The sequence below is a fragment of the Myotis daubentonii genome, chromosome 12, assembly GCF_963259705.1.
Source record: "Myotis daubentonii chromosome 12, mMyoDau2.1, whole genome shotgun sequence".
NCBI lineage: Eukaryota > Metazoa > Chordata > Mammalia > Chiroptera > Vespertilionidae > Myotis > Myotis daubentonii.
The window spans coordinates 21,450,960-21,511,907 of NC_081851.1; the positions used below are offsets into that span (position 1 = coordinate 21,450,960).

The 60,948-nt window shown below is 49.5% G+C and overlaps 1 protein-coding gene across 1 annotated transcript; it reads left to right on the top strand.

Annotated features, from left to right (window-relative positions):
* The first annotated feature begins 35,105 nt into the window (after positions 1-35,105).
* MALL (mal, T cell differentiation protein like) lies at positions 35,106-57,247 on the top strand. The gene is made up of 4 exons (XM_059659107.1): positions 35,106-35,444; positions 52,452-52,619; positions 53,772-53,894; positions 55,836-57,247. Exons 1-4 carry the CDS (start codon positions 35,337-35,339, stop codon positions 55,896-55,898), a joined length of 462 nt encoding a protein of 153 aa, XP_059515090.1. The 5' UTR covers positions 35,106-35,336; the 3' UTR covers positions 55,899-57,247.
* The last annotated feature ends 3,701 nt before the right edge of the window (positions 57,248-60,948 follow it).

The following is a 60,948-nucleotide window of genomic DNA, read 5'->3' on the forward strand; positions in this document are numbered from 1 at the left end:
ATATATATATATATATTCAATAGACAACTTATGGCCTAAGAAATCTAGTTCAAATTCTTTATCCAGAAATATAAAATTGGCTGAAACCTATGTCTGCACTAAGATCATCTCCTGAGCATCCCCAAACACACCTTGCACTTTGTGGTCTTGGGATCTGGGTACATCCTCAGTTCTTTATTTGGAATGCCAGCCCTCAGGGTTTAGCTGAAATGCCTCTTCTCAGAAGACTTCAATACAAGAAGGAATGTGCTGAGAGGACTGAATACTTGTCCCCCCCCCCCCGCCCCAAAATTCCCATGTGGAAACCATATGCTGTATGTGATGGTGTGTGGAGGAGGTGCTTAGGTCATGAAGGTGGAGCATTCCTGACTGGCATTAGTGCCCCTTCCACAAAGTGAGGACCCAGTGAAGGGAAGGTTGGCAATGAGCCAGAAAGCAGGCCCTCAGCAGACACTGAAACTACCAGCACCATGATCTTGGACTTCCCAGCCTGCAGAACCATGAGAAATAAATTGTTGCTTATAAGCCATGCGGTTTATGGTATTTTTGTCATAGCAGCCCAAACACTAAGACAGAGTCACTCTTAGAACTTTGAGTGGCCTGCCGTTCTCTATGGTCATGTCCCTAAAAGCAAAATATCCCCGTATTTCCCTGGCCTGAGGATACAGGGGGCAAAGTATGATCTGTAGGAATAAGGCAGGAAGGAGCCAGTGAAGTCTCATTTCTTCTCTCTTGGGTGCAAGGAGATTGTCCTGTGTGACTGAGTGGGCACACCTGCCACACAGGTTCTCACCCACTGCCAGCAAAGGGCACAGGAACTTCCCTGCGGTGGCCCGCAGGGCCCTGGGCTGAGCTACATGAACCTGGGCCTGCACCTGTGCACAGGGCAGAGGGTGGAAGTCCCTGAAGGGCCTGGTCAGGGACGGCTAGTTTGGGTGCTAGAGTGGGAGCTGGAGGAAATGCAAACCCGGCACCCACAGCTGCAGGACTCCTGCCCCCAAGAATCACAGATGCAGCCCCAGCTCTCAGGAGAACACGCCTCCTCCCTGGTGGTTCCATGGACGGTGACGCTGGGCTTCTAGCCGAGGCCTTTGGGGAAAAGCCCGGTAAGGGCTTCCTGTCCTGGGACCCCGCTCCACTTGCTGACCGTCAGGGCCTTGGGTCAGGGAATGGTCAGGCTGTGGGACAGAGACACACCCAGTCAGATCATTCAATGACAATTCAGCGGCCACTTCTCTCAAGACTTAAGTCCACAAGCACCTCGTGCCCACACCCTCCTCACACACACGCTGTCACTCAACCCCAAATGGTGGCTTTTGGTAGGACACCCTGGCATCCACCCCACTGATTCTGACCCCATCCAGCCCCATCCAGGAACACATCTGAAGACAGCAGAAGAGCACATGTCCACCGTGGTGGCACCGACACATTGATGGGTTCCTCACACAGACTGCAGCGCCCATTCAGCTGGAGTTGCTGGCCCTTTACTCTGTGGGCTCTGCAGCAGCAAGTGGCCCACGGGTCAAGAAGCTCCCTGTGGCCTCTCGGAGCTGAGGACGCCTGCAGCAGCAGCCACAGGAGATCCACCCTCAGTCCTACACCTGCAGGAAACTGAATTCTGCCCACAACTGGGGTGAGATTGGAAGCATCTCCTTTCCTCCTGGACACTCAGGGGAGACCACAGTCTCAGCCAAAACCCTGGTCTTGTGAGCCCCAAATCAGAGGAACCGCTTATGCCATGCCCTGCTCCTGACTGCAGAAGCTGTCAGATAGCCAGGAATGTGTACTGTCACTAGGTTAGTGATAACAGCAAGGAATAACTACGCCATATCCTTTATCAAATCAGGTTCTCTGTACTTAGTTTACTTGTATAGAAGAACCTTCCTATTGGAGAGGGTGCTCATTCATAACACAATTTACTGAAAGTGAAAGTTACATGTTGCCTGATGGGAGATAGTCCTCTGGGGCTCCCCCATGGTTCTGCTTGTCTTGCACGGAGCACTGTCTGCCCTTGTTCCTTGGTGTGAAGGGAACAGTTTTGGAAGAGCATGTCAGCCTCTGGAACAAAGGGCAGGCTTCCTTTCAGCCCTAGGAGATGCAGATGAGGTCTCCCTTTGAGATGTGGCTGGTCAAGGAGAATGGGCCCTGTCCATGGTGCTGATGTACACTTTGGTCAGGACACTGAAAGCAGACAAGCTCTGAAGGGGTTGGTGGGTTTTGCTTAGCTTATCCTGGTAGACATCAAACTCATGATTCAAGAAAAGTGGTGTTCTTTCATCTGAACTGGGCGTAAAATAGTTGTATCTCCACATGGATTTCTTGGGTTTATCCTAGTTGGGGTTTGTGTAGCTTACTAAATCTGTAGCTTATGTCTTTTGCCAGATTTTGGGATTTTTCAGCCATTATTTTCTCTATTACATCTGGCTCCAAACTCTCCTCGGGACCTTAGAATAAATAAAATGCAATCTCACCTTAAACACAAGATAATAGTCAGAAGGAGTTTGTACTCCAAGAGTCCAGGTTGATAATACATATTACTTTAGGGAGAGTTTAAATAAATTCATGTGTATTAGGTGTTGAGGGAGAAGGGAACTTTCGTATGTGGTAAACCACTAGGATGCCCATGAGATACAGCTAACTGCCTACCAGTAGGGGCTTGGAGGGCAGTGGATTGAATTTGAACTAAGCTGACATGTTTGGGGTAATTTCTAATTACTTTTAAAGCTTAGTTTTAGAAGTGCTATACTAAAATACATTTGTTGAAAATAAAAATTGATTATTTCTTTGAAAGATGCCAACTTTGACCATAAATTTACAGAATTTGAACCCATCTTTACAGTTTTGGCCCCTGTTGTGTTTCATTGTTTTATGTATATTGTGGGGCTAAGTTCTACAGTGGCATTTTAAAAGAAATAAGTTGCAGGAAGAATATAATGTACTAGAGGCCCAGTGCATGAAAATCATGCATGGGGGTGGTCCCTCAGCCCAGCCTGCACCCTCTTGCAGTCCAGGAGCCCTTGGGAGAAGTCAGCAGTTGGACATCCTTAGCGCTGCCACAGAGGCAAGAGAGGCTCCCACCACCACTGCTGTGCGCACCAGCTGTGAGGCTGGTTTCTGGGTGAGCGGTGCTCCCCCTGTGGGAGCACACTGACCACCAGGGGGAAGCTCCTGCCCCCAAGTGATCAGTGTGCATCATAGTGTCCAATCGTTCCACTGTTTGGTCAATTTGCATATTAGACTTTTATTATGTAGGATGGGCCTTGAGATCTTGAAGAAGATGGAAGCGTGTATCTGAGCTGTTGCCTTGTCTGTCTGAGGGGCAGGTGAGGGACTACACGTGAAATGCTCTGACAAGGTCACATGTCCTAAAAGGTCATTTGTACCCGAAATTTCACTGACTTTTCTGATAAATCTAGTTCAGTTCAGATGTATCTCACTTAATGTAATTTATTACTAGTGCAAAGATCTGAGTCTGGGTTCATTTTATTAGTTCCTGTTTTATAAATAAGTTTTATAAAAAAGAACTTCTCTTATCTGTGAAGTGATAGGCAATTAATTTGTAAGGCAAGAATGTAAAGTGTATTATTGAAATGGCATGGTTATGTTTAGAAAATATGGGGTCAGATTCAAATCTTTAGATTATTTAATGTTCTTTGAAGATGTAGATAAAAATTACTCACGTTATTGACTCAGCAAAGTCATAATTCCTATGAATCATCTCATTCAATGCATTTCATGGTTCAAGTCTAAGAAATCCCATCTGATGAAAACAGAAAAATGACATTTTGGAGGTGTTTTTCAGAGATGAAAGCTGTGCTTTCTTCAGATAAAATCAAGGTTGATGCCTAGGTGTCTGGGACATCATGCCCAGGGACTGTTAATACAGGGATGAAGGGACTGGAGTGAGACCCGGTGGTTTCCAACCCCTGAGTCAGCACTGCATGGCAGCAATGAAGACGAAGGTGTCGGTGCTCTTTTGATAAGATTAGTTGTCTGTGGTTTGTTTTTTTTTTACTTTATTTTCTCTTCCCTCACATTTTCACTGCTTTAGTATTTACGTCCCTGCCACACTAGTTCCCGTGTGTCCCTGCACCCTAAGAACCTTCATTAACTCCCTCTTATGGCATCAAAAGACCTTAAAGCAGGACAGAGGTTCAGTGAGAGGGCACCAGGTGTGGCAGTGGTGCCTGCTTGCTGTGTACTGTGTGTGCACACGTGTCTGGAGTACAACTCCTGAAAGGCCCTGTGATCCTCTAATCTTCCTCCTGCTGGTATTTTGGCACAACACTTCATAGTCCTGCTGTGGCATGTCTGTGTATGTGAAGTGTTTGGAGTAGAGTTTTCTAATGTTTTCTCAGACATAGAGGTGAACTGTTTGGAAGGATGAGTATGTTGAATGAAATTAAGCATCTGTGAGGTACAAGGCACTCTTCCTAGGTATTGAGGGAACTTACATGGCGTTAGGGAAGGAACCTGTGCACACATAATTAAACACCTGTGTTTATGCAGCTCTAACCATGTGCATTATCTCATGGAATCCTTAGAGCACACTACGGGGTGGGTACTGTTAGAACTGTCTCAATGGCAGAATGTAGCAGTTATGGGCCTCCTGTGCTGTGGAAGCACAGAGGAGGGAGAACTAGACCTTGAAGGATGGTGGGGTTTTATTGGCAGGAAAGAGGTATGTGGTTGTCCCAGGAGAGGGAGGAGAATGAGCAAAGGGAAATTCACAGGGCTCACATACCAATGTGAGTATGAAGTCTTTAATTTTAGCTCTGTTCACAAGGAACTGTGGCCAGTATAAAGATCTTATATGTGCAAATGACATCCATCACACCTCTGGGCGCGTAGGTGTAGTACTTGTTTTACTTAGCCTCTCTAAGGAAAGGGTAAGTGAACATAAAGTTATTTCCCTTTAACACAAAGTTAAAGTTTTGCATTTCAAATCATTGGTTCAGATGAGTCCAGTTCTATCTGCTTTTTGTTTCCTGTAAGAGACCTTTACTGTGCTACAAGTTCACGAAGCCTTTACAAGTGAATGGAGCTGAACACTCCCTCCCCCCACCCCCCGTTTTAATTTTTATTGGTGACTTTAATTTTTTCATTGTTTCAGGTTACTGGCACCTTGCCATGCTTGCTTGATGGTGATTGTTTCATCAGGTCAAATCCTTCATCTCCAGATCTTGGGATATTATTTGACCTTAGAATGTCTTATATTCCCAATGTCTGTCAGTTGAAAGTTAAAGCTTTCTAATGTATTAGTTAAAAGAGAAGGTTTCAAAAAAAGCTTGTATTTACAAGTAAAACAATTGATGTTCTTAGTGTAGTAGAATTGTAATCCTTGAGGAATGGGGATGGCAGTGGTTTCACTTTTATTTACATATAGTGCTGCCTATTCTGTAGCATTCAAAATCAAATTATAGGAGATGCTCAAGGTCACTAATCACAGGGAAAATGCAAATAAGAACCACAAAATGTCACCTCCCACTGCCAGAAAGACCGTTATCAAAAAGACAAGAAGGGAGAAGTGTTGTGAGGAAGTGGGAAAAGGGAACCCTTGGGCACTGTTGGTAGGATTATAAATTGGTGCAGCCACTAGGAAAAAAAGTATGAAAGTTCCTCAAAAGATTAAAAGTAGAACTATGATACGACCCAGCAATTTCACTTATGGTTCTATGAAGAAATCCCAAACACTAATACAAAAGGATATATGTGCCTCTGTGTTTATTGCAACATCACTTACAAGAGCACAGCTATGGAAGCAGCCTAAGTGTCCACCCATAGACAACTGGATAAAGAAGATGTGGGGCATATACACAGGAGAGTGTTATTCAGTCATAAAAAGGAATGAAATCTTGCCATTTGCAACAACATAGATGGTCTTCAGGGCATGATGCTAAGTGAACTAAGTTGGACAGAGAAAGACAAATAGCATATGATCTGGCTTATATGTGGAATTAAAAACAAAACACCCTCATAGATGCAGAGGACAGACTAGTGGCTGCCATGGTTGGGGGACGGCAAAAATGGATAAAGGGGTAAAAAGGAAAAACAACATGGTGCATTACTGAGCAACACCAGAAAACCTTACTATTGGCTAGTGATTGGTGACAACAAGCAAACAAAACAACAAAAAATACCTTTGAAAAAAAAAAAAAGAAAAACAATCTCAAATCAGATGTCAGCTACATGTGTTCTGTAACTAAACAAAGCCAGACCTCAGGTTCTAAAGGTTATGTGCCATTTAATGGACAATTTATACCTTGGGGTTTCTCTCTGTCCTGGAGATAGAGGGAAGTTAACCTTGTGAATGTGGGCTCTAATTAAGGGATCTGGCCAAGTGGTGATTTTTAAAGGGAACACCAGAAACTTGGATTAGCTGAACATCATGTGAAGTATTGAGCCAGTGGGTGTGAGTCTGTGATAGTAGTTAAACCTCTCCATAGTCTAATAGCTTGAAAGATGTGGTATATATTGTGGGCCTCATGGCATCCCAGAGAGCCCACAGTTCTTACATGGATGGTTGTACACCGTCCTTTCATTTCTCTAAGGCAAATTCACCCATCTGTGTAGTGTAGGCAGGACGGGGTGGGGGGGGGGGCGGGGGGGAGCAGGACTCCCAAGTGGGCCCCAGTGGCCTGTCAGTTGACAGTTGGACAACATTCTGAGCAGAAAAGGCCCTTGAACAGTTGAACTTGCTCTTTTCTCTGTTTCTCTGTCAGGGACACAAGGCTTCCTGAGCCCAGGTGCTGTGGGTGGGATTTGAGCTCATCCTATCGCATTGTCACTCAGGGGACTCGAGCACCAGCTGCCACCTCATCATTCAGGTGCAGGGAGTTTCAGGAGCAATTTAACTGGATGGGGTTTGCGCATGACCTTCAGCTCTGCAAGTACCATACACAGGGACTCCGCTGTGCTTCTGTTTATTTCTTGTGAAGAGTGTTTTAGTCTACAGTGAACACTAACGTTGTTCCTTTAAAAGGACCTGGTCTGTGCTTATAAACTGAACTGCTTCAGACTGTCTCATCTCGGTTTTTATTTCCTAGTCAGCCTGTGAAGAGGAGAATTAAGCGGTGGCTGTTTCTGAAACATTTTGATGCCGGTGGTATTCCTAATCCCGCAAAGTAAGTTGGTGATATATTCCTTCCAAGGGGGTAACTTTTCAGAAATTCAGTTTTTAGGATCAAGATAACTCAGGTTTTCAGAATGTATGTTCTGTTAGCATTTCAATAACTTGTGGGGAGAGGGCTTTGATTGTTGATTTTCTGTTCCTTTAGGGAGTGTGTGAAAGCAGCATGTACAGTCTCATGCCAGGGAGGGAAGTGACGCATAGAAAAGGGATTTTGGCAGATGTTTGCACCACTGTCTGCTGAGAATGTTCTTCAGTGGTTTCCTGTGGGATTAGCAGTCATCACGGTGCTGCACCAGCCCAGTTCCCTCCAATTTGGGGGAAGGTGAGTCCTGGTCCCGGGTCCTCAGTGACTCTGCCTTTCCTCTGGAGGTGGGACAGGGACACAGGCCTGGCAGCAACTGTGAGCAGATGTAACCCCTGAGACTGACAGGCACACTGGTACGAGTGTGTGCAAGATGTACCTAACAGAAGGTTCCTATCTTTGATATTAAAAAAGCCCTTAAAATTTGAGAACACAATCTAAATTCTTAAATGAGCACACACACAGAAATCTAACTGTAAAATGGGCACACACACAGAAATCTAACTGTAAAATGGGCACACACACAGAAATCTAACTGTAAAATGGGCACACACACAGAAATCTAACTGTAAAATGGGCACACACACAGAAATCTAACTGTAAAATGGGCACACACACACAGAAATCTAACTGTAAAATGGGCACACACACAGAAATCTAACTGTAAAATGGGCACACACACAGAAATCTAACTGTAAAATGGGCACACACACAGAAATCTAACTGTAAAATGGGCACACACACAGAAATCTATCTGTAAAATGGGCACACACACAGAAATCTAACTGTAAAATGGGCACACACACAGAAATCTAACTGTAAAATGGGCACACACACAGAAATAGAACTGTAAAATGGGCACTAACACAGAAATCTAACTGTAAAATGGGCACACACACAGAAATAGAACTGTAAAATGGGCACACACACAGAAATCTAACTGTAAAATGGGCACACATACCGAAATCTAACTGTAAAATGGGCACACACAGAAATCTAACTGTAAAATGGGCACACACACAGAAATCTAACTGTAAAATGGGCACACATACAGAAATCTAACTGTAAAATGGGCACACACACAGAAATCTAACTGTAAAATGGGCACACACACAGAAATAGAACTGTAAAATGGGCACTAACACAGAAATCTAACTGTAAAATGGGCACACACACAGAAATAGAACTGTAAAATGGGCACACACACAGAAATCTAACTGTAAAATGGGCACACACACAGAAATCTAACTGTAAAATGGGCACACACACAGAAATCTAACTGTAAAATGGGCACACACACAGAAATCTAACTGTAAAATGGGCACACACACAGAAATCTAACTGTAAAATGGGCACACACACAGAAATAGAACTGTAAAATGGGCACACACACAGAAATCTAACTGTAAAATGGGCACACACACAGAAATAGAACTGTAAAATGGGCACACACACAGAAATCTAATTGTAAAATGGGCACACCCACAGAAATCTAACTGTAAAATGGGCACACACAGAAATCTAACTGTAAAATGGGCACACACACAAAAATCTAACTGTAAAATGGGCACACACAGAGAAATATAACTGTAAAATGGGCACACACGCAGAAATCTAAGTCTAGGATATAAGTCGGAAATTCAGAGAGAGATAAAGTTGGGAAGTCAGGAAGAGGATGATGAAGATCCCTTACTTACAAAAAATTCAGGGCTCAAGTCCCCCTGTGTCTGTGTAACTCAGTTTCCAAGTTGCAGAATCCCCCTGTTTTTGAATGGGGGATTATCATATTTTCTAACCCCAAAGGTTTAACTCAGGTCATACCACCGCTCCCCCCCTGGGCCCTCTACCACCTCTGGTGACACCACCAGGTGAACAGGACCTCGTATGACATAAAACCACCCACGTATGCGCACAAACACAGCTCTGGGTGAACCAAAGTGGACTCACAGTCTGCATTCTACGCTGCTATTAGTTTTTTCGTATAATAATACACATTGGACAAGTCCTGACTGCACTAGTCCTCTGACGTCATGGACAGAAGGGGTGGGGGCACTTCGTTGTGTCCATCTACCCTGCCCCCAATACATATCCAAGCCCAGACTTCTTAGGATTTTGTGGTTTTAATAATAATGTTCAGGGGTTTTGTTGTTCTTAGTCGGAGGGAAAGATGTATATTCAATCTTTCCTGAAGTGAAGTCACAGCTGCTTTTTTAAAAATTAATCTTAGAGAGAGGAAAGGAGAGAGAAAAACATTGATGTGAGAGAGAAACATTGATGGTTTCCTCCCCCGTGAGTCCGACCAAGGATCAAACCTGCAACCTAGGTATGTGCCCTGACCAGTAGGCAAACCCACAACCTAGCTGTATGCCCTGACTGGGGGGGCGAACCCGAAACCTTTTGGTGTATGGGAAGACGCTCCAACTAACTGGGCCTCGGGGCCAGGGCAGTCACAGCTATTTTGTTTTAATGAGGTGAAGGCCTGTGCATTGGTACAGAAACACTTCCCATGTATATTATTGTATAAACAAGGGAAGTAGAGGATAGAATGTGTACTGTGACTCCACTTTGGTCCATGAAGAGCTGCGTTTGTGCACCTTCATGGGTGGGTTTATGTGAACTGTTCCCAAGGCTGCCCCGAGAAGCGGGAGTGGGGACTGGCAGCAGGATTAGAGAGGCCTTCTACCTCCTGCTTCTACACCTCGGCAGTTTGCAACTTTCAAAGAAAAGGTCTTCCTTTTGAGATTCACTGTGGAATGTATTTGTTCACATTTGCATAGAACAAGATAGGGCGAGGGACTACCAAACTAGAGGGGAGGGAGGTGGCTGTCACTTTTTCCTTATTTCTAGTCATTCAAACTTTTTACAACACTCTACATGTTACTTTTATATTTTAAAAATTATAAAGTCATAATCACTTTATTTCAAATGATGATTTGAAACAATTTAAAAATACTTCTCAAATAAGTCCTTAGAGGCAAAATACTCTAATGACATCAATAATCTTTCTCACATTATTGTGGGAAAATGTATTTCTACGGTTCACAGGTAAGAAAGAGACTTACGCTGTAACAGGTTTGGTTCAGTGGATAGAGCGTCGGCCTGCGGACTGAAGGGTACCAGGTTCGATTCTGGTCAAGGGCATGTACCTTGGTTGCAGGCACATCCCCAGTAGGGGGTGTGCAGGAGGCAGCTGATCGATGTTTCTCTCTCATGGATGTTTCTAACTCTCTATCCCTCTCCCTTCCTCTCTGTAAAAAATCAATAAAATATATTTTAAAAAAGAAAAGAAAAGAAAGAGACTTATTTACTGAGCTGATGCCCAGCTAAGGCCAGGTAACTTTTTAATGTTAAGTTTGTTGAGGTATAATTTAGTCAACTCGTTTTAATGTGCAGTTCTTTGAGTTTTGACAAATGTTTACAGTCATGTAACTGTCAGCACAGTCAAGATAGAGAATGTGTCCATCACCCAAGCAACACCTCTGCCTCTTTGTCTTTGACATCAATGCCCCAGCCCAGCCTCAGCCCCAGGCAATTACTCCTGTTTTCTTTCCCAGCAGTTTTGCCTTTTCCAGAATGTCTTATTCATCATATTATGCAGTATGTGGCCTTGTGAGTCAAGCTTTCACTCAGCCTAATGCTTCCAAGATTCATCCATGCCGATGCACATATTAGAAGTTTGTTCTCTTTCATTCTAAACAGTGCAGGCACACCTTGGGGATACTGTAGGCTCGGTCTTTATGTCTAGAAAACAATATATATACCTTAATTTAAAGTAGGCACCCGGCTAGTGAAGCTCAGTTGGGTGCGTGTCATCCCATGCACCGAAAGACTCATGGTTCAATTCCCATTTGGGGCACATTGCCTGGGTTTCAGGCTTCATCCTCGTTGGCAGGAGGCGTGCAGGAGGCAGGCAATCGATGCTCTGTTCTCACACCAATGTTTCTCTTTCTCTCTCTTTAAAAATCAATATAAATATTAATTTAAAAATGCTTACCAATATATGAGCCTGTTGGAAAAGTGGCCAATATACTTTCTCAGTGCAGGGTTGCCACAAATCTTCAGTTTGTAAAAAATTCAGTATCTGCGATGCACAATAAAGCGAGGTGGGCCTGTGTTCCATTGGCTGGATGCACCATAGAGTGCTTATCCATACATTAGTTGATGGACATCTGGGTTGTTTCTAAGTTTGAGCAATTATGGATAAAACTGTGCTGAGTATTTGTGTACGAGTTTTTTTTTAATATATTTTATTGAATTTTTACAGAGAGGAAGGGAGAGAGATATAGAGTTAGAAACATTGATGAGAGAGAAACATCGATCAGCTGCCTCCTGCACATCTCCCACTAGGGATGTGCCCACAACCAAGGTACATGCCCTTGGCCGGAATCGAATCTGGGACCTTTCAGTCCTCAGGCTGACGCTCTAACCACTGAGCCAAACCGGTTTCAGCTGTGTACGAGTTTTTTTAAGGTGGACATATGTGTGTATTTCTCATGGGTATAGACACCTGGGAGTGGGATTGCTGGGGCATCTAGTGTTTGTTTTTACAAAGTTACCAAACTGTTTTCCAAAATGACTGCACCGTTTTACACGCTCACCAGTAGTGTATGAGCGTTCCAGTTATTCTTGACAACACTTGGGATTCTCTGGGGTTTTGGTTTTTGATTTGCATTTTCTGCAGGGAGCCTTTACACTAGGAGAATCCAGGTCTATCCATTTCTAACTCAGGAACCTCTTGGACAAGTGAAAGCACTGCCTCCCCTGGGGTCTCAATGTCTATATCTTTAAAACGGGCACAGCAGAAATATAACCCCATCAGCTATAATGAGCTTTAATGAGAAAATACACATACGACACTTAGCTACTATTTATAGTGCATGGCACCCATTAACACACTGAAAGTGTGAGCTCTAAGTACTGACTGCTGTTGTAATTATATCCTATACTAGAGGCCCCGTGCACAAAAATTTGTGCACTCGGGGGGGGGGGGGTCCCTCAGCCTGACCTGTGCCCTCTCATAGTCTGGGACCCCTCGGGGGATGTCCACCTGCTGGCTTAGGCCCGCTCCCCAGGGTATCGGGCCTAAGATGGCAGTCAGACATCCCTCTGGCAGCCTGGAAGCCCTCAGGGGATGTCCACTTGCCAGTGGGAAGCAGGCCTAAACTGCAGTCAGACATCCTTAGCGCTGCTGAGGAGGCGGGAGAGGCTCCCGCCATCACCGCTGTGCTGGCAGCTGGCAGCCTGGCTTGTGGCTGAGCAGAGCTCCCCCTGTGGGAGCGCATTGACCACCAGGGGGCAGCTCGTGCATTGAGCATCTGCCCCCTGGTGGTCAGTGTGTGTCATAGTGACCAGTCATTCCCAGTCGTTCTGCTGTTAGGGTCAATTTGCATATTACCCTTTTATTATATAGGATAATAAAGAGCTATTACCCTAAATAGACCGAACAGCAGGACGGCCATCTGAATGACCTTCTGGAGGAAGCCTGGGCAGAAAGGGCCAGCCGAGGCTATGAGGGGCTGTGAGGGCCAAGCCCCTTGCACAAATTTCATGCATCAGGCCTCTAGTGTGTAAATAAATGCAAATGTAATGACAGGTAGCCGGTGCAATATGTCATAGCATTCATCTAAGGCAGCGGTTCTCAACCTGTGAGTCGTGACCCCTTTGGGAGTCAAACGACCCTTTCACAGGGGTCACCTAAATACATCCTGCATATCAGATATTTACATTATGATTCATAACAGTAGCAAAATTACAGTTATGAAGTAGCAACGAAAATAATTTTATGGTTGGGGGTCACCACAATATGAGGAACTGTATTAAAGGGTCATGGCATTAGGGTTGCGGCACTAGGAAGGTTGAGAAGCACTGATCTAAGTGAAGATGTGTGAGGTAGCTTGTAAGACAAGGGGCATTTGAAATGGGATTTGAAGGATTGGAGATGTGCCCTGTGAAGACGTCAGGAAAGGGCCTTTCTACAGAGGTGCACGGTGGACTGGTAGAGGGGGCACACAGCATGGGGACATGACTGGGACACCCCCTGATTGTCCAGAAGTAGGGTGCCCTGGCTGGTGTGGCTCAGTTGGTTGAGCGTGATCCTGTGTACCAAAATGTCACCAGTTCGATTTCGGTCAGGGCGCATGCCCGTGTTGCAGACTCCATGCCCAGTAGGGGGAGGGCTTGCAGATCCATCAATGTTTCTCTCTCTCTATCTCTCTCTTCCTCTCCCTTCCTCTCTCTCTAAAATCAATAAAAACATATATTTTTTTAAAGTTACAATTAAAAAAGAAGCAGAGTAATAATGAATGAGAACTTGACTTACCTCTCTGAGTGGTTGTTTTTCTCATTCTAGAGTAGACCATGCTCTGAGTTGAACTTGACCTTGTTCTTAATCTCCAATACTGAAATGTGTCTTGTAATTATAGTATTAACAGTTAAATCTTTAAATTACCCTTAATAATGTGTCCATGGGTATTATTCATTCTTTTGGCTTTTTCCACCTTGGATATTTATAGAGCCTGTAAATTCCCTTTTTTGGCCAATCTTTCCTTGGAAAATTGTTCTTTTTCAAGATTAGACAAAAAAGCATAGTAGCAGTCTTTGTAAGAGAAAAACCAAGGCCCTGTTTGGCTTCATTCCTCCTCCTCCTCCTCTCCCTCCTCCTCTTTGATGCCCAGAGCTCTCCTGAGCGTGTCTTTCAGCACAGCTCTCAGTAGCGTTTCTTTGGCCAGGGGACTGGTTGGCAGATGCTTCTAACTAGAGATCCAAGTGGGCTGGGTGTGCAGAGGTCAGGTAGGCAGGCCCTGCTTCCAAAGCAGGACGTTTCTGTGTGCTGGGCTTGTAAAGCAGGCTCCTGAGTCCTTGCCCCCGGACCTCAGGAATCCAGGCACCTGCTTGAATACTGCACACAGTAGGCATCGAAAAATGGTTGTTGAAGAATTTCAAGGTAGAGATCTCCTGCTCGTGTAGATGTGTCATCCAGGAGTTGTGCTCTGCCTCCTGCTGTCCCTGCACAGCACCCCTTCCCCCCCCACACACACACCTCCCGCTTTGTCTTGTCCTGGTGTCCACGCTTCTCTCCTCCTAGAACCCACACAGAGACTTGAGCTCTGCCTTGAAATTGCCACTGCACTTTGCATGGTCCAGAAACATACCCTCCTGATAGTAATGAGTGTGGGTCAGGCCACACAGCTGGCACAGGTTGCTCTCTCAGAAACCAGGCCCGGGGCACAATGGACCCAGAGGACCCGGGGTGGCTGCCGGGTGTGGGCTGTGCTCTGAGGGCTGTGCTGTGCTCCAGGTGGAGGGCTGGGCACCAGCTTGAGTGCTTTTGAACATCAGTGCTCTGAGCCCGTGTGACTTGGAGGTGGAGACTAAGGCAGGACTGATCATCTGTCTCAGTCCCCTCTCCCCTGACCCGCCACCTCCAGTGACTAGAGAAGAAAGCAAATAAGGATCATAGAAATCAGCCCTCCTCCTCCTCTCCTTCTTAGGTGCCTCTCACCTCTGTCCCACCTCCCCTGCTTATGAACTTCATCTTGCTTTAGCTAGACTGCACTCTTAACGGAGAAAGGACAGACGACAGTGGTGTCAGGGCCATGGGTGGGCAGCCCAGTTAGAGTCTGCAATTAGTGCTCATTTTCACCTGGCATCCTTGCTAGTTGGCTTCCCACTGCCTTCTATCCAGTCAGCAGGAATACTCTGAGTACCTTGGATGTGTGAGGACCTTGGATGTGTGAGGACCTTGGATGGGTGAGGACCTTGGATGGGTGAGGACCTTGGATGGGTGAGTACCTTGGATGTGTGAGGACCTTGGATGAGTGAGGACCTTGGATGTGTGAGGACCTTGGATGAGTGAGGACCTTGGATGTGTGAGGACCTTGGATGAATGAGGACCTTGGATGTGTGAGGACCTTGGATGAGTGAGGACCTTGGATGTGTGAGGACCTTGGATGTGTGAGGACCTTGGATGAGTGAGGACCTTGGATGTGTGAGGACCTTGGATGAGTGAGGACCTTGGATGTGTGAAGACCTTGGATGTGTGAGGACCTTGGATGTGTGAGGACCTTGGGTGTCGGGAGACTTGTGAAGATGCAGTGAATCAGTGTAGACTCGCCTCTTTTCCCAAACAAACAGCAGCAGAGTCCTGGCCATGGGTCTCGATTTGCGAGACAGTGTGGTCATTGTGACCCTGTCAACATGAGATAAAGGAGGGGAAAAATGGAACCCTCAGTTTCATCAAGACTTGCCTATGATTTTGGAGCTGTTTCCCAAAGGATTAAAGTTGATAGAATTTGTCCACCAGCCCCGATGAGGGAAAGCCCAGAATTTAGACTCACTGCCAGTGCCTGAGCTCAGAAGCAGGAGCTCTGGCCTGTACAAGTAGGCACATGGGTATGTATAGATTTGCTGAAAGTTTATTTTCCTTTGCCTTTTTATGCATTTCACCTTTTTACTTTTTTACTTCCATTGGATTGTTGCTAAAAATGAGTGAGGCAGTGGTGTTGCCTCCCTGGGGCGCATTGTCATGCTCCTGTACTTCTGCCACCAGAGTTTGTGAGCCTATTTCTACTTCTTCAGCTCAGCCATCCTTTCATAGCTCAGAGATCTCCAGTCATCTTGTGTTTGGGAAAACCAGATTTCCCTAAAGAAAACAAGAGCAAGCAGCATTGCTTCATATTGTGGGGAGGTACAAGAGGAAAGGAGTGTGCACACTGTGGGAGGAGAGAAAGCCTCTAGTGCAGGCTGGAGGGTGGGGCTGTGAGAGAAGGAAGGGGTACAATAGAAGGAAGGAAGGTCCCACCCCTTCCCCTAGCAACAGCTATGGCTGTTCTTTAGCCCAAGACATGAGTTTGGGCTTGCAGCTAAAATACCGCCCACATGGCCCTGGACCAGAGGTCAGGATGCAGAACAGCCCCTGGGAATCAGCATGAACACTGGGAATGTTTGTGGAGGCATCAGGGCCACTTAAACAGCCACCTGCAGCCAGTTGTTGAAATCTGGGTCAGACACACACATGATCAGAATTTTAGTGGGGTTGGAAAAGAGATGATTTCTAACTCTGTATGCCAAATGCTATACATGAATGAAATGTGGTAAGAGAACCTGTCTTGCATTTTTGGGTGTTTCTAGAAATGTAGGGGTTATACAGTGGTCAGGGATAATAATTTACATGCCACTGAACTGATTACTAATGTGATCCATTGCTTCTGTACCATCATACGGGTTATTTTCTATCTGTTCCCTGTCAACAGGCTAGAAGCCTGTTATCTCTGTCGTTCATTTTTTCTTCTAAAATTCTCATTCTGGAAATTAAAGTATAGGATTAACTTACAAAAGTTAGGGTGCCGTCCCACGTGGATCTGTAGAAGGCCCGGCTTCAGAGTCACCCAAGGCTGCAGGCTAACAGCATCACCTGAGCTGGTGGCTCCCTGTGTTGCCAGCTGCCCCTCAAGAAGAGAGACTGGGGAAGAAACCAAGATGGTGGCATAGGTTAACGCCGGAGATTGCTGCCCTCGAACAACCACTTCAGAGATATAACTAAAGGACAGAACAGACAGCATCCAGAACCACAGGAAGGCTGGCTGAGTGGAAATTCTACAACTAGGAGGAAAGAGAATATCATACCCAGACTCAGAGGAGGCGCAATGCTGAAGTGAAATACTGAGGTGCGGAGTGCGTGCGCGGAGCGGGCTGGCGGCAGAGGGCACGGTTGTTGTTTTCAATCGGGAGGGAGTTTCAGACTCTGAGCTCCAGATCCGGGCGAGTCTCTAGGGACCCAGACTCAAACGGGAGAAGCGGGACTGTCTGGCTTCGGTCAGAACTCAAAGGCAGCTTTCTCTCCGAGGTTTGCAGCCATTGCTGGGACTCTGAGAGGCAGAGCCCCTGAAGAAGAAACTGAGAGCAGCCATAACTGCTCGCTCCGCCTGCCCTGTAGATCCCCGGGGACCCGCCCTACCCAAGCCTGGCGCAGAACCATTTGCCGGATAGCCTCAAGCAAAGGCTAGATTAGCACCGCCCTAGAGATCCAGCACAGAAGCTCTCCCACTGCAGACACAGCTGACTCTCATAGCCAGTTAGCCCGGAGGTCAAATCACCCCCGGTATTGCCGACATCAATCAAGGCTTAAAGGCAACAAGACTGCGCACAAAGACCACTTGGGGGTGTACCAAGAAAGCATAAAAAATGCGGAGACAAAGAAACGGGACAAAACTGTCAATGGAGGATATTGAGTTCAGAACCACACTTTCAAGGTCTCTTAAGAACTGTCTTAGAAGCCGCCGATAAATGTAGTGAGATCCTCAAGAAATCTAATGAGACCCTCGATGTTGTGATAAAGAACCAACTAGAAATTAAGCATACACTGACTGAAATAAAGAATATTATACAGACACCCAACAGCAGACCAGAGGAGTGCAAGAATCAAGTCAAAGATTCGAAATGCGAAGAAGCAAAAAACACCCAACCGGAAAAGCAAAATGAAAAAAGAATCCGAAAATATGAAGATAGTGTAAGGAGCCTCTGGGACAGCTTCAAGCGTACCAACATCAGAATTATAGGGGTGCCAGAAGATGAGAGAGAGCAAGATATTGAAAACCTATTTGAAGAAATAATGACAGAAAACTTCCCCCACCTGGTGAAAGAAATAGACCTACAGGTCCAGGAAGCGCAGAGAACCCCAAACAAAAGGAATCCAAAGAGGACCACACCAAGACACATCATAATTAAAATGCCAAGAGCAAAAGACAAAGAGAGAATCTTAAAAGCAGCAAGAGAAAGAAACCCAGTTACCTACAAAGGAATACCCATAGGACTGTCAGCTGATTTCTCAACAGAAACTTTGCAGGCCAGAAGGGAATGGCAAGAAATATTCAAAGTGATGAATACCAAGAACCTACAACCAAGATTACTTTATCCAGCAAAGCTATCATTCAGAACGGAAGGTCAGATAAAGAGCTTCACAGATAAGGAAAAGCTAAAGGAGTTCATCACCACCAAACCAGCATTATATGAAATGCTGAAAGGTATCCTTTAAGAAGAGGAAGAAGAAAAAGGTAAAGATACAAATTATGAACAACAAATATGCATCTATCAACAAGTGAATCTAAGACTCAAGTGAATAAATAATCTGGTGATCATAATAGAATCAGGGACATAGAAAGGGAATGGACTGACTACTCTTGGAGGGGAAAGGGGTGTGGGAGATGCGAAAAGAGACTGGACAATAATCGTGCACCTATGGATGAGGACAGTGGGTGGAGAGTGAGGGCAGAGGGTGGGGTGGGAGCTGGGAGGATGGGGGAGAAAAAAAAAGAGGAACAAATGTAATAATCTGAACAATAAAGATTCAATTAAAAAAAAAAAGAAGAAGAGAGACTGGGCACTGGGCCTTGGGCTTCCCTCTGCTGTGCCCGTGCTGAGCAGCACCAGTCAGTGAACTTGGAGGGAGCTGGGAGGTGGTCTCCTGTCTGCTCCATGGGAGGGGGAAGCGATCTTGGTGCACAGCCTTGACCGCCCCTCCCACATGTTTTCTCTGTTCCCTGCTAAGTTACAGAGGGTGGAACACCCAACTGCTTGCTGGTAGGTCACTCGGTGGAAATTGAGGCAGGACCTTGACACTTAACTAACGACCAAAAAGAAATGTCACCAGCCGTGAGTCTAAAGTTGCTGAGTGCCATTCGCATTAAGTCAGATTTCTTACAGAGTTTGTGACGTGTGAGCCTCTTACTGTTAACTTAGCCAAGTTCAGTTTGTTGTTGGCGCTTTGATGATGATGGTGGCTCCTGGACTGGTTAGTGACGCGCTCTGGCCTCCAAGGGTCCTCTTCAAACTCTCTGGCCCCAGGCACAGCCGCCAGCAGTGGAGGAGCACAGCCCCTAAGGCAGTTCTTCTGGGAGGAACTGTGAGCATCTGGGGTGAGGCTCCTGCCAGGAGGCTCCTGCAAAGATGGGGGGCGGGGGGCACAGGGCGCGTGGGCGCGCACCGCTGTGGTCTCGGTGAGGAACTTCTTTGTTTCGTGGAGACTCTTGGTCCTGGTGCCACATGTCATGTTCACCCCAGGGCCTCCCCATTGGGGAAGGTCAATGCATCCACGGAAACCATGAACTCAGGTGCCAGCGGGAGGGTACCTGCCAACAGGCACCATGTGAGGCCCAGGAGCAAGCAGCTAGAGCCTGGGCACCCCCTGGGGTACAGTGTGCTGAGCTGGCACCAGAGGATTCGATCCCGACCTCTGTAGGGCTCCCTGAACTCTGGGTTTTTATTTCTGTAAAAGAGCGTTGGTGAAGCCTCGTGGGCAGGTGGAAATATTGACTTGCAAGGCTGTCCTGCATTTGTGTCCCGTGACCATCGTCATCTTCCAGGCAGACTGTAGACAAGTGTGGTATCAGCAGTTTTCTATGTCTCTACTGGCTCACGTGCAAAGCTTGCTCATGTTTTATTGTTCAGGTGCAGTGTCTGTGCAGTTTGAATGTGTGTGTTTGTGTTTCACTGATTCTGATCGTAAATTAGATTAACATGTAAGAAGCACGGGCTTCTGGGGCGTCCCTCCCCGCCTGGCCGGTCTGGCTCCGTGGTTAGAAGCAGGCACCCTCAGACGTTCTTACGGTGGCGGTCCTGACAGGGTTCCCAACCCAGTCCACCAGCTTAATTACAGTGAACTTGCAGGCATGTGGCAAAGACTTGTGAACCCTCAGATTAATATATCATTTGTTTCCTTTTCAGAGTTCGTGGGCTGAGAAAGAAAATATATTAAAAAGGTCGGAAAAGGTAACCTGCTTTCCACGTGCACTTAACACACTGCAGACCAGTAGTCTTATTGCTGGCTTTACTCAGTGGCCAGATAAGTTTCTACTGAATGAATACAAAAACGTTTTATATAAATGTTAAAGGCACTCCTTAAAATTAAATACCCATTGCATTTTGAAGTTATTTATTGCATGTTCTTACAAGCCAATATCTTTTTAAAGTATGACACTTTGTAAAATACTGTGTAATATGAAAACATGAGAATGTGATCTATCCACATTAATATCCGCAATGTCACTGCTCGCACATTCTAACACGGGCTCCTTTTTAGCTAAAGGAGCCATACTCCTATTCCTCCTAGTCCCTTAAACGGTGTCATCACGGTTGTAAAGACACGTTCCAGGGGTGTCTGGGTGCCGATTACTAAAGTGAACGGACGCTGGATCAGGAGTCATTTCAGGTCACTGAGTGTCATTTAGTTGAGGGGAGATTCTAAACCAAAGCTGTCAGTTGACTATCAAGTTTCTACTATTTTTAAAAAATTCCTCTTGCTCTTGCCCTGGCCAGTGGTTCAGTTGGTAAAAGCATTGTCCCGTGCACCAAAAAGGTTTCGGGTTCCATCCCTGGTCAGGGCGCATATGGAAGGGCAACTGATCAATGTTTCTCTCTCACATCGATGTTTCTCTCTCTCTCTCCCTCTCTCTCTAAAATCAATAAACATATCCTCAGGTGAGGATTTTTTAAAATTCCTCTAGCTCTCAAAGTGTGTACAGTAGAAACTGGGTTCTCAAACTTAATTTGTTCTGGAAGGCTATTTGAGAAGCAATTTGTACAGAAACCAAAGCATTTTTCCCCCATTAGAAATAATGTAAATTGAATTAATACATCCAGACCCCAAATTATTCAGTTTTAACCTTTCTTATATACAGTACATGTCTAATGTACTGTTTATCCTATAAATAAACACTTTAAAAACAAAAAGAACATGAAAATTTGACAAAAAGGAAATGAAAGAAAAGTCAGAAATGAAAAATTTACATATCACTAGAACTTACCTTTAATGTTGCGATCTTCTGATGACTCAATGTGGAAAAGAGTGACGAAGGGATGTCATTGTTTGGAAAGGGAGTCCCTTCCATAAAAACGTCAGGTAGCTGTTCTTCTGGGGTCTTCTCTTTCGTCTCTTTACTCCACTAGAACTCGCTTCAGACTCACTGGGCCCCTGAATCACTAAAAGCCTGTCCAGTAACACTTGTTTTTTACTGTGTTTTACACTTGCCTGAAGTGAAATACTGCACTGTTATTGAACAAGATAATCACTCGGTTTGCTGCTTCTTTGTTGGAGTGATATTTCTCAATAAAACTTTGCATTTCTCCCCATTTCCCAAGCATTTCCTTGATTAGTGAAGTGGGAATATCCTCCCTGCCCTCCTCCTCTGAAGAGAGCTCCTCTTACTGCTCCCTCTGAAGGTCTTGGAGTTCCTCGGTGGTCAGCTCAGTGGTGAGGTCCTCCAACAACTCCTCCCCATCATCATCATCCACCTCCAAGCCCATGGACTTGCTCAGAGACACCATAGCCTTCACATCAGACACCAGCTCATCCTCAAAGTCTCTTTCAGCAACACACTCAGGCCACAGTTTCTTCCAGGCTGACTGCATGGTCCTAGAAAACACTTCCCCCCATGCTTTGTCTATGAGCCTCAAGCCAGTGAGGATATTAAAATGTTCCTTCCAACCCTCGCCAGTTTTGCTCAGTGGATAGAGCATCGGCCTGGGGACTAAAGGGTCCCAGGTTCAATTCCTGGTCAGGGCACACGCACAGGTTGCAGGCTCAATCCCCAGTAGGGGGCATGCAGGAGGCAGCCAATCAATGATTCTCATCATCAATGTTTCTATCTCTCTCTCCTTCTCCTTTCCTCTCTGAAATCAAAATATACTTAAAATAAATAAATAAAATCTTCCTTCCAGAACTCTCTCTGAGGGTTAAATTAGGATCAGAGGTCACCTCAAAACACCTGTGAAATAGTGTCTCTGTGTAGAGTTTCTTAAAGTTAGAAATGACCTGCTGGTCCATGGGCTGGAAGAACCTGACAGTGATGAAGCTGTTCTCCTCCGCCAACTCGGTCTCCAAGCCCGGGGGGTGGGCAGGAGCCTTGTCCATCCCAAGTGCTCTGAGTGGCGACTGTTCTTCCCGGAGGTATTTCTTCACGCCTGGGCAAACACTTTGTGAATCCACTCAATAAAAAATTTCCTGTTACCCAAGCTTTGCTCTAAGCATTCCACATCACATGCACCTTGTTTCTCATGACATTATTTTTCTCAAAAACTCGTGAGTTTCCAGAATGGTAGATGAGTAGAGGCTTCATTCTGAAGTCCCCACTCGCATTCCACGCAACAATAATATCAGCCTGTCTTTCACTGGCTTGTGTCCTGGCAATGACTTCTCTTCCCGGGTGATGTAGGTCCTTGTTGGCATTTTCTTCCAGAAGAGGCCTGTCTCATCACAACTGAACACTTGTTGGGGAACAAATCCTTCAGCCTCTCTATTTTCTGGAAATTTTGTCATGAAATTATCAGCAGCTACTTGGGTAGGACTGGCAGCCTCCCCTGCCTCACTACACTATGAATGCCGCCTCTTTTCTTACATTTATCAAACCACCTCCTACTGGGCTTAAATGAATCTCTTTCAGCGTTCATCCCAGGGTGTCTTTCAGGAGGCCAGTATGCAGCATCTTCTACTTTTCACATATCATTGCCTCCAAAATGCTATCACCTGCTAACTGCTTTTTGTTTATCCAAATCAACAACAATTTTTCTACCCCTTCACTTGCCAGTGATGTTGTTTTGTAAGCATTTTCACACCCTTAGCAACATCAGTGCTCTTGATGGCCTCTTTATGTTTTAAAATTGTGTTAATGGTCAATTTCTGCCATAATGGGTAGCCAGCTCAGACACACAAACACCTCTATTATACTTTGCAATTATTTGGTTTGTTTTTTTAAAAATATATTTTATTGATTTCTTACAAAGAGGAAGAGAGAGGGATAGAGAGTCAGAAACATCGATGAGAGAGAAACATTGATCAGCTGCCTCCTGCAAACTCCCCACTGGGGATGTGCCCGCAACCAAGGTACATGCCCTTGACCAGAATCGAACCTTGTACCCTTCAGTCCGCAGGCCGATACTCTATCCACTGAGCCAAACTGGTTAGGGCAATTATTTGGTTTTTAAGCTTTATCATTCTCACAACTTTCCTTTCACTTTGCTGCTATCACTAACTTTCTGACTTACTGTATGTGTTTAATAATAATAAGCCACAACAAAAGCAAAAAACACAAAAATATTCACAGCACAATTTTCTGTGATGTGAGCTCTAGGTTTAGCAGCCAACTAACTCATACTCGCATACTCTCTCCTTTGTCGCCTGACAGACTGATCATACAGGTGACAGCACGAAAGGATTGTTGGGTCCAAAGGCAAAGTTTTGTTTGACAACCAAGACATTTTTCCAGGAACAACTTAGTTGAAAACAGAATTGTTCAAGATAGGAGATATTTGAGAACCGAGGTTTGATGTAGCCTTCATATCAGGTAAGGAGAAGGGAAAAGAAAATTGGCCTGAACCCTGTCATACATTGAAAAACGCACACCACATCCTCCCGTTGCCATGGAAGCATAGTCATCACAAACCAGCAGCACCGTCCCCTTCAGTGAAGCACCTTGACTCCCCTCCAGGGTTCAACAGACCCTTCAGGAAAGGGCCACATAGTTGGTCCTTCTGGCTTTGCAGGCCCTATGGTCTCGGTCACAGTGACTCAGCTCTGCCATTGTAACACAAAAGCAGCTGCAGACAATATGTAAACATCTGAGCGTGGCTGTTTCTATAAAACTTGGTTTATAAAGAGGCAGTGGCCACATGGACCCATGGGCTGTGGTTTCTTGGCTTCTAAAGTATTAATTATCTACAAACTAATAACCCTAAATTGTTTTTAAAGTATCCATATTGTATCCTTATTTGAGCTTCCCTTTGACCTTTGCTAGAATTGGCAGGCTTCATGCTATTCTGCTGCAGCCATGGACAGTCCTTGTGGGGGCTCAGTGACAGTGTCTACACTGCAGTCCTCTTGTTGTGGGGAGAGTCCGACAGCGGATCCTTACTGCTGGGGGCCTTTCTCTGGGTTTCATGAAGAGCACTAGCAGCCCTTCCCTTGTACACTTAATCATCTGATGTGCTGTGATGGAATTAAGGAGCACAGCTGGCTTCACGATCTGCTTTCATTGTATTTACTTGGACCCAAACCCTTGTCACCAGAATTAGACTTCAGTACCCATTCTCCTTGGTGGGATGTGAGACCTCAGTGGCCTTAGGAGAGCCCTGGTCTCAAGGAGTCACCTGCGGCCCCCCCCCTCCTCTCTCCCCCTCCCCCACCCCCCACCCTTGGGAGAACGGCTCCTCTCTGCTCCACAGTGACTCCAGGTTGACCAGTTGACCAGTTTCCACTGAGAGGGGCTGCTTCCTGCTGCCCCACCAGGCACTGTGGCACCTCGGCTCACCCCTAATGGCTTTTAGCTAACAGAGTTCATGGACTTTAACACTTGAATAATGATACAGGTCCATTCACAGTTTCCCAGAAAGAGTTCCAGGAGACTGTGTGTCCCCTGGTTTACTGGGACCACAGGGTCCCCCTTTCCTTGGGCCCATGCCCTCCCCAGCTCTGCTCCTGCTGGGCAGGAGGCGGGGTGGTGCAGGGGACTTTAACACTCTCTTAGGCCCCTGCAGCCTTGTCTGAAGGAACATGAAACTATATCATTCCCCACTGTGAAGTCATTTTTCTATAGAATCTTTAATTCCTAAGTTCCATCTTTTATAGCCTATCTAATAAAGAGGTAATATGCTAATTGACCCTCACACCATCGCAAAGATGGTGGTGCCTACACCCAATAAGGAGGGAATATGCTAATTGAGTGCCCTGCCCTCAAAGATGGTGGTGCCCACAGCCAATAAGGAGGGAATATGCTAATTGACTGCCACGCCCTCAAATATGGCTCACCCATAGCCACAAGATGGCGGTACCCAGTTCCCTCAGCCCTGCTGGGGTGGCAGGTGTGTGGCAAGGCTGGGCCCGCCCTCAGGCAGGCTTGGCCGCTCCATGTGCTTGCCTCCAGAGGCCCCCAGTCCTCTCATCCCTCCAGCTGCCCAGGGCCAGCCAGAGGCACAGGCAAGCCTCGGATGGTGGCTGCCTGAGGCTCAGGTAACCAGGGCTGGCCGAGGCTTGCGCTGCCGCCAGAGGGAGCAGCAGCAGAGGTGTGATGGGGTGTCGCCTTCCCCTGATTTCCAGGTCACCTCCCGCCCCTGAAGGCTCCCAGACTGTGAGAGGGGGCAGGCCGGGCTGAGGGACCCCCCCTCCAGTGCATGAATTTTCATGCACCGGGCCTCTAGTATATATATAAAATCTTTTAGCTTGTTCTTAGCATTAAGCCAGAGTTGAGCATTTGGAATGAAAGAAACTATTGCTGGTGAATTCCCTTCAGAGACTGAAGGGAAAGAAGATTCTTGGACTGTCTTCCGGGTTCATTTGACGGCATCATAATTGACAAGTGTGGGCAACTTGGAGTTTCTGACACATGAGAAACCCTGGGACAGGGGAGCCAGTTTCAGGAATGCTTAGTCTACATGAAGGGGCAGTTCACTGGCTGCCTCTGCCAGCAAGACTCCCCTCCTCTCCCCAGTCAGTGGACTCTTTCTTTTTAAAAAATGAAATCTCTCTGCAGTTTAAATGTCACCTTTTAGCTTCCAAAACAAGAAGAGGTTGTCAAAGAGCCAAAAACATCCTGGAAGTGAGTCCTGGGGGTTGCATCAGGGAAGGTGACTCAGCAACACTGAGTTAATCAACCCTGTCGTGCAGGGAAGGGGTGGGGGGACAGCAGCAGGGTGCCCACAAACACAGGGCCCACCTGTGTGGCCTGGGACTCCCCACATCAGACCATTGGGGGTCAGGGCAGGGATTCTGAACTATAAAAGAGGGGCCCACTCCCCCCAACCTCCTGGCCATGTTCTGTCCATCGGGTCTGGGTGCGGGACAAGGGGACGCATGTGCCAAAGAGCAGGTACAGCCTCTGTCCTCATGGTTTCATGGTCTAAGGTGAGATGCGGGCAGAGCTCACAGGAGCCAGCTGAGGTGTAGAACGCACCACAGAGGGCAGCGGAGCAGGTTTGAGCCTGAACCTGCAGCCCCTGGGGCCTGCGTGAAAGGGGCGGAGCTGGGAGTCCCGGCTGAGGCTGTCTGTCTGTCTGTCCGCAGCCCTCCTGGAGGCCCTGTGCGTGGCCGGCTCAGCTTCCTCCGTGGTGAACGTCCCAGGGTTTGGAGGAGGTCCAGCCGGCTGTGCCCTGGCGGGTGGGGTTGCTCCCTCACAACAGCGTCCGCGGCAGCACCGCTTCCTGCGCCCGGGCATCTGAGCTGCTCGCTCCCCTGTTGGGCCTGTGCCCAGAGCACCTGATGCCCTGGCACAGCGCCAGGCAGGGGCGCGGGGAGGGGGTGGGTGGCGGGGACAGGCTCCCGTCCTCTCAGCGCCCTAGGTGGACGATCCCACAGAGGAACTGCGGAGGAAGGAGCCAGAGGGCAGGTGCTGACTGCAGGGCCCGTCATCGCCTTTTCGTGGCTGCGGTGACATTAAACCCAGCAGCGCTATGGCCTGGGATGTCCTAGCCCTGGGCCTGCGCAGAGTAGGCGACCACGCACGACAGTGGGCATTCCTCCCCGTCCACGGGCCCTCCCCGCCCGCGGCCCCCTCCCCGCCCGCAGTCCCTCCCCGCACCTCGCTCCCTGACTTGGGGCGCCTCATAATATGACTGGGTTTTGGATGGGCCCCTCACGGTCTGAGCTCCCCGTATTCCCTCTCCAGCTGGTGGATTAGATAACCTGGTACCCTCAGCTCCCAGTGTTTGATGGGTGATCAATGGATTGGGACAGGGAGGGCGGCTGGGCGGAGCCGGGAGGGAGGGCGGACAGGGCTGTGCCTCCAGGAGGGAAGGGCTCAGAGCTGCAACTCCTGCGGCTCAGGCTGAACAGAGCCCGGTCTGCGGGGGCAATGCCAGGCGGAGTCACTGCAGACGCCGCTCAACCTCAGGATCCAGCCGTGTGTCTTGTAGCCGTTTTCCGGCTCTGGAGGCGGCTGGACCTTAACCTGTTCGTGTGTCTGGCGTTGCCAGCAAAGATTACTTTGCAGAACTTTGTCCTTTCCAAGAGGCCGCCTTGGGGAAGCAGGACAGGCGCCCAGTTCTGTGAGCCCTTCCCAGGTCGGCGTCTCTGGGTGACCTCCGAGTCCACCCTCTGGGCAGCCCTGTGTGGGGGGGAGCCCTGGGCGAGGTGAGAATGAAGCCAACTGCAGGGACAGTGAGGAGCAGAGCTGAGGACACAGGATGGACGTCCTTGGCGGCGCTGTGATCACTGGGTCCGCTTCGTCTGAGCCCACATTCCTCTGAACCTCCTGCCCCGGAGAAAGCGCGTCCTTCTAACCTTCAATGGAAGCCGCCCACTGGCTACACCTGCCCCTTCCTTCCCCAGGCACCTCAGAATTCCCCCTGGCCTCCAGCCCCTGGTCAGGTGACCGAGAAATCTTTTCTGAAAAGTGTGTAAAGCAATGATGGTGGGAAGAGAGTTTGAGGAGGAGTAATAAAAGATAAAGGCAGTTGTCCCAAAGTCTCTATGCCTGAGAGAGTAGATTCAATCATTCGAAGCATGAATTGAGTGCCTACTGTGTGCCGGCAGTATTCACTGTGAACCAAGTGACTGCTCTCCCGAAGCCAGCATCCTGGGAGGGGCAGGGGTGGGGACACAGAACGGATGAACCAATAGACAGGGGTACTGGGTGGTGACAGTGCTGTGCAGAGAATCACAACAGGCCGGCGCAGCCCGGTTCTGGTCAAACAGGGTGGCTCTGCCTCCTCCTCCTCCCTCTGAGGGCAGCCAGAGGCCTGGGCAGCATCTGAGGACCCGGAGCAATAAATGGGAGCAGGGAGTCTTGGGAAGGAAACCAGGACTCAAACACCACCAAACTGGTGGAGGTCCCAGTCTCCTCCCTCTGGGCTCAGGGCCAGCCTGGGCCTGGGAACTGCACAGGAGACCGACCAACATCTCCAGGCGAAGCCTCGCTTGCTGGTGTGAGGAATGGGAACGAGCCCGACAGCCAGCGCTCAGAAACCCCTGCTTATTTGTGTGCTTTCCATCTTTCCCGCCCGGCCCCAGCAGGCTAGTGACCGTAGTAATAGCAACGGCAGTGGCAGCCAGACAGGTGACCAGAACGCTGAGGGAGGGGGACCCTTCACTCTGACCAAAGAAACTGCAGAGCTAAGAACACAGGGAAATCCCTGTTGATTTTTTCTCTCTTCCTCTCACTCTGTATACATCATGTTCTTTTTGGAGCAGGGGAACTAAACCCTGACTTTTTAGCCAGAAGACCAAGGTGAGGGGGCAAGGGAGCTTATGGGGGGGGGGGGAGGCAAAGAAAGTGACCACGTAAAGAAGTATAAGAATGGCTGAACTCACCCCAAAGGATTTTGGAAGTGAACTTTAAGTCCTAAACCAAAGAGATTGGAATAGCCCTGTGAAGCCTAAAATCTAAACTGCCGCCCTTACCAGGTGGCTCAGTTAGTTGGCATATCCTCCCATATACCAAATGAGGTTTTGGGTTCAATCCCTGGTTGGGGTGCATCCAGGTGGCAACTGATTGATGTTTCTCATGTCAATATTTCTCTCTCTCTCCCTTTCAAAAAAAAAAAATCAATGAAAACATATCCTCGAGTGAGGATTAAAAACAAAATCATTTAGTGGTTATAGCCCAGGAAAGGCAGATGGAAACTGGCAACCTGAACCGAACCAAGCTGATTAAAAAAAAAAAAAAATCAACATTTCCGTAGGATTTAAACGAAACCCAATATTGAAAATGCTCAGGGTACAATCCAAAAGTATTTCGTATTTGACCGAGAAAAATCTTAATGTCTTCCAAGGAAAAGGACAAAAAGACAATCAAGAGACTCAGATGACACAGCTGGAACGTTGAAGCAGCTATTGTAATCATGACCCAGGAAATAAGGTGAGAATCCTTGGAAGGACTAGAAAGATCATCTCATCAGACAAATAGATGATACAGGAAGAACCAAACTGAAGTTTTAGAAATAAAAAGTAAGCCCTGGCCGGTTTGGATCAATGGATAGAGCATTGGCCTGTGGACTGAAGGGTTCCAGGTTCAATTCTGGTCAAAGGCATGTACCTCGGTTGTAGGCTCCATCCCGGCCGTGGTTGTGAAGCATCCATCTTCTATAAAAACTGCTGTTTGAAATTTTAACCCTGCTATTTTGACTCCTGTAAACGCTTGCTTGCTCAAATAATAAGGAAAATAAGACTACTCCCATTCCAGAGAGTCCATAAACTATGCCCCAGACAGAGTTGTCAGTGCTGGTGCCAGGCCAGGCCTTGAGATATAGTCTCATGGCTCCTTCCCAGCACGCAGGCCTTCTTTCTCAGAAGGCCCAGAAGTCTCATTCCAAATTTGGGAGACAAAAGACTGGAAAAAGCATAAATAGAGAAGGTTTCCTCCATGTTGGGGGGCTCAGAATTTGAAAGACATATTCTTCTCTGGGCCGGTGCATAATTAAAATGTAACTCCCTTTCTCTAAGAGTGGCTTGGTTTTTTCTCCGGTCTTCTGTAACAGTTGGTCTTGGGTGGGAGGCAACCAATTGATGTGTCACTCTCACATTGATGTTTCTCTCTGTGTGTCTCTTCCCCTCCCTTCCACTCTCTCTAAAAATCAATGGAAAAAATATCCTCGGGTGAGGATTAACAAAAATAAGTAAATAAATAAATAAGTAAATAAATAGAGATAAAAAATACAATAACCAAAATTAAAACAGTCATTGGATGAACTCAGTAACAGAAAGCAGATGGTGAATTTTCAGATAATTAAATAGTTCCATATGGGTAGGTCAATATAAACCAGCCTCTGGATCAATATAAATGGTCCATCTGAACAACAGGAAGGAAACAGGTTGAAAAACAAAGCCTCAGGAACCTGTGGGACCATAGCCAAAGGCCTAACTTTCTTGTCCTCAGAATCTCAGTAGGGGAGAGAAAGAACGTAGTACACAAAAAAAATTTTTTTTAAATAATGGTTAAAAACTTTTTAAATTTGATGGAAGATATAAAGTTACTGACTCAAGAAGATCAGGGGGCACCAAACAAAATAAGGTCATGGAAATCCATGCCCGCCGTATCATAAACTACAAAGAAAATATCTTGAAAGCCTGAGAAAAACAATGCATTAAATATAAGGAACAATAATAGCATGACTGTGAGTTTCTCTTCAGAAACTAGAAATCAGAAGGCAGTAGAACATTTTTATTTTTTGCATTTAAATATGCTTTTATTGATTTTAGAGAGAAAGGAAGGGAGTGGGAGAGAGGGAGAGAGAGAGAAACATAGATGTGAGAGTGTAACATTAATTGGCTACCTCCAAACACACCCTGACTGGGGATCAAACCTGAAACCTGGGCATGTGCCCTGACTGGGAATTTAACCAGCAATCTTTCAGGCAGGGATGAGGTTCAATCAACCGAGCCACACTGGCCAGGGCCAGTAGAGCATTTTTAAAGTTCTGAGTAAAAGGGGCAGAGGAGGACCAAAACAAAACAAAAAACAACAACAAAAAACTGTCAACCCAGAACTCTATATTCTGTAAAAAATATTCTTGAGGAGTAAAGGTGAAATAAAGACAGTATCAGATTGTGCTCACTTAGGCAGCACGCAAGCTAAAATTAGAACAATGCTGGGAAGGGTAGTCTGGCCCCACACAAAGGTAACACACAAGTTTGTGAAGCAACACATATTTCATTATGTAGAGCATGGTGACTATAGTTAATAATACTATTATTGGATAGTTAAAAGTTGCCAAGAGCGTGAACTTAAAAGTCCTCATCACACACAAAAACATTCTCTAATTGTGTGGTGACCATTTCACAATATATACAAATTTTTAATAATAATGTTGTATGCATGAAACTAATGTTGAAGTCAATTATACCTCAATAAAAATGCTGCAAAAGACATTCTCCAATGAAAAACTAAGAATTCATTGTCAACAGGAAGCTCTTCAAACAGAAGGGAAATGATACCAGAGGGAAGGCTGGAACATTAGGAATGAAGGAACAGCAATGGAAATGGTAAATATCTGGGTAAATGAATAGATGATTTTTCTCTTAGTTACTTAAAATAGTTATGATGATTTGTAATACCTTAACTAATAATAATAAAAAAATAATAATAATAAAAAATAAAATAGTTATGATGGTTGAAAGCAAAAATTATTATATTGTTTGGTGGGGTTTTCAATACATGTATTTATATATATTCATATGAATATGTATATATATATTCATATATATACACATATATATACACACATATATATATTACACATGACAACTACATACCTGGAAAGCAAAAGGGTAGAGGGACCCATATGGTTATAAGGTTTCTACATTCTATTTGAAGTGGCAAAATATTCATTCTGAGTAGACCGGAAAGTTAACTATGTATATTGTAACTCCTAGAGTAGGTTCTAAAGTCTAAACAATGTTGAGACATAGTCAAAAACTCAATAGATGAATTAAAAGGGAACACTAAAAATATTCAAAAAATTCAAAAGCATGCAGGAAAGAAGAAATGAACAGCAAACAAATGAAAACAAAAATAAATAAATAAATAAAATGATAGGCCTAAATCTAAACTTATCAATAATTACATTAAATGTAAATGGTCTAAACATACCAATTAAAGGCAGCAAATTTCAGGAGGATTGGGAGTGGGAGGTGGGGGGAAAACCCAAGTATATTTATAACTACACACATAAAAAACACCAAAAAACATTATAGTTACATGGATAAGTTAAAAGTAAAAGGGTGGAAAAATGCATACCATGCAAACACCAATGTAATAATATACATGCAAACATCAATTATAAGCAATGGGACTTGCCTACTTGTCATTGGGATTTAAATGGCTTTACCACTTTGTGAAATTGCTTCACATTATTTGTGAAAGACACATACAATGTCGCTCACAGTTCCATGTCTCAGATATTAGCAATAGAAATAGCCCTAGTCATTTTGACTCAGTGGATAGAGCATGGGCCCATGGACTGAAAGGTCCTGAGTTTGATTCCGGTCAAGGGCACGTACCTTGGTTACAGGTTCCCTGGCCCTGGTCTGGGTGTGTGCAGGAGGCAACCAACTGATGTGTCTCACATCAAAGTTTCTCTCTGTCTCTCCCTCTCCCTTCCACTTTCTCTAAAAATCAATGGAAAAATATCCTTGGATGAGGATTAACAAAAAATGAAAAGAAATGTACATGCAGGTGCACCAAAGGACTTGTTCTAGAATGTTCCTGGCCATGTTATAACACAAAATTGTAAAAACTTGAGTCTATAAACAATAAAATGGATAAAGTGTAGTATATCCATACAATGGAGTACCATGCAGCAGGGAGCAGCCCACAAGGGCATGAATGAGTTTTGCAGCATCATGTTGAGTGAGACAAGCCAGACACAAAGGAATCCACTCAGAAACAGACAAAAATCAGCCTATGTGATTAGACATCAGGAGAACAGGTGTTTTGAGGAGGGTGAGAGAAATGATTGGGAGAAGCCTGGCAATGTTCTATTTCTTTTTTTAATCCTTACCCAAGGATATGTTTTAATTGATTTGTAGAAAGAGAGGAAGGAAAGAGAAAGAGAAACATCTATGTGAGAGAGAAACATGGATCGGTTACCCCCCCTCCCCCACTGGGGATCAAACATGCACCTAGGTATGTGCACTGATTGGGAATTAAACCCCCAACCTTTTGGTGTATGGGACGACACTCTAACCAACTGAGCCACCCGCCGGGGCAGTGTTCCGTTTCTTGCTCTGGGTGGTAGTTTCATGGTCTGTATGTTTTGTGCACTTTTCTGTAAGTGTATTATAAATCAGTATGAATTTTGGAAAAAAAAATTGAAATTTAAAAATTAGCACAGAAGTATTAACAGCGGGGTGCTGATCTTGCTGTGGGAAGAAAGAGAGCCAGGAGAGAAGTGGTTTAAGGATTAGAATTAGGTAAACAAGTACTTATGAAGTATTTGCCATATGCTAGAAATGTCTTACAGGTTTTCATATACATCATCTCATTTAACCTGCCCCAATTAACAAATGAGGAAATGGAGACAATGATCGTGATCAAGTAATGTTGGAGTGGTGCTCAGGATTAACTCCAATTCTCTATGCCATGAGGTGGAAACCAGGGACCGCTGTGTAGAGGCCCTGCCTCTTCTCTTGGGAGACTCTGACCTTGTGTCCAAGAGCATTCATGCCCCAGCCCCTGAGATACCTGGATTGTTCTGGAAGGCGAAGATACTCTTACAGCTCTAACTTCCATCTCTTCTGGAATCTTACTGCCTAAAGTGCCTTGTGAATTATATAGTTTTCTTATAAGTAGCTTAAGGAGAGTGTGCTATACTTTGTTGAATATAATAAAACCATCACTTGATTAAATGGAAATGTTTAAAATATGCCACATTTTGTATGCCCTTGTTTGGTGACATCTTCATTTCTTACTACACTTAGTGCCTCAGGAGGCAGAGGGACGTGGGCCCTGCCAGCCTCTCGGGGGCTCCAGTCCTATTATTACCCCTGCTCCACAGATGACAGATGAGCCCAAGAAAGGCTTTCCTTTCAGCTTTCCCTTCAGCTGTTCCCACTGTGCCACACGGTCCGTGGCCAGGTTAACAGACCCTACAGCCCATAAGGGTGGCACAGGGTTTATTAGAACATTCAGGAGAGGAGGCACCGGTGAGACTCCTCAGCAATGCCTGCTATGCGATCACCGTGCGACCAAGGTGAGGCCCATAGCAGGTGGTCCTGGACTCAGGTCCTCCCTGGATCTCTGAAGGCCTGGGAGAAGGGGGGCACCAGGCTGCTTTGAGGTTCACTCAGTGGGCCTGTTGCCTCTCCTTGCAAGGCCTTTGCTTTGGGCTTTGTTTTTTCTAACCCCTGTTCCCCCCACCTCCTGCCTGCTGGCCAGCACAGGGACCGTGACCTGGCAGCCAGGCAACTCCTTTCGCTACATGTGGAGATGAGCCCTTTCCTCTCTACCTAGAACCAACCGCCTGCTGAAAGCCCTGGCACCCAGAGTTTGCTGGCTGCTTGGGTTGGGTCCCTTCTCCCTGATCTCACGGCCGCAGCCTCAGCCCTTGTGTGGAGGGATAAGGGGAGAAATGCCCCTCTCTCCCCAGCCCAATCAAAGGCCCACCCACCATCTGTGCCAGGGTGGGCGGGCCTGGAAGGCACTGCTTTTGCTGAGGAGCAGGCACTGGTCTCCTGAGGAGGACATCTCATTACTGGAGCACAGAAGACATAAGGCATTTCTCCCCTCACGGTCCCTGTGCTGGCCAGCAGGCAGGAGGAGGCAGGAAGGAACTGTTTGGCCCAAAGCCTGGCTCCTGGCCTCACTGGCTGGAGAGCCAGGATGGGGACGGAGGAGAGCTGGGGCTTGGGGCAGCACCCCTCAAGCTGGGCCATTCTGGGGTGCCTGCTGGGGCAGATTTCTCCCCAAGACAGGGGTCTCCTCCTTATACTGTGCTGGGAAAAGAGAGAGGAGGGTCAGAAAGAGGGTGCGGAGGAAGAAGGAAGCACCAAGTCCCTGGGGAGGGAGCTGGAAGTGAGGGCTGCTTCTCTCCCTTCGGTTTGAGGCTGAGGGTGGCCTGGGGAGGGGGTGGAGGGAGACGGCGGGAACAGGGGCAGATAGATGTGAGACCCAGCATGTCAGAATCTGACATGACCTAGCAGATTCTTGGTGTCCTAGCAGATTCTGGAAAGGGAGTTAACCAGTCAGTGGCAGGGCTGCGGGGAGTATGGAGAGCTCTGCAGATCGCTTGGCTCACAGCAGGTCCTAAATCAACTGTCTTTGTCATGGTAAACAGCCTTAGCCTATAGTCTGGGCACAGAGTTGGGGGGTGGGGGGGCGAGGTTTGAGGAGGGCTGGGTGGCTGTGAGGAGTAATACGCTCCGGGATTCAAAAATTCCTAGGAAAGAAGAGACTAGGGAGGCGAGGCCCGTCGGATGCGCAAGCCGACTTTCACTGAGGGTTTCTGGCTGCAGCGAGTGGAAGGACCTGCTCGGCGGGAACCGTTTTGTCCCTCCCAGGCGACGTCCGATGGGTGTGTCGGGCAGGAGTTGATATTGGACGGGCTGCGGCCCGGACAGCGGCTTAGGAGTCGGGAGCCAGGAGCCAGGAGCCAGGAGCCAGGAGCCAGGAGCCCGGAAGGGAACCGGGAGCCAAGCAGGGTGCGAGCATGGCCGCCCCAGGCCCACCGCCCCCCACCAGCCACGCGCCACCCGACGTGCCCTCGGGGCTCGCGCTGTTCCTCACCATCCCCTTCGCCTTCTTCCTGCCGGAGCTGGTGAGTACCGCGCCGCGGACAGACGGAGGACCCGCGGGAGCTGGGGCCCTCCCCGCTGGGGGAGCGCGGAGGAGAAGGGGGACCCGCCGGAGCTGTTTCTCCGGATCGCTCCTCGGGGGCCGGGTTACTCTCCACGGCCGCCTGCGCTCCCCTCGGCCCGCAGCGCGGGTGGGTTTCCTCCTCCCCCACCGCGGGTGGTGATAGGGGAGGAGGGGAGGATGGGAGGGGCAGGGGGGCTGCTAGAACATTGTGGATCTTCAGGAGAGTTTTGGAAACGGACTTTTATTTTATGGGCTCTTTTTCCGAACCACCTTTCTAAAGTTCCAAACGGGGACTCGCCTCGCCTCCTGAGAGGTCTGCCAGTGCCTTCTTGTCCAGTCAGCTGAGGGTGACCCTGGACTTGGGTGGACGCCCCAGAGGAGGCAGCTTATGACAACCGTGGCCGTAAACTAGTCGGGTGAGCCACCCGTGCTGCCCACGAGAACCCTCACCCCAGTGGTGACTCTGGGGTGCCCATGGCTGAACTGTGCTCCAATTTCTGCCAGACCCTGGCGTGTTCTGCACACAGTGTCCACTGAGCTGGACCCCTCGGAGCCGCTGTCATCATGCCCCTCCGCTGATGCGGGCACTCAATCTGGTGGACTAACCAGGGCAAAGGAGCTTGTTCTCCCGACTCCTGAAATGCCTGGCTGTGGGGGTACTTCCTCGGCAGCTCTGAGCCAGGCAGGCAGCCCTGCCCAGGCAGGGAGGGAAAGCCAGGAAGCGGTTCCAACTTCCAGCTGGACCTGGCCAGCCCTCTCACTCTCGTCCTCCACTTGGAAAGCTGGCCCAACTGAGTGACCTTTTTCAAACTGGTTAAAGGGCACCCAGAAAGGGACCGAGGTAGGGCAGGCCCACCATTCGGGTGGCTCCAGCTGAAACCTCACCCAAGAGGCAGGTTTCTGCCCAGCCTACCCCCGCTCCCCCCCCCCCACCCGCCCCAGGACACAAGCATGGGCAACCTGCCAGGCTGGTGACACCTTAGTGCTCTTGCAAGTTCTCTGTGCCAGGACCTGGGTGTGTCCTCACCTCAGAACAACCACTTGAATTGCCAGGATTGTGGTTGACTCGATCACACGGTTTGTGTCCATCAGGCAGGCCACGGGTGACGCCGCCTTCCCAGGTCCCTGCTGCGGGAGGGAGACTGTGAGCATTTCTCCAGCAGTCACACTGTGCTCAAGGAGTGACCAGACAGGGCTGTGACACCAACTAGGAGAAGCCGTCTGACCTGGTCAAGTCCAGGAGCCCAGGCCTGTGAATTTGCACCTCAAATGATCGTCTAGATTTTTAGTGGGGGCACAGGGAGACGAAGAGAGAAAGGTCCAGAGACCAACAGGAGAGACCAACAGGCAGGAGACTGGAGGGAAGGGGCTTCTAGAATCAAGAAAGCACCTGCGTGAGCCCCGACTGGGTGGCTCAGTTGGTTGGAGTGCCCTCCCATAAGCCAAAAAGGGTTTCCAGTTTCTATTCCTGGTTTCTGGTCGGGCACATGCAGGAGGGGGAGGGGAAGGGGCGAGGTAGCTAGTCTTTCTCTCTCTCACTCTCTCCTCCCCTTCCTTCTTTTTCTAAAATCAATAAACATGTCGGGTGGGTGGGTGGGTGGGTGAGTGGGGACATCTCTTGGTACCTGCTCCCAGGATGCTGGCTCCTGCAAGTGGAATTCCTGGAGGAGTAAAGTGTGTGGCTCTGCTGGGCTCTAGGTCATCAATATCTTAAGTGGCGGGATATTGTCGGTGGTTCAATTTTATGCATTTATATTTCCTTTGAAATTTCAGGTTTATAGCAAAACTGCTGTTAATAATACAGAGATTCCCATATACTCTTTTCTCAGTCTTTCCTGAGGCCTCTTATGTAGTACAACTATCAAAATTAGTAACTCAATGGCCCTATCTGGTTTGTCTCAGTGGATAGAACATCAGCCTGTGGACTGGAGGGTCCCGGGTTTGATTCTGGTCAAGGCCACATGCCCCAGTTGTGGGCTCAATCCCCAGTAGGGGGCGTGCAAGAGGCAGCTGATCAATGACTCATCATTGATGATTCTATCTCTCTCTCCCTCTCCCTCTCTGAAATCAATAAAAATATATTTTTAAAAAATTAGTAAGTTCGCATTACTACTATGTATCAACTGCCCTGTAAACCTACTGAAATAGTGCGGATTTCCCTCTGATGTCATTTTTCTGGCCCGGGATCCAGTCCAGGATTCCACATTGCATTTAGTTGTCATGTCTCCTTTTCTTCTTTAATCTGGAGTAATTCTTCAGTCTTTGTTTTAACACTTTTGAAGACTTTGGATCAGTTGTCTTGTACAATGTCCCTCCATTTGGCCTGTCTAATGTTTCTTCATTACAACTTTATTTTTCCTTCACAGTAATCCTTATTCACTGTTGAAAACTTAGAAAACACAGAAAGAAATATAACTCATACACATATATATATTCATATACATACAGTAGTCCTCCTTTACCCATAGTTTTGCTTTCTGTGGTTTTAGTTACCCATGATCAACCGTGACCTGAAAATATTAAATAGAAAATTTATATAGAAAATATTAAATAGAAAATCCCAAAATAATTCATAAGTTTTAAATTGTGTACCAATCTGCATAGTGTAATGAAATCTCCCGCTGTCCGTTCTGTCCAGTCCAGGATGAGAATCATCCCTTTGTCCAGTGTCTCCGTACTGTAGACACTTCCCGCCTGCTGCGGCCGCCTTGGTTATCAGATCAGTGGTCACAGTATCACAGTGTGTTCAGGACCCTTGTTTTACATAAGAATGGCCCCAAACCACAAGGGTAATGATGCTGGCAATTCGGATATGCCAAAGAGAAGCCATAAAGTGCTTCCTTTAAGTAAAAAGATCAAAGTTCTCTAATAAGGAAAGAAAAAAAAATCATGCTGAGGTTGCTAAATCTACGGTAAGCATGAGTCTTTTGTCTGTGAAGTTGTGAAGAAGGAAAAAGAATTTCATGGTAGTTGCTGAAAGAGAGAGATCGAGTTTATTACAGTACATTGTTATAATTGTTCTGATTTATTACAAGTTATTGTTGGTAATCTGTTACTGCACCTATTTATAAATTAAACTTTATCATAGAGGTGTGTGTGTGTGTGTGTGTGTGTGTGTGTGTGTGTGTGTGTGGTTTGGAGCTGTCCTATCCGAGGTCTCAGGCATTCACTGAGGGACTTGGACTGTGGCCCCCGGCAGATAAGAGGGGACCACTGTACACATGGACGTATCTAGTTGGGTTATTCTGTATATGCTGCTTTGCACTGGCTTTTTCCTTAAATAAGCCTTCCTAGCACAGGATATAGAATCATGTGTGTCTCACATCTGGGGAGAGAAAGAGGAGGTAACTAGGAGAGGAGGGGAGAACGTTGAGGTGAGTGGCTGATTCTTGACCCCATGGAGCAGAAGACTGGCTGGGCTGGAGAGGAAAGTGCCGAGTCAGCCAGTAGAAGCGCCTCTCTGACCCTGGTCTGCTGGCCGTGCTGCCCACTGCCGCCCCCTGGGCAGACCGCAGAGCACCAGACCTAGGGGTCCCGGTAGATTCTCTGTCATAGGGCGCAAGGCATCACAGACGGTATGTTTTTCTAAGAACGTGAGTCTAAAGAAGAGGGTCTAAAACTGGGAGCTCAGGCCAGCAAAGGGAGGCAGAAGAAGCAAAATCCATAACCTGGCTTCAGATGCAGACATGGGTGGCAGAGAGCAGACATGGGTGGCGTCTGCAGGCACATGTCCCTCCAGCCACTGTCTCCTAACTGCCCCCTGTGAAGTCTGGAGAGCAGGGCCGGTGTCCAGGGTGTTCCCAGGGGAGTGAGGACAGCAGAATTATAAACAAGGGGCACCCTGAGGCCCCAACTCCGCTCCTCAGACCCCTCCGCCCTGTGCCACCCCTGCTGCCTAGACCGTGGCTGCTCTTGTATTTCTGGATGCTGACAGACTTAGGATGGCAGAGGGTCCCGGGAAGCCTTAGTGCTCCCTAGCCGCTCTGCTCCCTGCAACCCGCTCTCACAAGATCTTTGTCTCAGTGGCCTTATTTTAGAGCCTTTAACGTTAAAATTCACATTTTAAACTTTTGACTTTACAGTAATTATAGATCCATAGGCAGTTGCAAAGTTAGTTCAGGAAGGTCTCCCACCCTTCATCCAGTGTCCCGCATAGTTACATCTGTCATAAGGCTGGTGACAATTTCAAACCAGGAAACTGAGGCGGTAAGATGTGTCTGCATAGGTATATGTGCCTATATTTTCACTTGACGAAAGACCTACCTCGGTATCTGTTTTCACTAATGGAGAGAAATCTGAAGAGGATTTTTGCTCCTATGAAAAAGGCAAAAATAGCGCTCGGTGCTAGTTTGCAGCAGCCGGTAGAGGCAGTGGCACCCCAGCAGCAAGAGTGGTCCTGCCACCCACTGAGCTCCTGCCCAGGAGCCACCCTCAGCATCTCAGCACCCAGCCCAGAGCTCTGAGCTGAGTCTGGGCACATCTGGGCTTTATTGCCATTGATTTTGTTAGCAAGATGGGTCCTACGTTAACAGAAATAAGAGAGCTCATAAAGATGTTATCGTTGGCATGAAACTGAACGTAATTAAGTGTGTTTAGTAGGTTGACAGGTTATTGGGGGGGGGGGTGTGAACATGCAAAACGTTTCCTATGTAAATTAATGGTAATTGCTTCTTAGCTTTATGCCATTTCAGCTTCAAAAGGTTCCATAGGAACCTCCACTTTCAGATAGTGAGGAACCTGTGCCTCTGTCATTTTCTCACGTCTGTTAGATTCATGTAGCCGCCACCACAATCAAGATACAGAACATTCCGTCCCACAAAGGCCTCCGTCCCAGTTCCCTTTTATGGTCTCCTCCACCGCATTCCAACCCTGTCCCCCCACTCACCTCTTGAACCCTGAGAACCACTAATTCTGTTTCGATAATTTTGTTTTTTTGAGAAAGTAAGATAAATAAATGGAATCACACAGCATGTGGCTTTTTGAGACTGGCTCCCTCCCCTCAGCGGAGTTCCCTCAGGTCCACCCAAGTTATCGTGTATCAATAGCTCCTTCCTTTCCACTGCTTTGCAGTGGTCCCTGGCGTGGATTTTCTGCATTTGTTTAACCTGTGACCCATTGAGGCACGCTTGGTTGCTGACAGTTGTTAGCTATTCTGAATAAAGCTGCTGTGGACGTTCGGGACAGGCCTTTGCGTGGCTGCAGTTTTCCTTTCTCTGGGAAAATGCGAGTGTGACTGCTGGATTGTGTGTTGTGTGTGCGCTTGGTATTTTATTAAGAAGTTGACAAACCCTTTTCCAGAGGTGCTGTACTGTTTTACATTCCCACCAGCAACAGAAAAAGACTTTTGGTATCTTCACATTCACATTTGTATTTTATTTGATTTATAGTGGAATTCAGATTTCTCATTTGAAAACCATATTGATTTCAAAATATAGTCTCCTTCATTCAGTGAGTGTGGGTGCCAGCTGGTGCCAGCCTGGGGAGGGCCTGGGGACCAGGCAACACTTTCCCCCCCCCCAACTTCAGAGCAGACAGTGCTGGGTGGGGTGGGGTGGGGTGGGGTGACCCTGTGATGCCTGAGTGCCTGCAAGGTTGACTCGTCTGCTCTTTGCTCCTTTAGGAGCTGAGAGGTGACTCAGGTGAAGAGGACTGAGGGAGTATTTTATGAATAAGAGTCCAGGGAAGTCTTGTAACCTCCAACCTTTTCACTACTTAACTTACAAATTACATTTTTGTAATTAAAAAGAAGTGGCTAAGAAGATCTCTAGAGAGTCAGCAAGTTAGAAGGCAAGATGACTCCCTGGTGTTGATGTTGCCTTTGAGCCCCTGGCCTGTGCAGTAGCAGAGAAGTGTCGACTCTCTCTCTCTCTCTAGTGAGGATAAAAAAAAAAAAAATTCTATCAGAAGGTTCTGCTACTTAATTGCTGTGAGACCCCGGGCAGGTCACTGAACCACTCTGAGCCTTAGCGATGAGACAGGAACAGTCAAGACCTCATGAGACAGCTCCGTGGTTCCCACAAGGGTGTTCACAGCAGCCCTAGAAGTGTCAGCTTTACTGTCTCATTGCTGTTGGTCATCCAGACCTCTTCCTAGAAAGCCAGTCGCTTGTGAGCAGATTCCAAATGCGAATCCACAAGCATTTATCAAGATGCCAGCGCTGCTCTCGCCCCAGGCTTTGCTGTTCCGGGAAACAAGAACAGGTGGTGGTGATGAGGGGTAATGTCTGAGGGTGAGGTCACCGGAGCGGCAAGTTCCCTTCAGAACACAGAACGAAGAGGCAAGGGTCATGTCTGCCTTCTTACCTTTACATTCCCGTGCTTGGCGCAAAGTAGGTCTCACTAAATATCAGCTCAGTGAATGCATGAGATTCACATGGAGCCGGCCCCCTCTTGCCCACAGCCTGACTCTATGTGTGGCCCTCCAGTCCCAGGCAGTCCTAGTCTGGACCAGGAAACATCTCACCCCTCAAGCCAAGCCCTTCAGGAATGCCAGGCCCTGGACTAAGCCCACCCTGATGAGGCCCTGGGGCCTTGTGGCTGAGCACCCCCAATTCCCACCTGGGGTGCTCTCCATATGTCCCCACATCCCTCCTGCTAGCCGGGGGTTATGCCTCACCTTACCTAACTTTATAGAACTGACATGAACAAACTCACTCCGCCTGGGCCCCGGGTTTCCTCTGTCCTTAGCAAGCACACCAAAGCCTTCTAGTTGATCGTTATCTGTGTTCCTTAGTTGTAGCCATAACCATTTTTATTAGCAATGGCTGAGTGGTGTGACAATTAAGATAGATATCAAACTGGCCCCTGGCACTACTGCATTCCTTGTCCCTTTGTCTTGTCAGTCATTAGTACCTGAGTTACAGTATAAAAAGCACTGTAACAGGTCTGATAGCGGAGAACAATCTGTGCCAGTGCTGGGTCATCTGTCTGCTCCGGCCCTACATCCCTGCACGTAAAGACCCCATAATAAGCCCTGTTATTTCCTACGGAGGTGCCTGCTTCGTTCTGTGGTCTGAAAGCACCTTCTCCTTATGGAGCCTTTATGCCTCCACCCCCCTGTCAGACAGAATACAGAATACTTCCATCACCACAAGTCTGCCTCCTTGCCCCTTTATAATCACAATAACTCCCCGCCTGCCCCACCCTCTTCTTAGTCCCAGGCTCACTAATCTCTCCTCCATTTCCTGCCTTTGAGAAGGGGGGAGTTGTGGGACAGGGTCTCCCTGGAGGAGGAGTGCAGGGACCCTGGGGTTGGAGCCACTGCCATTGCTGCTGGCGGGACAGTGACAGGGCCTGGGAGCCAGGAACTGTGGTTGCAAACTCCAGCCAGCAACACAGAAGGTTGGCCTTGAGCTGAGAGACCCAGGGAACTAGCAGGCAATCATCCACACCCACCCGCTGGTCTGGACTTACAGTCCTCTCCTTCCCCTGACTGGCCAAGCCATGAGCGATGTCCCCTGAATCAGTGGCTTCTATCAGGGCAGACAGGACGGGCAAGCAGCCTGCTGCAGGTCAGCCAGCGGGTTCACAGCAGGAGGGTAGGGAGGGGCCCAGCACATGCTGACCCGCTGGACCCGGGGCCCCAGATAAGAAGCCTCACCGATAAGAAGTGCCCCACCTGCCGCCAGCGCCCTTCCAGGGCTTTTCATCCAGAGAACTTTCCCCGGGGGCATGGGGCACGGGTATGGGGCACAGGCACAGGGCTTGGCTGGGCCTTGGGAGGCAGGAGAGCTTTCTAGAGTGTCATCCAGATTGACAAGCAGAAGGAAGGGGCCGAGGAGGGAGGGGTGGGGGACCCCGAGCCAGGTTCCCTGGCCTTTATCCTTCTTATCTCAAACCTCTCCTCCTCTGCATTCTCCCCTACCTGCCGGCCAGCCTTGCCCCCCAGCTGCCTCCTTCTGGTCTGCCCCATCCGGCCAGGTGGCCTGCTGCTGGGGGCCCACACAGGCCTGACCTGTCGCAACAGACACTTGTACCCGGTTACAGAGCAGCTTGAGCCCAGCTCCCCACCCTCCTGCTTCAAGCTGCACCCAGAAGGCGCCTGGTGGGCCCCAGGGCAGGGCCGCAGTAGGCTCCCCATCCGGGGCCAGGTACCATGGGCGTGGGGCGCAGAATCTTCCCACCTATTTCAGAGAAGTCCATCCATCTCAGCCCTTCGCCCCAACTGGAGTCTCAGAGCTTTGCGCTTCTGCCTCTGCTCTGTTCGCAGCCCTCACCCGCCCATCCGGACCCTCTCTGCCCAAGTGATGCTGGCTGGGGGAGAGGGGCTGTTTATTTGAGCATCACCCTCCCTGACGGCATATTTTGTGTAGTTCTTCCTGTGTGCCAGGCCACGTGGTGTCACAGGACACGAAGGGGTGGGGAGGGGGCGGGAGATGGGAAAGCCTCTTGGGAAATCCTGTCTGTTCTCCCAGGAATGCTGCTCCCAGGGGGCCTGGGAGGTGCAGGCGCAGGAGATGCACAGGGACGAAACCAACGGGTGCCCGTCCTCCTGGAGGAAATGCCCGTCTGTGGCTGGGCCTCAGGGGCAGGCCCGGGGGTGTCAGGTGGTGCCACCTGCATGGGAATCAGGCCCAAGAAGATGAGAGTGAGCAGCTAGCGAGTGAGCAGAGGCTAGCAACTGCCTCCTGCCGCCTTTCTCCCGTTGCTCAGCAGCTCGTACCAAGCACCTGCTGTGTGCCATGCTCCGTGCCCTGCACTGGGGACACAAAGGCCACAGGGGACACAGAGTCCTGCATTCAGGAGCTCAGGGTCTGGGGAGGAGGCAGCGAAGAGAGACAATGCCATGAGGGAGGTCACTGAGGGGTGCCCTGGGGACTTGGTAGTTCAGGGGGCTTCCTGGAGGAGGTGGCCTTGGTCTGGTCCCTGCCCTGGAGGGTCTGCTCATAGACAAGGTGGGGGAGGGAGGTGCCGAGCAGGCCGTTCATGGGGACTGGAGTGAATGGTGATGCCTGGGTCCTCGGTGCCTGACGAAGGACAGGACACAGCCGCTGGTCACAAAATGTCTGTGGGTTCCTGGGGGGAGGAGGAGGTGGGGGCACCTGCCTGAGTCCAACTCTAAGACTCATCTTAAAAAAAGCTTTTCCCTGCCTGCCCGCTGCCCCATGCTTAGTTTGGGTGTTGCTGTTTTTCAGGGACAAGAAGAAAGGTCCTTTCGACTTTGGCAGGACAGGAATGTTTTTATTCCACCTTCTATTACCCTGTGAGCCTGGGCTGGTTAGTCAGTCAGAAGTTGGGTTAGTGGAGGCCAGGGTCTGAATGGGTGGGTGTGGTCCTGGGGAGGAAACGGTGGCAGGGAGGGCAGGAGGAAGGCTGGGGAGGTCTGGCGCTGACTCACCTCCCCTCCTGCGGGGACATCCTGCCCCTCCCAGCGGCCAGAGCTCACCCAGGGTGGGCCCTGATTTCCCTGGCGGGCAGCCAGCCTGGTCCTGAGAGCTCTTGTGGGCACCAAGGTCTCCTTATATGACCTGGTCGGCCAGGAGCAGCCTGGAAGGAGCTCTGACCGGCACTATTGTTCCTGGAGTGGACCGGATGACACAGGGGCCCTCACTGGGGACCAGGGCACCAGGCTGGCAATTTCCTGTGAGCTTTAAAGCCGCAGAGAGAAATTCTCACTCCATGAGTCAGGACGAGAGAGGGAGTGTCCGGAGGTGTCCTAGGTTGAATTATGGAGCATAGAGCTTCCATGTAAATGCAAGCTGTTTGGGAGCCTGAGTTCAGGTCCAGGCCTGCCACGTCCCAGTGGGTAACAGGAAGAAGTCAGTCAGTTGGCCTCTCAGAACTGGTTTAGGAGGTGATGACGCCCAGAAAGAGCCCCAAGGCCGCCAGTCCCCAGGCACCCGGAGGAGCTGCCGGGGGGCTGTAAGCATCACCCACGGGATCGGCCTTGGAGCTGCCACAGGGAGGCCTGCAGCAGGGGGAGCACAGCCAGGCACCTGGCTCCCTGGGACTTGATCTGGGCCTTTTCCTCCCAGCGGGAGGCTTCGTGGTGGTGGTGCAGCCTGTGTCCACCCAAGGATGAGGGGGGAGAGGAGAGGCAAAGCTGTCATGTCATAAAAATGAAGACAAGCTGTCAAAAAAGGAATGCAGTGGTGGTGGGTGAGACCCGCGGTGCGAGACGGGGCCAGCTATGCAGAAAAACCTGCCACTGGGTATCGCCTGTGGAGCTCCTCCCTGCTTCTCAGCTCCTGGCCGGCCCCACCCGAGCCCACACCCCCAGCCTCGGCCAGGTGACTGGGCTCTGCAGACCTGAGATCGCACGTCTTTGGGGCTCCTCCTTTGTGCTTCACATGGGGTCATGGCTCGGGCAGCATCTGTCTTCAGAGCCAGGTGGTGCATAAAGTTCACTCTGCTGCAGCAGCTCAGCCCTTGCCCCAGCCCCTCACCTGCCCCAGCCCCTCACCTGCCCCAGCCCCTCACCTGCCCCAGCCGCTCACCTGCCCCAACCCCTCACCTGCCCCAGTCCCTCACCTGCCCCAGCCCCTCACCTGCCCCAGTCCCTCACCTGCCCCAGCCCCTTACCTGCCCCAGCCCCTCACCTGCCCCAGCCGCTCACCTGCCCCAGCCCCTCACCTGCCCCAGCCCCTCACCTGCCCCAGCCCCTCACCTGCCCCAGTCCCTCACCTGCCCCAGCCCCTCACCTGCCCCAGCCCCTCACCTGCCCCAGCCCCTCAGAGGCCTCTCAGCCCCTCACCTGCCCCAGTCCCTCACCTGCCCCAGCCCCTCACCTGCCCCAGTCCCTCACCTGCCCCAGCCCCTCACCTGCCCCAGCCCCTCACCTGCCCCAGCCCCTCAGAGGCCTCTCAGCCCCGAGCTGCTCCATCCAGGTGGGCAGATCCTCCCAAAGCAAAGGCGATCCTCTCTTTTCTTTCCTGTTCAAAAGTCTTTCATGGGTCTCTGTCGTCTAGCATGGTGTCTTTCCTCTTTCTTTTTAAATATTTAGTGGTTGATTTGAGAGAGAGGGTAAAGGAGAGATGGAAGGATGAAGTAGGAAGGGAAGGAGGGAGGGAGGGAGGGAGGGAGGGAGGGAGGGAGGGAGGGACGGACGGAGGGAGAAAGAGAGAGAGAGAGAGAGAGAGAGAGAGAGAGAGAGAGAGAGAGAGAGACATCGATTTGCTGTTCCACTTATTTATTCACTCACTGGTTGATTCTTGTACGTGCCCTGACCGAGGATTGAACCTGCAACCTTGATGCATTGGGACGATGCTCCCGCCAACTGAGTACCCTGCCAAGGCTCTTCTCTCTTAAACGTACATGTTGGTTGTTTGGGTTAGTTAAAACCTGTCACTGAGTCAGGCAGTCCCCCTCGAAGGCCAGGCCACTGATTGATTGACTGGATCTCATTTCAGAAATCTACAAACAAGTGCGCACAAGCCCACACACATACCCTTTCTTTCCCTACACAAATCATTAGCGCACTGGGCTCGCTGGGCTGTGCCTTCTACAGTTCTTCGACTTTGTTTCATTTTGGTGTAAGTCCTTCTTTGGAAGGCTGCTGGGGGAGTTCTGCTGTGCAGACCTCACTGGCCTGCACTGGGCGGGCGTTGAGGAAGATCCTGTCTTTTCTGTAACCAGCAAGGCTGCAGCAAACAATCTGTGCGTGTGTCACTTTGCTCGTGTGTATTATTTGCAGGACAACTTTCCAAAAGTGAAATTACTGGGTCTCACAGTGTGTGCATTAACATTGTCAACATGGTAAAACAGTTGGTGGCACCATTACTAGTATTTAACTTGGAGATGGCAGTGGACCTCAACCTGGGCTCTAGATGGGCTTGAGTATCTGGAAGTCCTCAGATTGGTAGACAAAACTTGTGCATAGGTACATTTTTCTAGGCGACCAAAGCTTTCATCAAGTCTATAGAAGGGTGTGTCCTACTCACCCCGCTGATTGGTCTCCAAGCTCCTCCAGTGTGAACTTCCCATCCTTCGGGAAGACCAGCCTTGCACATTCCCCGCCGCTGAGTCTTTCTCAGGGAACACCCCCTCCCATCTTCTCTGCCATTCCAAATGATTATGGCTAGCAGGGACAACCATGCTTACCCAGCACTCACCATTTGCACGAGAAGCACATGAGAAGGGTCTGTGTGCTCCCCACCACCTCGATTAGATGGACATGGACATGGACATGGAGGCACAGATGAGTTTAGTAGCCTGCGCAGCAGTCAGCACTGGGATTGGAACCCAGGAGGAACGGTGCTGCCCCTGTTCTGGAGTGACTCTGGGTGGGAGTCAGGAGGTGGACTCTGGGGGCCCTCGTCCTGGCTGCATCACTGGGGCACCCTCTCTCACCCCTTCAATCAGGATCTCTGGGCAGGACCCAGATCTGGGGGCTTTCTCAAAGTCCTCGATGATCGCAGGGCTTTGAGAAAGGGGAGCAAGACTCAGCGCAGATCTGGAATCAGCTATTTGTCCCCAGACTCTGACTAGGGGCCATTAGGCTAGTGCTGATATGTGTGAGGGCTCTTCACCCAGCGACCTAAATGCGAGGGAGCTGCTTTAGGCTCTAGAGCAGTGGTTCTCAACCTTCCTAATGCCGCGACCCTTTAGTACAGTTCCTCATGTTGTGGTGACCCCCAATTTCATTGTTACAAATTGAACATAATTAAAGCATAGTGATTAATTACAAAAACACTATGTAATTATACATGTGTTTTCCGATGGTCTTAGGCGACCCCTGTGAAAGGGTCATTCGACCCCCAAAGGGGTCGCGACCTACAGGTTGAGAACCGCTGCTCTAGAGGGAAACAAGGGACCAGACTTATTTTAAGCTCCATTCTCCCTGAAGAGATTCCATCAAGTGTCAGCTCAGCCTTTGGAAAAGGCATAGATGAGCATTCTGTGTATGTTCATAGGAAACAGACTCTACCTACATTGGACTTGAAATATACTTGATCACCACACCCAGTGATAATGCAGCATTCTCCCACACGGAGCCCCAGCCCCAGACATCTAAGTATGTCTCCTGCTCTTGGGAAATACAAAATGAGGATTAAAATGAGAGAGCAGTTGAGGCTGCCAAAAAAATCTGGATTTTTTTAAAAGCTAGGAAGACAAACACTCAACGTTACCTTACCTGTAAAGAAGCAACGCAGACTGCTTGACACAGAAACGAGTTGCCACTGCCCTGGGCTTCACTCCCTGGGGCTTGTCGCTGGCCCTGGTCCCTTCTACTGTTCAGAAGGTGGAGGGTGTGGAAATCAAAGTAAATAGCATTCCTGAGCAACTCGTTTATTGTGCAACCCTGAAGCCCTTTCAGAAAATTCCCATGCAATCCGAGTAGGTGCCCAAATGCTCAGAGGCCAGGTGTGAAATCTGATCGTGTGCAGGACCCGAGGTGCCCTGCCTCGAGTCCTGTGTGACCTCGGGCCTCAGTTCCCCCAGCACCCTCCACCGCACAGACTGTGCTGAGAATTAAGTGCAGACCTGTGAGTGATGTGTGCCTGGCAGTGTTGGGTCAGGGCACCTCTGCCGGCAGGAGGAGACAGGCACTGACAGGCATGGTGGGGCTGAGGCACCCCTGCCCGCCTCAGCCTGGCACAGGTGAGCTGGCAGTAAGTGGCGGAAGATATCAAGTGGCAGCTCTCGGGTCTTAGAAAGTTTCCAAGGGAGTTGAATTGCCATACAGACCTAATGAGGCCATCTGAGTGGATGCATTTCACAAACTGTAAAGCCTGGTAAATGTGAAGTGGTGGTGGCATTACGTGATTCATTCAGCACACAATGTTCTCTGACCCCCTCCCCACCTACTTTGTTCCAGAACCTGAGCTGGGCACACAGAGTTCAACAGTGAATGGCACAGACCATTCTCTGCCTCGGGTCTAATGTGAGTCTAAAATATTGCAGGCTCCAGTGTAGTCACTAAATCCTGATTGTCATTCCCATTAAGAGCCAGCGCTGTTTGGGTGTCGGTATGTGAGGCATTCCTATGCACTTCCCATGGTGTGGCGGCAGGACACTTGCCAGGTGCCTAAAGTGGAGACCTGACACCTCCCTGCAGCATCAGCAATGCCTGTCACTGGATTGACAGACAAAGGCCCAGTTCAGGGCCCTTCACACATCCCTCCTCACATCCTCCTCAGGACCAGGCAGCCCTGACTTGCAGGTGTGTGCTGCAACGTAAGAAAAGTGATGCACAGAGTATTGCACTCAAGCAAAGTACCTGGCAGGCACTTACTCAGGAATACAACTCTCAGCCACCATGCCACTCAGGGGGTTCAAGCAGCTGAAGAAGTGCTAGGAGAGCATCAAGACTCCAACCAAGAAATGTATGGCACATGAAAGGGGAGAGAAAATGAAACAGAGCATCAGCCCACTTCTGAGTCCCCAGGCCCTGGGGAAGGAGAGGATCACCAACACGCTGCCCTCTGCTTCCCAGAAAAGGGGAAGGAGAAGGGGAAGGGGAGGGGGAGGAGGAGGAGAAGAAGGAGGAAGAGAAGGAGGAGGAGGAGGAGGAGGAGGAGGAGGAGGAGGAGGAGGAGGAGGAGGAGGAGGAGGAACTGAGAAACCCTCCTTGAACTAATAAGTGAGTTCAGCAAGTTGCAGGATACACTGTCAACACACAAAATCAATCCTGTTTCTAACCACTAGCAACGAATAATTGGGGGGAAAATTTTTTAATTTTAAGCAATACTATTTACAGTAGCTCCGCCAAAATCAAATATTAAGGCATAAGTATAAGGAAATGTGCACAGCATCTATAATGCCACAACCTACAAAACATTGATTTTAAAAAAAATTCAAAGAGCATCTTAATAATTGGAGAGGTGTACCATGTTCATGGACTGGAAGACTCAACATAGAAAAGATGTCAGTTCTCTCCAAATGGATCTCTAGATATAACAGAATCAAAATCCCAGCAGATAGATATTCAGATATTGACATGCTGATTCTAAACTTTATGTGGAAAGGCAATGGAACTAGGGAAGGGGTGAGCTGTCTCCTGAAATGGGCAGAAATGTGAGTCACTTGCACTGTCAACTCTTGATTACAGTGACTCTCTAGAAAGTTTAAAATTTGGTAGTATGATTTCTCCAAACTACAAACCCAGGAGACATCCTTGGCTCCCTCCACCACCAATCACTCAAAATTTCCAGTGGCCACAATCCAACAGGTTCTTCTTTTTCAAAACTATTTTATTACTTAATAAAAGATAAACTCCTTTGTGCTTACTGTGCAGTGCGAGCAATGGAACACTATCATTATCTTTGGAGGCCTCTATACACGCATTCCCAAGCCCATAGCTCTTTCTTCCTCAGGAAAGTCATTCTCAGGAGGTGTTTGGGAGGGTGGGTCCTGAAGGAATTGAGGAGTGGTAATGAGTCAGATTTTGTACCTGTTGGATTTGAGGAGCTTGAGAAATAGGGCCAGGACTAGGGTGACGCAAGTGAGATGTCTGGGTGAAAAATGTAATGAGGAACTCACTTTCAATATCATACAAGTGCAGGTTTGGTCCCTGCAGAGAGCAGAGACATCCCGTAGGCAAGTGGATGGATGTGTGGGGCTGAAGGCCACAGAGAGAAATGGGCCGGCAGTGGGTTCCTGGGATCCAGCCTATGAGGTCCTTCTAAGAACAGATTTAACTTGAGTGAAGAGAAGGAGAATGAGGAGGCTCACAAGGACATCGTAAGGAGGCCCCATGAAGAAGAGTTACTCAGAGAGTCAGATACAAACCAACAATAAAACCACTTGGAGACCTTGGGCAAGTAGCTCAGTTGGATAGAGCATTGTCCAAGACAACAAGAGTGAAGGTTTGATCCCTGGTGAGAGCACATATAAGAGGCATAAATAAGTGGAACGACAAATCAATCTCTCTCTCATCAATTTTTTAAAAAGCCACTTGGAGCTCATGCCTACCCTCTCCTCCAGGCCTCTAACGGGATATGCAGCTAGTGGACATATAGTTCTTCCTCTGGGCTCAGCACGAGTGCAAGCCCAGCCCCAAATCAAACAAAAAAAAACAAAAAAAAACAAAAAAAAACAAACAAACAAAAAAAAACAGAGCCCAGAGAAAACAGGAGAAAGGTTTGGTTTCTCCACCAAGGGGGTAATAAATGACTGGACAGAGTTGAGAGGTGATTAAACTGGAACTGTATTGCCTAGCAGGGCATCAGATACTCTAACTTGGGGGTGGGGGGGGTGCACCAAATCAAGTTCCCACAGGGCCAGGCAGGCACTGTCAGTGGGTGAAAGGAGCCAGGAGTAGGAGAGTACTATTCCACAGTGAAAGTGAGCGACAGAATGTGCTACACAATGGCATGGGGTTACAGGGGAGAGGGTTGTGGTCCACCAAGGACTCTGGGTCCTTTTTAAAGAGATAGTCACAGCCCTAACCAGTTTGGCTCAGTGGATAGAGTGTCAGCCTGCGGACTCAAGGGTCCCAGGTTCTATTCTGGTCAAGGGCATGGACCTTGGTTGCGGGCACAACCCCAGTAGGGAGTGTGCAGGAGGCAGCTGATCAATGTTTCTAACTCTCTGTCCCTCTCCCTTCCTCTCTGTAAAAAAATCAATAAAATATATTTTTAAAAATAAAAATAAATAAAGAGATAGTCACAACTCATTTCAGCCTACTCTTGCCTGGGATATGTGTTCACTGTAGCCAGAACTATAGATTTCTCAAGAAATGTCTGAAATCTGGATTTCTCATGTGAAATGTCTTATTCTAAATGTTGGCCACTTATTCAGACACATTTAAAAAACTGTATATGCCAACACTGTTTGAACCAAGAAGACACACCCACAGACCAAATTCAGCAAAGTCCTTCTGTGGGCAGCCTCTGTGTTAACCCCTTGGATTTTCTAATAAAATTTACTGTGACTTAGGGGACCAGCCTTCCTCCCCATTCCCTCAATTCCCTCCTAACTTCACCTGAAGAGCTTTTAACCAGAGGCAGAGGAGCAGAGAGACCTCACAAAGGAAGACGCACCCCACACAGGCAAATGACCTCTCCTTCAATGGTTTTCTCTTACAGGTGTTTGGGTTCTGGGTCTGGGTCCTGGTGGCCGCCACCCACGTGGCAAACCCGCTGCTGCAAGGATGGGTGTTGTACGTCTCGCTGACCTCGTTCCTCATCTCCCTCATGTTCCTGTTGTCTTACTTGTTTGGATTTTACAAGAGATATGAGCCCTGGAGAGTCCTGGTAAGAACTAGTGAGGGGATTAGGCCCCCAAACTGCCCCAGACTGGTGTCCTGGGTGTTGTGGGGACAGCGGGCCTTCTGGGTGCAGAGGGGGAACCAGAGACCTTTCCTGGGCTGGGCCCCCATGACCAAGACTTTTTATGTGAATGTGTTTGCTCTGAAATGGGAACGAGAGCGCTGCCCTGCCGGAGCCAATCTCATTGCATTCCCTGCTGTGCCTTCCTTGTGAGGAACATACACATTCTGTGTGCAGTTGACCCTTAAACAGCATGGGGTTAGGGGGCGACCGGCTACACAGTTGAAAATCTACTTGTAACTTTTGACTCCCCCAAAATGTAGTTACTAAAAGCCTATTGTTGACTTGAGGCCTAACCAATAACACAAGTAGTCGATGTGTTATATGCTAATGTGCTATATACTGTATTCTTATAATAAAGAAAGATAGAGAAAAGAAAATGTTATTAAGAAGGTCATAAGGAAGATAAAATACATTTACAGTATTTATTGAAAAAAATGCACTTTTAAATGGACCAGCACAGTTCAAATCCGTGTTGGTCAAGGGTTGCCTGTACTGACACATTTCCCTCTAAATCTCATTTGGGAAAAATCAGTGGAGCAACATCGAAGGAAATGCCAGCAGGAAAAAGTCACCCCAATCTTGAGGTCTTGTCACAATCACTGGGTTCGTTCTTCTGATTCCCCACAAATTTTGTGTGAAATGCGTATTTATGTTAATCACACTGAACTAATGATTTTGGGAGTCAAAACTTTCATTTAATATTACATCATTTTTTCATGTTTTCACATCATCTTGATCACCATTAATTTTTTTCTATGTTGAACAACTTACCTCATCACTGATCAGATTAAATGAGATAAATGAGAAAAGGGCTTGGCCTAGAACTTGGCACAGAATAAGCTCTCAATTAGTATTGATATTATTACTGCTGTTTATTAATCCACTATTGCTCACTACATAGATATTTCATTAGAAACACCGCAAACAACCCCCCCCCCCAAAAAAAAAAAAAAAAAACAAGGCAGGAGGTAGGGAACAGGCCTGTCTCTTTCTCGCTCCTCCCAGCTGTGTCGTGGGAGGAAAGCGCTCACTGACTGAGTGCCCGGGTGATGTGGCCTCCCTCTTCCCTTCCAGGACAGCCTGTACCACGGGACCACCGGCATCCTGTACATGAGCGCGGCTGTCCTGCAGGCCCACGCCACCATCGTCTCTGAGAGCCAGGACCTGGGCAACTACATGACAAACACCGCGGCCACGGTGGGTGCTGGGCCTGACCACCATGGGGAGGGGTCCCTCGGGCTTGGCTCTTTGGCTCTGCCTCCTGCAGAACAGCCCACCTGAGCCCTCGGGCTGATGGAGCCTTGGGGACAGGAGGAGAGGGGTGTGTGTGTGTGTGTGTGTGTGTGTGTGTGTGTGTGTACACGTGTGCCCAAGCTCGCGGTGCCCCAGGCCCAAGTTCAGGGGTCACCTCTCGCCTTCTGTTTTTCCCCCTCAGCCCTCTTGCATCCCCTTCATTGCCGTCCAAATATTTTTCTTCCAAAGCACAGATTGCAGGGCCTTTGGGGCTCTCATTGCTGTGGAGTGGAGCCCAGGGCCCTCAGCACGGCTGCACTGGCCAGGCGCCCGTTTATTTCAGTGATGGGACCCAAGGCTAGGTAGCCCAGCCAAATGGTGGGACAAGTGGGACCCCAGACCTTAGGCTCAACAGACCAGACTCCAGGCCCCTGTGCCTCCCCTCCTGGTCTCTGCACTGCGCCTCCTTCCTCCCTGTGTGGGAATGGCGCCCTCACGTGGCAGCAAGCTCACAGCTGACAGATTCCTCCTCTGACAGGCCTAGCCTTTATCACCTCACCTGGGAAACTTCCAAGGCAGGACTCCAGCTGGGTCTCAGTCACCTTGGCATCACTGTGGCCAGAAAGGTGGAGTCCATGTCCCTGGGAGCTCCCACAGAGATCAGGTGGGCAAGGGGTGCAGCGTGAGGTGCTGCCCCAGCATAAGAATGAGGTGCCAGGCAAGCACCATGACCCACTAGGGTGGCCACAAGTATTCAGCTGCCTTTCCAGCCTGTCTTTGCCCTTCTCATTGAGCTATTTCCCCTCCTTCAACTGCCACCCACCCCACCTACGGCCCCGGCCCTTCACAGCCTAGCCCTCAGCTGCCACAGCCACACGGCCTCCTGACTGCCCCTGAACACAACACATGCTCTGCTCAGGGCCTTGGCAAGGACCCCCTCACCCCAAGAGAATAGGAGTTTTCGAATGTTCATTGTTATAGCCACTGTTGTTGTTGAAGTCTAACAGGTGCCCAAAAGATATTTGTTGAATGAATGAATGAATGAATGAATGAATGAACAGAGTGTGAGTGGACAGCAGGGCAAAGGCTGGAGCAGTCGGCCAGGCCTGGGAAGTGTGCTAAGGGTAAGGACTCTACCCTGCAAAGTGGGATCATCACACGGTTTCATCTCATGCTGGTGAAACAGGGTCAAGCTTCCCTCTTGAGCACAGCAGAGAGCAGCGTGGGCATAGAGAAGGGCAAGCGAGGCAGAGAGAAGCCCTGGCGAGGGGTGATGGTGTGAGATGAGGGAGAAGTGGGCCATGGGACAGTGCAGTCAGATGACTTGGGACTTGGGTGGGGAAGGGAGGGAGGAGTCGGGGTGGCCACAGTTGTCTGGCTTGTGGAGCTGGGCAGGAGGAGGGTCCTGGCGCTCACAGCTTGTCCAGCTTCTGGGGAGAGCTCAGGGGCTCCATCGGGACCATGGAGAGCTGAAAGGTCTCTGGGACTTCCATGAGGAGTGACCAGCAGGCTCTCGGACGGGAGTCTGGGCTCGCATGGGAAACTGTGGGAGTCGTCAGAGCACACATGGTGACAGAGGACGAGAGAGGGAGACACTATGACTGGAAGACAGTGGGAGAGAGAGGGCCCAGGGCAGGAAGGGCGATGAGCTGCCTTATGGCAGGAAGGGATGCACAGTCTGCAAATGAGGCAGGAGCAGGATGCCGGGTGTGTGGCCTCCAGATCCCCGCGGTGGGCAGTTCTAGGAGCACGGAGCACGGCCAGTAGCTGCTGTCCTCAGGCGGACAGCGGGCACAGCAGGGTCAGGGCATGTGGCCAGCTGGGCTCCAGGGCCTGAGGGCCCCTTGGAGGGATGGGCAGCAGCCGGCTCTGTCCATCTATAACAGTCACTTTCACCCCTTCCAGTTTTTTGCCTTCATCACCACCCTGCTCTACGTGCTCCACGCCTTCAGCATCTACTACCACTGAGGGCAGGAGTCCTGCCAGGCGCGAAATGCTCCTGTAACGCGTGGACCATGGCTCCCGAAGGTCGCTTCAGCATTCGCCATCTGGATGACACACAGACCAAAAACACGTCAGTGGGACTAACAGACCGTCTTTTCAGACGGGAGGATGAAATCACACTCTGATAGCCTCCTGGACAACGCAATCCGTCGTGATGACTGTGCACAGGCTGCGTTGTCTTTTGCCTGGGAAAGTAACTGGCTCTGCAACACGAGCTTCCAAAGCCCTCGGCGCTGAGAATCCCGACCCACCAGCGTCACCTGGTGGATCCACCTGGCTGGGGACCCGTCTCAGCAATTAGGGTCCCCAGGCAGGTGTGTGGGAACATGCAGTCTTAGTTTCTTAAAGCCGACATGGTGCTAGCAACGCCTCCACATCACATCTCCGCGTAGATGCAGACCCTCTCCCGCCCTGTGGTTCTGCTCTGATCGGCAGCAAAGACCAGCCGCACTGCCACTCCATTACATCCCCCTTCCTTCCCTCCCCAGCTTCGGGATCCAATTTAGAGGCTAGATTTGCAGGAAAAGAAGTGAGTGACTCTACAAAATTGTTATACGGTAAGAGCTGGGGGGTGGGGGGTGGGCTGCAGGACCCCACCCAACAAGGACTAGAAGCCACCTTGCCACCCACAAAAGACCTTCAAGGAAGGAAGCAGGATGTTACGTACAAGAACTCCCCCCTGGGCTCCTCTCACGCTCTGCTGGGCATTTAAGGAGGCCAGGAAAGGACCCCAGTCCAGGGACGTGCTCTTTCGTGGGTGCCCACCCCCCTCCAGTGCCCGCTGTGGTGCCAGCAGAGAGGAGCCCGGGCCACTCCGCTGCCTCCTGCAGCGCGGAGCTCACACGGCTGGACACATGGCGTCTGACTTTGGGACCATTCTCAACGAGAAGGCTGGTGTCGTGCACACAGAAACCCAAAAAGAGGTGCTTGGTTTCAGAGTAAAGGTTTTCCCTGAGAAACACGGCTGTGCATCTGGGATTTCTCCGCACCGTCCTCGGCCCCCCGGTGGGTCTCCTGGCCTCTCGGCTCGGGCATCGCGGCTCCGGCATCGCCCATAACCGCACACACCTGGGACTCCTCTTAGCTGATTCAAGGGCGCACAGTTCCTATCTTCTGCTCCTGGGAGAAGGGGACAGGGAGTCACCGAAGAGAAACCGGCTTCCCTGTCGTTGACTGCTGGCTTCCCAATTGCCCTGCTATCTCGAAAAGCCCCCATTTATCTCTCTCTTTCTTGCCTGGCAGCTGCCTGGGATGAGCACTGTTCAATATTTACTGAGTAGCCACGTCCAAATAAAAGGTGTTTTACAGTAAAACATGCCGAGTGGGCCGCTTTGGTGACGCTAGAAGCTGGGAACGCGCTGTCACAGCCTGACAGCCCCTGTGGAGGTTTCTCGGGCCCCGCCCACCGGCCAGCCGCATGCGAGGTCACGTTTGTCTCCAGGGCCTGGGCAACATGTCCACCTCAGTAAGGACCGTCTGGGCACAAGTCCCAGAGCCAAACTCACGCAGCTGAGGCAAAGCTGGGGGCGCACCGGCTGGTCCTGAGTGGGGAGCAGGCCCCTTGCCAGCCCTCTGTTTCTGCTCTTCTTCCTGGGGTGTTGTCCTCTCTCCCACCACCCCGCAGGCCCCCCACTCACTGTGCAGACCCTGTGGGCCCAGCCCCGAGCCCTGCCCCGCCCCTTCACCTGCAGCTGACGCAGTTCCAGGCTCGCCACCCCTTCCTACCTTGGGGATGGTCTCCTTTACTTCTAGGGCCCTCCCTAGGCCCCTGACTTTGCAGGGAAGACCCCAAGGCACTCCAGCAGAAAAGCAGCCCAGAGGCCAGGGCACAAGCTCATCTCAACTTCACTTCCCCGTCTGCACCCCAACTTCCCAGCATCCTGCACCCAAGTCCTTGGCTCAGGGTGTTGGGCGACTGCAGACCAAGCATCCCACACCAGGTCCTGAGCACCAAGCATGTGGTTGTCGGGGCTCACCAGCCACACCCCTGTACCAGCCAAGCAAGTTGGCGGGTTAGATTTGCGGTTTTGACCCAGACAGCCAGGATTCTGCTTTGGCCAATAACTGGGCTACAATCTTTCAAAGAGATGAAACAGTAATAAAACATTAATATTTCAGAAACGAGCAACCATCCTGGCCCAGTGGCTCAGTTGGTTGGAGCATCATTCGGTGCACCAAAAGGTTTCAGGTTCGATTCCCTATCCGGGCACATACGGAAGGCAACCAATTGAGTTTCTCACATCGATGTTTCTCTCGCTCTCCTCTCTCTAAAATCAATAAACATATCCTCAGGTGATGATTAAAAAAATAAGAAAAACATCATACCTCTGGGGCAGTGGTCGGCAAACTGCGGCTCGCGAGCCACATGCGGCTCTTTGGCCCCTTGAGTGTGGCTCTTCCACAAAATACCGACTTCTGCGCATGGGCCACGAAGTTTCAATCGCACTGTATGTGCACGCCCACACGTGGTATTTTGTGGAAGAGCCACACTCAAGGGGCCAAAGAGCTGCATGTGGCTCGCGAGCTGCGGTTTGCTGACCATGGCTCTGGGGTCAGCCAGAACAGGACTGGAAAAGCCCCAAATGACAGAATGTTTGGTTCCCCCCACCCCACCCCTGACCTGTCACTGGCCTTCGTGTCTGGAATCTGAAGTGGAGCCTGTCTCAGGGGAGGCTGGACTCTGACCTGGGAGAACCACATGCAGGCTCTTCCGCAGCATGATGGGCGGCGGAGAAGCAGCACCAAACTGCTGATTTCCCCCCAAACCTGCAGAGCTAGATTCTCCTTCAGGTGGAGCTGGTCCTTTCTAGGATACCAGAGGACTCCCAGTCCCCGTGCTGCCACACACCTGTCCCTCGGTCACCATCCCGCAGGCTGTGTCTCTGCCTCTGTCCAAATCTGCGCAGCGCACAGCAGCAGTTCACCTGTCAGCAGTTCACAGCTGGGGAAGGTGTGGCATGTCCATGGTGACGCTGGGCCACCTGGGCAGAGGCTTAGCTCCCAGGAACTCTTACTGACCTAGTAGACCTTGTCCTCGCTGCCCTGGGACTTATCTCTGTGGAGTTCAGCCCGTCTCTGCCACAGGTGTGTGTTTTATCACAGGAGAATGTTGGACATGGTGACAAAGCACTGGGCTGACTCAAAGCCCCACCTAGATGCCTCTTTATTGTAACTAGGCCACCCAGGATGCACCCTGATTTCTGTTGGCCTTACAGTGTCCCACTGACCTCCCACCCCTGCTCCACAGCCCGTGGCTGCATCGCCCAGGGGACTGGAGCAGCAGGCAGCCCCTGCCCATCCGCCTTCCCCAGCCCTGCCCATCTACTGCTGCTCAGCTCTGCCCATCCTCCCCTCCAGGCCCTGCTCCTGCACCAGCTGCTCATCCTTGCCTCCCAGGGGAAGCCATCCCAATTTCACATCCAGACGCTGCGTGCTCAGGTCGTAGGTCAAGGCCTTAAACCTCACCCCTGGCGTTTCTCCACATTTTCTTCCTTGCTTTGACCTTTAACCTAAGAAGTTTTCAAAGCACAGGAAACAGAAAATAGGAACCAGTTTATCAAAACACGCAGAATGCCATCCCAGGAAGGTCAGCCAGACCTGAGCCATGCTCTCATCCCACTTTTGCATTCGCTCCAGGGGGATGAATTAATGTGTGTGACAGGCACACTGCCCTCAGAAGGAAGTCTAACCTCCTTAGGAAGTGGCCACCAGGCCTTCACACAGGTCTGCCCCTGCCCCTGATGGCCCTGCGTCAGGATGGCCCTGTGGCCGCTCGGCCCTGCTGCTGTGGCCACAAGTGGTGGATTTTCTGTCCCCTCTCCCTGGGCACAGGAAGTCCTGACCCTCTTGTTGCCATGAAGAGCTCTTATTTGTCCTGCAGAACATCTGCCCGACTCCTCCCTCCCCACCCCTGCAGTAAATCACCGCCTCCTCAGTGTCCCTGCACCTGGGTGAGGGCTGCTGTCCGCACTAGGCTGGAAGGCTGCCAGGTCTGGGTCTGGCTCTTGGATGTTTCTATCATCTTTGCCCATCCCCACCCTCCCGGGACCGGCCCCGCCAGCCTCTGCTCTGAGTGCTCTTCCCAGCACTGTGGGCAGGGGTGGGGACTTGCAAAGGCCATAGCCAGCCTGCAGGGACAGTGGCACAGCTGGCTCCTGCCCTCCCCATCCTCATCTCCAACCCCACGGTCTGACGTCCTGGGAGCAAAGGCTGTTCTATGCCTGTCTGTTTACCTCCTAGACTTCCGTGTGGCAATCCAGCTCCTTCCACCCTGGCCTCTCATTTACAATGAGGAGGAGCCCAGCTCACCACCACCAGGGCCTGGCCCAGCTCTGGTGGCCTCTCAGGGCCCTGCTGTGGCCCACTATGGACAGCTGGAGCACCAGGGCTGGCTAGCGTGCTTTCCAGTCCTCCCCTGGTTCCAGCCCAGCACACAGTAGGGGTAAAAAGCAGGTACTCGGGTGCCCCGACAATCCCACAGCCTGTGTGTTAGGGAGTTCCTCTAAGGGACCTGCTAAAACTGTGGTTCTGAAATGTCACAGGCCAACTGGAGCAGCGTGTGGACGTGGGGCCAGGAGGGTGAGTTGTGGCCGTGAGTGTGAGGGCAGGGGTCCCCTCGACTCTGTGTGGAGGAGGCTGGCAGCGGCTTCTGTGGCTTTTTAGGGAGCCCCCTTCCTCAGACCCCTGTTTCTCTATATGGAGACCTGCTCTTGCCTTTAGGAAGAAGGGGTACAGCGGACCACTCTCCTGGGCCAACTCCGCCAGGCGGCCTGCCCGGCCGCAATGTGGGGACCATGAGTGCAGTGGAAGCTGTGAACTTGGCAGGGCACGTGGACTCTTCAAGACGGGTTTCTCACCCACAGCATGGCGTGCTGGCGGCCTCCCTGACATCCAGGTCCAGGTGCCTCAGGGTGGAGACAGGCCACGGTGGCTGACATCAGATGCAGTTTGTTACGGTGTGATTATGGCTAAGGGTAGTCCTGTTGAGCGCATTTAAGTCACCTCTCCAGATGCA

Bases quoted from the DNA above. Each gene is read 5' to 3' on its own strand.
- MALL (XM_059659107.1), top strand. From the start codon at position 35,337: ATGGCCGCCCCAGGCCCACCGCCCCCCACCAGCCACGCGCCACCCGAC. The intron at 52,620-53,771 runs GTAAGAACTAGT...CTTCCCTTCCAG, and splicing joins ATGAGCCCTGGAGAGTCCTG to GACAGCCTGTACCACGGGAC. The intron at 53,895-55,835 runs GTGGGTGCTGGG...CACCCCTTCCAG, and splicing joins TGACAAACACCGCGGCCACG to TTTTTTGCCTTCATCACCAC.